General features: G+C 49.0%; 3 protein-coding genes across 7 annotated transcripts; 2 read left to right on the top strand and 1 right to left on the bottom strand.

The window, feature by feature from the left end:
* The first annotated feature begins 4217 nt into the window (after positions 1-4217).
* Positions 4218-28274, top strand: LOC118655114 (paternally-expressed gene 3 protein-like). 5 transcript variants are annotated; one of them, XM_036306555.1, is made up of 10 exons: positions 4218-4391; positions 7931-8017; positions 12023-12094; positions 13826-14302; positions 14908-14991; positions 16523-16732; positions 16813-16922; positions 19188-19290; positions 20087-20176; positions 20495-28274. In XM_036306555.1, the coding sequence occupies exons 4-10, from the start codon at positions 13909-13911 to the stop codon at positions 24892-24894; spliced, it is 5391 nt and encodes a 1796-aa protein (XP_036162448.1). In that variant the 5' UTR covers positions 4218-4391; positions 7931-8017; positions 12023-12094; positions 13826-13908; the 3' UTR covers positions 24895-28274. The 5 variants fall into 5 exon arrangements, with proteins under 5 accessions (XP_036162448.1, XP_036162451.1, XP_036162449.1 ...); XM_036306556.1 differs by lacking the exon at positions 4218-4391 and adding an exon at positions 5103-5323; XM_036306557.1 differs by lacking the exon at positions 4218-4391 and adding an exon at positions 5525-6573.
* Positions 28275-37217: 8943 nt separating this feature from the next.
* LOC118655089 (zinc finger imprinted 2-like) lies at positions 37218-48874 on the top strand (the record flags this gene model as incomplete). The annotated part of the gene is made up of 7 exons (XM_036306526.1): positions 37218-37653; positions 39663-39766; positions 42277-42403; positions 43959-44033; positions 45695-45714; positions 47697-47699; positions 48044-48874. Coding segments are annotated over 7 exons (1596 nt in total), but the record flags the coding sequence as incomplete, so codon positions are not given.
* Positions 48875-63521: 14647 nt separating this feature from the next.
* LOC118655090 (olfactory receptor 10AG1-like) lies at positions 63522-64451 on the bottom strand. Its single transcript, XM_036306527.1, has one exon. It carries the CDS (start codon positions 64449-64451, stop codon positions 63522-63524), a length of 930 nt encoding a protein of 309 aa, XP_036162420.1.
* Between the last annotated feature and the right edge of the window lie 6147 nt (positions 64452-70598).

The following is a 70598-nucleotide window of genomic DNA, read 5'->3' on the forward strand; positions in this document are numbered from 1 at the left end:
CAAGGAAAGAATAACAAAATAAGACCTTAGATGCAAAAAACAAAAGTAAAATGTAACCCAGGAGTGTCCAGCTGCATGTGTGTTTAAATCAGACCCTCATCATCTCAATTAAGTAGGGTTTAGGAATTCAAACATGTTTCAACATCAGAAAATCCACCTTAGTTCTTTACATTAACAGATTATGTAAAATAATAAAGTACAATTTTCCCAATAGATGTAGAGAAGATACTTATAAAGATAATTTATGAAAAATTTTTAGAAAACTGTAACGTTAAGGGATTTCCTTAACCTCCGATAAAGAGGCTCTCCAAGAAAGCTTGTTCTGAACCTTTTCACTTGATGGTAAAAAGTAAGAAAAAATCCCCTTTCAAGTCTAGAACAAGACTTATTCTCTATCACCCCAGGGGTCCTAGCCAGTGTGTTATGATAATGAAATGAGGTATGATGGCCAAATCAAGTAAAAAAAATTGTCAGTAAAAAGGTGGTAACATTTTTAAAAATCTAGGAAAATCTATAGACAAACTCTTAGAATTAACATGAGAGGGCAGCAAGTTCATTGTATACAAAATCAACGTACAAAAAGCGATAGCAGATAATTCTTCTCAAAAACTCCTAACCCAAGATATTACCACGAGAAAATATTAGACAAATTCAAATTGAGAGACATTCTACAAAATACCTGACTACTACTTCTCAAAACTGCCAAAGTTATGAAAAACAAGAAAATATGAGAACATGTTACGGCCAGGAGTTGTGGGACGGAAGAAAGGCATTTATGGGAAAATGGGTGAAATCCAAGGAAAGTCTGTAGTTTAATCGATAGTTTTATACTAATATTAACGTCTTCATTTTGACAATGTATCAAGGTTATGCAATGATGTTAAGGGATTTTTGTAAAATCTTCACAACTTTTCTGTAAATCTGTAGTTTTCCCTCTTCCAAAAAAGCTAGACCACTGTTGTAACCCGAAAATAACCAATTGGATGAGCAGTCAGTAAAAAGACCCCCTGAAGGCAAATAGGGTCTTTGTAGGGGGAAAAGCTGCAATCTGTTGATGACCATAGAAGACGTGTACATGGGGGGTGGCATAGACCACCGTCAGAGGTGGGAGGCTTTGGCATAACATTTTCAGGTTTCTCTAAATTGCTTTGTGGATTTATTCAGTTGAAATCCCAATAGGATAGTTGATCAAGCTTGACAAGCTAATTCTAAAAGTAGTTTCAAGATGGAGGACTAAGAATAGTCAGACACTTTTGGGAAAAGGTAGGGCAGTTGCCCTTTCAAATATCAAGATAACATAAACCTATAATAATGAATGTGCTCGGCTAATGCACAGAGATAGGCATGAGCCAGTGAGGCAGCCAGAGAGTTTAGGAGCAGGCCCCACTCACCTACAGAAACATGTCAGGAGGAAAAATAGAGCCGTCCCCGAGAACACCTACAAAAGTAAACACAGAAACTAAAACATGAAGCTCTTAGACTGTCTTTACAGCCTCAGTGTGGGGAGAGATTTCTTAAGGTATGAAGAGGTGAAATGTCTCAGCACCAATATTTAACACTCGGCCATGACAATATTGCTGGCTTTTCTTCTAACCTTGTTTGTGGTATGGATTCTGGACATTTATTAAGTGTGACTGGGGTAGGGGCAGGACGTGATTCAAGTTGGAACATGACCTTTTACTCACCGTTAAAGATCACCCTGGATGCTGTGCGGAGAGGACTGGGGGGAAGGGTTTGGTTTGGTCAAGTGAGTAGGTGGTTGGGACTGTCCCGCAGAGGGAAAACCTGGGACGGATCTCGGGTGCCGCTGCGGTGGAGAGTCGGCAGCACTTGCTGATGAATCGGATGTGGGTGGCAAGAAAAAGGGGAATTGGGAGCGATTGTGAGGTTTTGGGCTACCACAACTGGTGCTATTTATAGAAATGGGGGGAAAGGACATTCTAGTTTGTCTTAAATGCTTTGAGTTGCCTATCAGGCATCAGGTGGAACAGACTGGGCTTCTGTGGAGGGTCCAGTGGCAGAAGGTTTAAATTTGAGAGCTAGAGGTGTGTAGGCGGCATATGAGCCATGCGACCAGGTGCGGCTGCCCCTTGAGGTCGATGGAGGCGTCTAATGGCTGAGGGCTGAGCGTTCAGGCAAAGGTTGGACAGCCTAGAAGCCGGCGAAGATGACCGGGAAGAGGCCGTGAGCTTAGGGGGAACGAGGGCAGTGTTGTGTCATGGAAAATAAGATAGCAGGTTTTGCGCTATCGTTTGTTTTAACGAGGATGTTTGAAGATCAAGATGAGGGTAGGAACAGATTTCTCAGCCGCATAGAGAATTGCTGAAATTCCCGAGTGTGGAAGGGATAGCAGCTCATATGACACAGTAGGGAGAGAATGTGCTGCGGGCCTGTTGAGTCAGTGACATGAGACTTCCAAGAGGCTTTTCATTTTTTTTGGGGGGGGGGCATTTCTGAGAAAAGAGGGGAGTCGCTAGAGGAGCTCTGAGAACGTGTGGTATCTGATGGCAAGGAATGACCCAGGATCCAGAGAGAAGCTGGTATTGCAGATGGACGCCTTTGAAAAGGAGAGGGAGTGGGGTCTATAGAACATGATAAAATCACCTCTAAAACCACAACCAGACCTTAGTATCACTTGGGGAGCTCCAGACAAACACGTCTGAGGGACCCTGGGTCCCTATCAGCTCCCCCGATTATCCTGACATGTAGCCAGACTTGAAAACCTCTGACCCAAGGGGCAGTGCCACATGCACGTTTAGGGGTGCCTGGAAGATTTCTGTGGCACTGCTGGGTGAGAGGACACTGTGAAGACTTGAGTTTAGATCACCCCTCACCCAAGCCAGGAGCTTCTTCATGTAGCAAGCAACTGCATACTAAGTATAAATTTCAGTTTATATTTACCTAAAACTTACTAAATAGAAATTGTAGTTTGGGGGGTCTCATATTCTGTGTGCTCTTAGGTAACCTGCTTTTTGTAACTAACTGTATCTTATGAAAAAATTTCCCTTTAAAATTCGTACTGGCCACATAATATTGCAAAGTATGATTTAAGAGGATGCAATTTAATTCTGCCGAGCACATTTTTCTAATAAGAACGTTCCGTGAATAGGCTGGCGTGTAATCTGTTGTACATCTCCGCCTAGTCCCCCTGCTTTAGTTCCTTGAAAGCGAATAATTGGACTCCGAGGCGACATTAATGAGCTTTTTATAATTCATTGATTTTACTCCTAGAGAAGAAATACATGTTTCTGGCAGGAACATTCAAACGGTCTGGGTGGGAGAAGAGGACTCCCCCCCACGCCCCTTTCCCGAGAGGTAACCAGTGAGCAATTCCTTGTAGACTTTTCCAGGAGTTTTACCTGCATGGGTGTTCATGCTGAACAAACAAACGAAAACACTTACCAGGTGCTTCACTCGGCATCTCCCTAACTGCGCTAGTGGCGGTCCCTCCTAGCCGGCTCTGCGCACTCGCCCGCGTTAGCGCGGCTCCCTGTGCCCTGCCAGCCCCGCTCCGCCCGCCCGCCCGGCGCTGCCCGCCGCCCGCGTGGAGACGGCGCTGTGGGCGCAATCGCCGGCGTCGGGTTAGCGTTTCTCGGAGTCGAGTCGGAATGTTTGTCCCTGGGGTCTGTCTGCCATTTGCATTTTCCCGTGAATTGCCAGTTTCCTTCCCTTTCCCCCCCATTTTCCTGGTTTGCTTTGGTCTTTATGTGACTGGTCTCCCAAGATCTCTTCATAGAGGAACACGTGAGCCCCCCTGTGTGCCGTGGGTCTCGGGCGGAGAAGTCTTGTCTCCGGCTTCCTTGTCTCTCGACTCCAACATACATGTTTTCTCGGATTTACATTTTTAGACAGATATACGTGCCCCCCCCTCCCACACACACACACTCGCCTTTTTCTTCCTTCGCAGTTTTGCGTTCGGGAGCCATTAGCAGCGGTCCCGCTGCACCCCCGTTTCTTTGTGTTGGGGTCGCACAGCCCCCCGCCCCTTTCCAGACCCCTCTTCGGGGCCCCTCGCTTGGGCTCCGTTGACGTCAACCTCTGGCTCTGGCGCCAAGCGATAGCTCCAGGCAACTGTGCTCTGATTGGCAGGGTGCGGGTGCCCTGGGGGGGTGGCAGGGTGGCGCGCCGCCGCTGATTGGCGCCCGCCGGAGCCCTGCCCCTGCGGAGAGCCTCACAAATAGGCGCGGGCAGCGCTTCGCCGCCGCAGTCGCCCGGAGCCGGAGGACCAGGTTGGAGCAGAGGAGCGGAGGAGCGGACATGTCCACCCTGGGCTGGTGGCGCCGCCGGGCGCCAGGGACCGTGCGGGCGCACTAGCCAGGGCGCGGGCTGCGCCTCGCTGGCCTCTGGGCCAGCCGCTGTGCGTGCGGTGCGGTGCGGTGTGGTGTGGTGAGGTGAGTCCGGCCGCCCGCCCGCGCCTCCGTGCCAGGCGGGTGCGTCGGTATCACGCCGCAGGTGCGGTGCCCTCGGCGGACGGGGGTCCGCGGCGAGCTGGGGATGCGCGCTTGCCGCAGCGGCACCAGCTCGTGCGGCCGGCCGCCCGCCCGGTGGAAGCGGCCGCGGAGTCGGAATCGCGGGTTGCCGCGCTCTGTTGCCGCGCTCTAGGTGGGGGACAGGGGCGCGATGGCCGCGGTGGAGACGGGCTCTGTCACTGCCGGCCGGCCAGGGTGGGCGTCCGGGCGGCGGCCGGCCCCTGCGTGCGTGGGTGGCGCGGTCTCGGGGTCTGCCCGCTCTCCCGGGCTGGGGCTGCAGGGCTGGACCCTCCTCCCAGGCGGTCCCTGGTCGGCTCGGCTCCTGGGCCGCCTGGCATCCTTGCCGCGTGGGGGCGGTGCTTGTTTGCCGCAGTGGCCGTGGGAGGAGCTAAGGGCTGCGAGGGGCTATGTGACGCCTGTGGGTTAGGGGAGCCCCGCCTACCCTGGCAACCTGATCGCTAGGGGAGGTTTGCTGGGAAGGCGCTGTCCTGATTGGTTACTTGCGGATTGGGGCGGGGCTGGGGGCTGTCATCACAGGCGCTTTGGGCTATGACGGTCTGGGAGCCCCGCCTGCGTCGGCGCCATCTTTAGTGGGGGCAGCGGGGGTTTGCCGCGCAGGCGCAGTTTTGCTGGCTGGCCGCAGGGGGCGGGGCCCGGGGCTGTGCGGCTGCAGTGATTGAAGGCTGCGGGGGTCCTGCCTGTCTCGTACCTTTCTCGGCGTGTCGGTTCCAGCCCGATTAGTCTGGACTCTGACTGAGATTGAGCCACGGCTAGTGTCCGACATCTGGAGAGCAGGCGCGGTGCCTGCATTTGCCATGGCTGAGGCCGCTTTGGAACTCGGACGGATACAGGCTGTCAGTATGCCGGGTGGGGGGGCCTTCAGGGGCTCACCGCCCCCTTGTAGTCTTTTCAGGACTGTTTGTACCCTGGGGTGTGTCTGGCTGCAGTTTTTGGCGGGGGGGGGGGGTGCTAGGGGCGGGGGAGTAACCAAGGTGTATTGCACAGGTGGCTCTGTGGCCTTTGGGGACCGATGCCCTGCGGCTATGTAAGTTGGCTGGTAGGTGCAAGCCAGGGCTGTTGCTCAGGCGCCCACATGAATGACAGCTTGGCTGGCTGCAGGGGCGGGCCTGAGGGAGGGGCTCCTTAGCCCCACCTACTCTAGCGCTGTGTTGGCCCACAGGTAGTAGGAGATTTATTGCGGAGACGCCATCTTGAGTGACAGCACGGCTGGCTGCAGGGGCTGAGCCCAAGGCAGGGCTGCGTGTCTTGAGTGACTGATGGGGGCTGCGGTCCTGCGTACTCGCGCGCTATGGGGGCCCGACAGGTGGCCCATGAGGCTTACAGCGCAGGCGCCATCTTGAATGACTGCGAGGCTGCAGAGGGCGGGACTGAGAGGATGACGTATTTTGAGTGACTGGTGGTGGGAGGTGCCGACCCAACCCACCTTGCGGTGCCTGTTGGCCGGTAAGTGGCGTTTGAGGCTTACTGCGCACGCGCCATCTTGCAGGTGGCCCGCAGGGGGTGGATCCAGTGGCGGGCCCACCCCCGCCCGTCCGGGCCCTGTGCTGGCCAGCAGGTGGCGCTGAGGCTTACCGCGGGGCCGTGAAGATAAAGGACGGCGACGCCGCAGGGGCGGGGCCTGGGAGGCCTGGGGGCCCCGCCCACCCCAGCACCACGTTGGCCAGGCTGTCTGCGCAGGCGCCATCTTGAGTGATGGTGGGGCGGGGCCGCCTGGTCCTGAGTGACGGACGGATGGCGCCTTCGACCCCCGCCCGTCCCAGCGCTGTTCGTTGGCGGCCCCAGAGGCTTAAGTACAGGCACTTCTTGAGTGATGGCGGAGCTGCAGGGGGCAGCCCGGAGGTCGCAGCCAGGCTTACTGCAGAAGGCGCCTTTTTGGGGGGCGGCAGGGCCAGGGGCTGTGCTGGCCTGAGGGACGGCAGGCGCCGAGCCGCCCCCCACCCCCACCCCGGGTGTGCTGCGCAGGCGCAGAGCGGCCGGCAGTGCACGCGTGGCGGTGGCGCCATCTTACACGGGGCGCGAGGTGGTCGCACGAGCCTTGCTTCCTCTGAGGGGCGCCAAAGCCGCGTCAGGATTGGGGGACCAGGTTCAACTGCGCGGTCCTGGGGGTCACTGAGGAGAGAACTGCGGTTCAGAATTTAGGAGTTTTAAGAGATATGGGGAACGGCAGGGTCTTAAGCTGAGGAAACGGAGGGGGGGCTTGGGGGCCCGGAGGACATAGTAGGCATCGTGGGCCGGGCCTGGGTCCTGAGGGACAGAGGCTGTGGAGCCGAGGATGGCCGCCAGGGGGCACGGCAGGAGGGAGGGAGGGGGGCGGGGCTTGGGCGGGGCCGCTCAGTGTGGGCGGGTTTTCCTGCTGGGAGGCGTGCCCCCCCCCCCCCGCTCTGTGTGGGCGGGGTTTCCTGCTGGGGGGCGGGGGCAGCTCTGTGTGGGCGGGGTTTCCTGCTGGGGGGCGGGGGCTGCTCTGTGTGGGCGGGGTTTCCTGCTGGGGGGCGGGGGCTGCTCTGCAGGGGCGGGGTTTCCTGCTGGGAGGGGGGCGCCGCTCTGTGGGGGCGGGGTTTCCTGCGGGGGGGGGAGTGAGGGGGGGCAGGGGCCACGCATGCGCACAGCCGCTTGCGGCACTGTCCGCGGGTGGGCAGCAGGCCCCATTCCCGAGCTGAGCTTTTTGGAAATGCGCATCCGCCAGTGGCTGAGCGCCTTCGCACGGCCCACCGGAGCCTGCCAGAACCTGCACGCGGTTCTGTGAGAGCAGGTGGTGATGCGGGTACCGCACAGCGATGGCGAGCGTAGCACCAGGGCCCAGTGGAAGCTGCGCTCCGCCTGTGACTGAAATGGACGCGGTCTGGCCCCGCCTCGCCAGCTACTAAGTGGCAGCACTGAGCTTCGCCCCACTTCTCTAGGGGTGTCCGTACCTCTGCCATCATCCCTCGGGGTGTTCGTGGAAAACAAAAGTAGATGGGCTGTGCTTTGTTTTTGTTTTTTCCAAATGACGTCAGGTTCACCTGTGAAAGTGCTGTCCCGGGCCTGTCGTCAGCAGTGACTAATAGGCCTTCCTAGCCGTTCCCCCTCGCGCCACACGGGTCCCTGCCTTCAGCCAGTGGCCAGTGCCACAGAGCTAATAGGAGGGCTTCCTAAGGTGACACGACCCCACCTGTGTCTCCCTCAGTTCGCTCTGCTGGTTAGAGACGTTCTGAGACACCGCAGGTGACTTGCGCGCCCACTGACACAGCCTGGGTGAGGAAGGCGCTCACGACAGCCCGGGGGCAGCCTGGACCTCCGAGCACTGCCCTGCCACGTGGGAGGGCCGTTCTTCCATCTCAGCTGACTTGTGGGTGCCCGAGAGGAAGGCACTGCTGCTGCGGTGTCATCTCCAGCCGGAGGAACCCAGTCACTGCCAAGCAAACGTGATGTCTCATGTCTCATGTCTTCCTTTCCTTCCCCAGCTTTGCCTTCTCGAACTTCTACCCTTTTCCGAGACGGCTGGCAAGAGGAGATCGGACTAGATTCCAACGCCAGGGGGCTGGGTCCAGGTGAGCCGCGCTTGAGTTCTCTCCTCACAGTGCCACACCCTTCCTTGGAGTGAGCGCGTCCTTCCTCCTCCTGCCACGCGTGGTCCACCCACACGGCCACAGCACCCTTAGTGCTCGCGGAAAATGCACACACACTTCTGGTGGGTCCCGTTCTCCAGACATCCTCCGTGGCCTCATGCCATCCTTTCGGTATCCCCACTCTTCCCAGCACTCAACTACCACTTCAGGCCTCCTCTTTCTCCCTTATTGGGCAATTACGGGAGCATGAGGGAAGTCATCATTCACCAGTAAACACGGCCACCCCCGTGGGAAAGGAAGTGCGTCCCTGGAGCTCAGTGTGTTAAGTAATGAAAGACTTTGAACAGGTGATGGTGAGACACATGCACTCGCTGCAGGCAGTTACCTTAATCTGGAAGAGGCCACATAGGGCCTTTCCGGGGAAACCAGGGACGTGGAAGTTGAGCTCTGACGGGTAGTGGATGGTACCGTGGGAAGAGTAGTATTGGGAGAGGAGACGTGGATGTTCCTAAGGGAACGAGGGGGAGCCAAAAGGCCAGGACTCCGGTCAGCATTGGGTTGAGGTGGGGAACAGGTAAGCACATGGCTTGATCTGAAGCACATGGGAAGCCACGGAGACCTTTTAACCATGGAAGTAACACGATAATCAGGTTTTTGTTTTTAAAATGTCATCTGGTTCAGAAGGGGAAGGTTGAAACAGTGGGTGCCAGGAGACCACCCTCAGGTCTGAGTGAAAGATGGTGGCTTGGATTTAGGGTCACGGCAGAGGGTAAGTGATGAACTTGAGAGGTACTCAGACTCAGCAGGGCCGTCCCCTTTGTTCACGGCCTGCTGACTGACTCAGACCAGACTTAGGGAATCGTGTTGCCTGGGGATGTGAACAGCGCAGCTGCTCATTCTACCAGCAAGCCTTGGTACTGGGCCTGGTCTGGGCAGGGTCATGCTAGACTTTGGGTCTCCAGAAGTGAGTGACATAATCCTTGGCCTCAGTGTCCCCTGAATGAGAACTCCAGTTAAATGCAGAGGAAGACAGCAAGGTGGGTCTTACTTGCCAAGGTGGGTGGCCGTGCTGGTGTACCACCTGGGGACAGGCTAACGTGCTGCTTGAAGTGGGCCCTGGGGGGGGGGGGGGGTTTATGCCCGGCCTGGATGAAAGCGCCCCAGCTGGGAAAACAGTTTGCTCAGTGTTGGTTCACTGATGTATGGTGGGAGGTCACTATAGCAGAGACACAAATACTCAAAAGGGTGTGACCAGCAAATTCTCTCCCTGGAGGCAGACCTACATGGGAAGTGAAAGCATCATGAGAAGGGTGCTTGGTGCATACAGAATCAGAGCAAGAGCACGTGGACACGCTATAAGAGCCCTGGCCTGCACGGGGGCGGGGCCCACCTGGTGCCGTAAGCTCTTGCTGTGGTTACCGTGATACCAGGGGCCCCATCTCCAGCCCCCACCCTCCCCGATCCATTCACAGTAAGTCTGACCCAGGAAACACCTCGAGTGGACAACAATAAGGAAGCTTTGCTGCAACGTGGTAAGTGGTAGAGGTGTGAGCCGGGGGTGATGTGTCGACTATCAGAGGAGCCGCCTCACGGACCAGAGCGAGAGGCTGTGGCTGGTCTGGTAGGGTAGTGGTCATTCCCTGCTTGCTCACATCCCCACATAAGATCCTATCTCAACAGCCCCTCTTGTCCATATATACCTGTTGGCTGGACCAGATGGGACACAGCCTAGGGCAGTGGTTTTCACAGTACACAGCTCCTAAGGTGCTTGTTGGAACCACAGACCTACATTGTCACAGCTGGAAAGGAGGCGCGATTTTCCCAAGTGCCAAAGGCATCCCACATGTGAGGGCCACACCTGAAGCCTACCTTCTCTATGACCACCAGGAGGCAGACGCTCAGACCGGTAGCTATGATGCGCACTGACCACCAGGGGGCAGATGCTCAGACCGGTAGCTATGATGCGCACTGACCACCAGGGGGCAGATGCTCAGACCGGTAGCTATGATGCGCACTGACCACCAGGGGGCAGATGCTCAACGCAGGAGCATATGAGCTGCAGTGACTTGGCAGCTGCAGTTCTAGGGTGATACACCCGGAACCAGAGAGGAGGAAGCTCAATTCTGGGGCGCATCACCCAAGAAACGCCCTCTCACAATCTAGGACCCTTTGGGGGATGTCAGAGAGCCAGTTTCAGCCCGGTCCCTGCAGGCCAACCGAGGGACCCCACTGGTGCACAAATCCATGCAGCAGGCCTCTAGTATATTAATGTTGATTAATGTCACCCCAATCAATTTGCTAAGTAAGATGAAAATTTAAAAATAAATAAAATAGAAATTTTAAATGTTCATTCTAAATAAAAGCCTTTTCCTGCTCCTAGATGATAAAAATTAATATTTTATTTAATTTTTATTTTAGATTTAGCATTTTTATATATGGTATGGTCTTCCCCCTCAAGTTAATGATTGGCTAGTTTTCCTATTCCTACTTATTGAAATAATATACACATCCCTTACTATGTTCCAATGCCACTTTCATAGACTACTACATACTCAACTTTGTATAGTAAACTCATTATGATTCTTAAATGAATCAGTCTTTCTGTTATAAATTGCAAGTGGTTTTCTTTTGTTATTTTTTTTCCTTTGGCTTTGATAGTATAGACAAGACCATCACTTCTTATTTTTATGTCATCTTTCTGCCTTTAGGTATCATACTGTAAAAGAACTTTCTTACCCCAAGATTACATCAAACTATTTCTTGATGATGGAAAAAATAAAAGAATTCCATGGTTAGATGCATTTGTAAAACACTAAACTTTATACCCCTTTCTTGAAGAATCAAGATGTATTACTACTCAATGTGTTTACAGTGATTTATGACATATACCTGCTCTAGAAGACTGTCAAGAACAGAAAATATATATATTTCTTAAATTTTGTGTTTGGCTTGTTGGCCTTTTGACGTACAAATTCTCAAAATATTGATCTAAATGGAATTCTTCCCTGTTACCTTAGAGCCACTGCCCAGTTCCCATTAGTATTCTTTGAAATTCCATTAGATGATACACATTAATTTGGGGGAGGATTTAGAACTTGAGTGTCCTGGATCCATACATCTTCCAGGACTATCCTGTGTCTCTTACTGCAGTATAATTTGTAACTTTATGTAGGTGCTATTTTTTATATTGGAATTCTTCCCGCTTAAAAAAAGTATCGTTGATATATATTTAAGGAGTCTGTTATAAATTATTTCCTTATTAAATTATAACATCTTTCTATTGATTCATAAGAGAATGATAATTTTACACCTTTCTTTATGCCTCAGATTTGTTTTTCTTGTGTTGTAATTAGCTAGAACTCTAGAGCAGCGGTTCTCAACCTGTGGGTCGCGACCCTTTTGGTAGTCAAACAACCCTTTGACAGGGGTCGCCTAAGACCATTGGAAAACACATATATAATTACATATTGTTTTTGTGATTAATCACTATGATTTAATTATGTTTAATTTGTAACTGAAAATACATCCTGTATATCAGATATTTACATTACGATTCCTAACAGTAGCAACATTACAGTTATGAAATAGCAACGAAAATAATTTTATGGTTGGGTCACAACATGAGGAACTGTATTTAAAGAGCCAGAAGGTTGAGAACCACTGCTCTTAGAGTGATGTTCAGTAATGACAGTGTTTAGACTTTTACGTCTGCTTTCATTAAGTGAGTGGTCTTCTGTTTGTTAGTGCTAATCTTCGCCTTGGGTTTTTGAATTCTGGTTTCATAGAGAAAATCTGAAGGTTTTCTGTTTATTTTTCCTGGTTGGCTTATATGACACTGCATTCAGTCTTTCCTTGAAGGTGATCTAAGAGGCCTCACCCCTAATGATCGTGGAGTCAACAGCCATTTGGAGAATGGATCACGGACACTATTTTTACATTTCTTCTGTGTTCATTTGTCATGTGTTTCTTTCTGTGAAATGACTGCAGGTCCCTGGCATTTTGACTGTTCCTGTGCGTAGTGGCTTGTTCAGAAGTTGCAGAAAGGATCTGTTCCAACAGGTGATTTGCGTACCTGAGCGTGTCCTGCTGTCTCTGAGATTGGACTGGATCCTGTCGGGGACCCAGGTTTTCCCTCCGGCAGGCGCGGGCTCTGTTCTCCCTCCCTCCTTCCCTCCGGGGCAGGTGTCAGCTCTGTGCTCTCCCCTCCCTTCCGTGGAGGCCTATTGGCTTCTGAGGCCCCTGCCCTTGCCCGGGGCCGTCCCCCTGAGCCAGGTCCTGGGTAAAATTGTGCTTTTGTCCGAAAGATCACTGCAGTGCTCAGAGCCAGGCCATTTGCCTGCCCCCTGCTTGGAAGTGCCAGCTCAGCAGTGGTATCTAGTGCCCTTCTCCACTGTCACTCCTGCTGCTGAGGAGGCCAGGGCAGCCGGGTGGTGCCACAGCTCCAGGGGGCCATGGAGGGCAGTGCCAGTGGGAGCAGAGCGCCGCCCATCACAGCGGGAGCGCATGGGCCGGTTTACCGCTTTTATTCCCAAACGATAAAGTCTATTTTGAAACTCTAAATAATTGAAACTTTTTTTTTTTTAAATATATTTTATTGATTTTTTTACAGAGAGGAAGGGAGAGAGATAGAGAGTTAGAAACATCGATGAGAGAGAAACATCGATCAGCTGCCTCCTGCACACCTCCTACTGGGGATGTGCCCGCAACCCAGGTACATGCCCTTGACCGGAATCGAACCTGGGACCCTTCAGTCCGCAGGCTGATGCTCTATCCACTGAGCCAAACCGGTTTCGGCTAATTGAAACATATTAATATGTCTTTAGACATATTAAAACAAAATAATTGTTTTAAAATACATTTTTTAATTGATTTCAGAGGGAGAGAGAGAAGCATCAATGATGAGAGGGAATCATCAATCGGCTCCCTCCTGCACGACCCCTACTGGGGATCAAGCCCACAACCTCTGCATGTGCTCTTAACCCGGAATCGAACCCAGGGGCCTTTTAGTCCGCAGGCCAATGCTCTGAATAAAACTAAAAAAAAAAAAAAGACCGTACCCTTTTATGTAATGATGTTTACTTTGAATTTATATTAGTTCACACAAACACTCCATCCGTGCTTTTGTTCTGGCCCTCCGGTCCAGTTTAAGAACCCATTGTGGCCCTCGAGTCAAAAAGTTTGCCCACCCCTGCTCTATCCACTGAGCAACACCGGCCAGGGTGGGTAGTGAGCCTTTTGGGCATATTGGCTTATGGAAGCTTTCTAGTCCTCAAAGAGAGGTTGGTCTGTTCCTTATTTGCAGATACAGGGACAGACTCCAGGACGTAGAGTAAGTTGCCCAGGATTATAAAACCAGTCAGTAGTGCCTGACCGGTGTGGCTCAGTTGTTGGACATCTATGAACCAGGAGGTCATGGTTCGATTCCTGGTCAGGGCACATGCCTGGGTTGCAGGCTTGATCCCCAGTAGGGGGCATGCAGGAGGCAGCCAATCGATGATTCTCATCATTGATGTTTCTATCCCTCTCCCTTCCTCTTTGAAATCAATAGAAATGCATATATTTAAAACAAAACAAAAAAGCCAATCAGTAGCGACCTAACTCCTTCAGTGCATGTGGTGCCCGAGGTCATGCCTGTGACTTGCTGTCCTGTGTGTGTGTGTGGGGGGGGGGGGGTGGCGGGGGCGTTTGCGCACCGCTTGCCCTCTGGGCCTGTTCGCAGAAGCGTTGCTGACGCCCTCGCAGGCTGCCGGGCCTCACCTCCCGGGACGTGTGTCTCCTTGCGCCCTGCAGGTCCCTGAGCACTGGCTGGCACAGCTGCTGCGTCCTTCCCGTGACCCATTTCGGTTGCTGCACTGACAGCTTTCCCTAGAGAGATGATGCCGCTCAAGCGCTTTTACTCTGGCAGAGCCAAGAAGTCCTGGGTCCCAGACCTGTATGACCTAGACAGTGACTTGGCTCAGTACCCGGATGCCATCGTAGGAGGAAGTCCGACTGACTCTGAGTTTTCTCATCAGAGGTTTCGGAATTTCCTCTACGTGGAATTTGTCGGGCCTCAGAAGACCCTGCTCAGACTCCGAAACCTCTGCCTGGACTGGTTGCAGCCGGAAATTAACAGCAAGGAGGAGATCATCGACCTCTTGGTCCTTGAGCAGTACCTGAACATCCTCCCCGAGAGGGTCAGGCTCTGGGTGCAGGCCCGGCGGCCGCAGACCTGCGAGAAGCTCGTGGACCTGCTGGAGATGTACCACGAGGTGTACGGGCCCGAAGGTGAGGCGGGGCGGGCGGCCGCGGGCAGCACACCTCCCTCCCTGGCTGCCACAGCCAGCCGTGTGATGGGCTGTGCCCCCTGGGGAGCAGTCACCGGGTTACACACCAGCCACCCCCCATGAGGAGCCTCCCGCGCCTCGTGCTGTGGCACCGGCTCTGTTTTTTTCATCTTCACCCGAGGATATTTTTCCATAGATTTCTAGAGTGGGAGGGGGGAGAGAGAGAGAGACATCTATTGGTTGCCTCACTCACAAGCCCCTATGGGGCTGGGGAACCTGCAACGGAGGAGCACGTGCCCTTGACCGGGAATCCAACCCACGGCTTTTCATTCCTTGGGCCGATGCTCTAACCACTGAACCACCGACCAGGGCCCGGTTCCCTTTTGGAGACCCACGGGTGTGGTGTGCTGGGAAGTCGTATGTGGCTGCAGTTGTTGGGGGTGCCGTCACAGCCCAGTTTCCACCAGGAGTGGTAGCAGCTGAGGGGTGAGGGGCTCAGAACGCTCCAGCGTCCCGTGGAGGTGGATATGCGGGAGGGGGGCATGGGGAGACCCGAGAGTGGGCAGGTGATGGTCAGCGCTGAGTGGGTGTCTGCTGTCCTCTTAGACAACGGTGTCCACATGCACATTGAAGGCAGATTGAACCGCAATGGAGTAAACAACCCCCTCGCACGCGCCCTCTATTTCTACAGTGAGTACCAGTCGGGTCATGCCGCCCATGGGCCCTGTCCTCCCATTTCCCGAAGGTTCACAGTGGGCATCGGGGCCTCTGAGGGCGGCTGCTGCTGCTCCGAGATCTGGGGGGGCGTAGGTTAATTGATAGTAGATTAGACATTTTATACCCAAGCCAACTCTAACAGAGTGAAATGCAAGACATGTATTGTTAGGGGGGGAGTATTTAGTATGGAAGTTTGCAGTGGGCTGTTTCAAGCTGCACCCATAGCCTTCCCAGGAGGGTTGAGGCTCTAAAGCTACTTCACTTGTTAAACAGTTCTTCAGTGAACTTTAAAAAAATTTTTTAATCAATTCTTTTTAAATATATTTTTATTGGATTCAGAGAGAAAGGGAGAGGGAGATAGAAACAACAATGATGAGAGAGAATCATTGATGGACTGCCTCCTGCACGGCCCCACACCGGGGAGGCGGGGGCATATGGCCCGATCAGGAACCGGATTGTGACCTCCTAGTTCAGTGGTTCTCAACCTGTGGGTCGCGACCCCCTGTGGAGATTGAACGACCCTTTCACAGGGGTCGCCTAAGACCATCGGAAAACACATATATAATTACATATTGTTTTTGTGATTAATCACTATGCTTTAAATATATTCAATTTGTAACAATGAAAAGATATCCGGCATATCAGATATTTACATTATGATTCATAACAGTAGCAAAATGACAGTTATGAAGTAGCAACGAAAATAATTTTATGGTTGGGGGTCAGCACAACATGAACTGTATTAAAGGGTCGCGGCATTAGGAAGGTTGAGAACCACTGACGTAGTTCATAGGTCAACCCTCAGCCACTGAGTCACACTGGCCGGGCTGTTGAGTGAACTTTTAGAAGGAGTGTTGCTGCCCTGACCGGCTTGGCTCAGAGCATCGGCCTGCGGACTGAAAGGTCCCAGGTTCGATTCCGGTCAAGGGCATGTACCTTCGTTGTAGGCACATCCCCAGTAGGGGGTGGGCAGGAGGCAGATGATCGATGTTTCTCTCTCATCGATGTTTCTAACTCTCTATTCCTCTCTGTAAAAAATCAATAAAATATATTTTAAAAAATAAAAATCATCATTCTCCCTTTTAAAAAAAAATAAAAGGAGCGTTGCTTTGGGGGAGGGCGTATGTTTTGTAAGTAGAGTAATGTGCACATTGAGAGAGGCTTGGGTAACTGGACGGCAGAGGGGCTGATGTTCATCTTGGAGGTGGACTTGACCGTGTACAACCTGGGGAATCGCAGAAGTGTCTGCAGCGGGGCGAGCTTCTGAAGTAAGCATCAGAACTTGCTTAAGAGCAACCCCCACGTAGTCAAAGCCTCCAGAAACTGCCCCAGGCCTAGGGGTATGGGAAGTCCATGTTGCCCTTGGGCGTGTGGAGACCTCTATGTGAGATTGGATTCCTGAAGGCAGGAGCAAGGATCGTGTTCTTGTTGAGGGGGCTATGCACATGGGGGAGGGGGGGCACATGTCAGTGCTGTGCTCACCCCAAATGTCTGGCTTTCGCAGGAGACCGGGACCGGGATTGGGACCAGGACTGGGATCGAGACCGAGCCTGGGACCGGGCCTGGGACCGGGCCTGGGACAGGGCCTGGGACCGAGCCTGGGACCGGGGCCGGGCTTGGGAGCGAGCCCGGATGCGGGAGCGGGAGCGGCGGGCCAGAAGCCGGGACTTGTCCTTGCGAGAGCGCTGGCCGTATGGCAGGATTCCCAGAAGCAGTAAGTCCTGCGTTCTCACCTTCCTAATGCGCCTGCAAGGCTGGCTGGGCCTTTTCCTTCACGGGCCTTTCTCTCCCCAGGGTTTCCTCCCCGGGATCTTTCTCTTCCTGCTTCGATGGAGAGAGCGTTTGCGACGGAAAGAGGGCGCCGCCGTCGGAGCTTGATGATGCAGTATGAGTTGCAGTCCCAGGTATGTTTCGGTTCCCTCTCTCCATTACATGGCAGAGCTCCCTTTTTTCCCAAGAGGGCGTGTGTGTTCATCTGCCCCCTAAAATCCCACCTGGGCAGGGAGCCCCAGTTACTCTTGAACGGATCCCAGGTCTGTCCCCAGCGGTGGCAAGTGGCCAGAGTGACCTCTCCCTGTTTCCTGCCTCCTCCACGTGGTCAGAGGAGCTCTCTGCTACTCAGGAAGCTCTCGTCTCTGAGCACAATGAGTGAATCGCTTGGTGCCCTGCATGTCGGTCATGTGGACGTGCAGGGGTGCAGCACCCATTCCTGGGGGCTCGAGTGTAGCTTGTGCAGCTGTGGGCACCATTGGTGATTACAAATGCAAAGGGAACAGCTGCTGTAGAGCTACCCACGTGCGATAGATGAACAATTTTGCACCAAGGCGTCATTTCTCTTTCATAGGGAATTACCATTCAGAATTTAATGTACATATATTATCCTCCGATGAGGCCAATGGAATACAAAGATACGAAAACTGCCTTTTCCCTTTGGCCATTGCCCTTGGGGTCTGTTAACAACAGAGATGGTGACCCTGCTGACTCCCTCAGCCCACCAAGTTCTTGACCTCGTCTGTGGTCTGCCAGCCCCCAGGGGAGGAGCTCGGGTCTCCTTGCTGCCTCACAGGTGCTCTTCACACCTGAGCCCAGCACAGCTCTTGCTCTCGAACTTCCTGTCGCTTCAAGTGATGGGACTCAGCCATGCAGGTGGTAACTGTGCCAGCTTTGCGCTGCCTCTGATCTTTCGTGGCTCATTTGGGCCCTAAAGGTCCTCAGCCGTAACCTAGTTTCATTTTTGAAGCTCTGCATAGCTTTGGTGGTTTTTGGTGTTTAATCACTGGGCACGGACACTTGCTCTCCCCTTAAATCCCAGTGCCTGTGCTCATGTATCTTTCCCAATAGAGATGCACCTAATTTGTGCAACTCCTTTTTTTGCTGCATTTTCTTCTCTCTCTGGAGGCCCATGGGGACAGACTCTGGTGAGGCCTGTGTTTGCTGTTTTAGGGTACAGTGTCAAACCAGGGCACATGGAAGCTCACTAAGGGCAGGAAGGTTCAGAACTCAATTAATGCCCATGCTACTTGCCAGCAGTGGAGCTCTATAATACATTATCAGAGTATCTTTATATAGAGTTTAATGTATGTTTCCTTTACATACTTTTTCCTATTTAAACCACACATCACATTGCAGAACAGCTTCCCCCACAGCACTGCCAGGCGGGCTAATGCCCTTCTCCCCATTTTATAGAACCTGAGGCTCAGAGTTTTCTGTTCCCAAGGCTGCACAGCTCAAAGGCTGCAGTCCTTCTTTGACCCTACTTTCCTGTGGCTCTGGAACCTGTGGGCTCCCCACGGTCCCGTCTCCCTCCTCCCGTGTGTCTCAGGCCTTGGTGCTGTACTCCCCGGGACCACCGCCCTCTGCAAGCAGTCATGTTTTAGTGCAGCAGTAAGAAAAGGTTCTGCATAGAAGGCCCTCTGAGTAATACAGGGAACTTAACAATTCTTTTTAGGAAAGTATCCATTAGAACACAAAAGACAGCTGTGAAATGAAGGCACTCAGTGCCTAAAATCACCCCTGGGTTATTTGGAACTTCTACATGCCCAGAGGAGCCCACAGTGTAGCCGTGTTGTGCAAAGCATGTGTGTGCAAGACATGGATGTGTGTGTGTGTGCAGGGGTGGGAGGCTTAAGTCACACTTCCTGATCAAATGTCTGCTAAAACACATTTCTTTCTGTTCCCTGCATATGCCATGCATAGTTGATATTTAGCCTGTTGAAGCTTTCCCACCAGCCCTCTCTGTCTGTGTCAAAATATTGCCCACCACTGAATGCCCCACAAAAGACTCTCTACAAAACCTTTGCTCACTACTAGTCCAGCCCACCCTGAACTGTCCCTCTACTAAGCCCTTTTAGCACTGATTATCTGTACCCCACTTTATTGTTTATTGTTCTCTAATTGTTTCATGAGTCTTTTCTCTCCAACCAAATTATAAGCTGCATGAGGGCAAGGAATGTGTGTCATACGTCTTTTGGATCTTCCTCAGACTATAGCGCCAAGGTAGGTACAAAGTAGGTCCCTAGTAAACTTGACTTGGACCACTCAGAACCCCAAACGCTGTGAGCACTTTCTACATACCTTTGTATGTTGTAGCTCCCATGTCGCAAGCATTCTTCTCTCTCTGGATGCCCCTCGGACAGGCCCCACTGAGAGGTCCGTGTTTGCTGTTTCAGGACACGATGTCATACCAGGACATGGTGAAGCTCACTGAGGACAGGAAGGCGCAGAACTCGATCAAGGACAACATGGAGAACTACAGGAAGCTGCTGTTCCTGGGTAAGCCGCTGCTCCCGCAGGCACTGGAGCATTTTGCCACCTTCCTCTTTGCAGCTGCAGGATGGTAGAGTCCACGTTGATCTCTCTGGACTTCAAGGGTAATCAGGAACCTTTGAAAGATCTCAAAGCAGAAGCATAAACAAAGAGATTTCTGTTTCTAAGAAATCCTTCTGGCTCTGGGTGAAGACCCTATTGCACAGGGTTGGGGGAACACGGAGATGGCACTTGCCACAAGAGCTAATGCTTTCATAGGTGGTGACAGCACACTTTTAAATACACACTCAGGACGGGACCCTAACATCCCGTGTGCACCTCCAAGAAGAACCTAGCTTTGACCTAGCAGGCAGTTGGCCGTGCGGGTCTGGCGCAGTGGAGAGAGCTGTACCAAGAGTTCTGTGTGAGGCAGTGGAGCCTTGAGGAGCTCCAGTGTTGGCAGAAGAGGCAGGGAAAGAAGAGTCAAGAGGTAGGAGGACACCCCTGGAGGCCAGTGAAACGGGACATCAAGATGGAGGAGGTGGTTAGGAAAAGGTGAAGCCTGAAAAAGATGCAGTGAATTTAGGGAGGCATGAAGGTCTCTCTGTACAAAAGAGTAGGTGGAGTCAGGAAGATTAATTACATTCATGTTAGAACGAGCTAAGGAATGGTAGTAAGGAAGTGAAACTGCAAATACAAGACACCCCAAGGATTGGATTTGGGCTACTTCATATTTAGTGGCTCAGCGAAAGGCAGACATCAATTTATAGTGCTGAGTCTTGGTCCCCAACTTGAGTATGAGCTGTCGTATTATTGTGAACAGGGCTTCAGCTTGCCGAAGATGATGGCCACTCCCACATGACACAAGGCCATTCACGGTCAAAGAGAAGTGCCTACCCAAGCACCAGTCGAGGTAAGCACTAGGTAGATGACGCTTAGTGGCCACTTTAATCGGTGAGATGGGCACTGATCTGTACATACACACAGTGAGTCCTCACTTAACGTCCATAGGCTCTGGAACTATACGTGAAATGAGCAGGCTAATTGATGTCAACAGGGTTAAATTCCTACGGCATCTCAGCAATGTTAAAATGAAACAATGTCACTCGAGGACCTGCTGTACTGATAAGCCTTGAGCAATTTATATTCACACCACCGTCACGGAAGACCTACTGTGATTTTGCACAAGTACAGGAACTAGGGAGTATTTACATTTCGTGCTTCTTTTCAGGTCTGAGAACCATGCCTGAAGCCAAAAAGTCAACCCATCGCCGGGGGATCTGTGAAGAGGAGGCTTCGCATGGAGCGATCATGGAAAAATTCAAGGACGTTTTGCAAAACCCCACATCCGCAAGACCGAGAGTACCTAGTGACCGGTTTCCAAGGGTCCCCAGAAGGGCAGACCACGATTGGAAAGAAGTGTCCTTAGACAGAGAGTCAGTGATTCAGGAGGGGGGCTGTGCAGGGGATGCCTGTCGGGGAGCTTGTAATTGTAACTCGAACCTTGTTTCCAAAAAGAAAGTTCTCGAGAGAAAAAGGCGCTATGAGTTTGACACCGATGGGAAGGGTTCTGCTCACGATCAGAGAGACTCTCCCCGGAAGAAACCCTTTGAAGGCAGTGAGATGAGAAGAGCCATGAGCATGAGCAGCCTTAGCCCCCCTTCTGCCGAGTCGCAGCCGCTTGATTTTGCCGCCATGCCCTATGTGTGTGATGAGTGCGGGAGGGCTTTCAGTGTGATTTCTGAGTTTGTCGAACATCAGATCATGCACACTAGAGAGAATCTCTATGAGTATGGTGAAGCGTTTATCCGTAGTGTGGCTGTCACTCGGAAAAGTGCGGCTCGAGGGAAATGCTTTGAGTGTAAGGAGTGTGGGGAAACCTTCGATAAGACCGTCGATCTTGCTGAGCATTGTCAGATTCACTCTAGAGGGCATCTCGCAGCATGTAATGATGAGGAATATGAGGAGCCCTTCATGCCTAGCCCCACCTTCAGTGAGCTTCAGAAAATGTATGGGAAAGAGAAATTCTATGAGTGTAAGGTGTGTAAGGAAACCTTCCTTCATAGCTCTGCTCTGGTTGAGCACCAGAAGAAAGTCCATGGGAGAGATGACAAGGATGATGAAGTCTTCAAGCCCAACCCAGCCTTTAAGGGGCCGCAGAGAATGCATGCTAAAGAGAAAGTGTACGAATGTAGTGTGTGTGGGGAGACCTTCCGCCACAGCTCATCTCTGAAAGAACATCAGAAGGTTCACACCAGAGCAAACCTGTTTGAAAACAAGAGCAAAGCGTGTGAGGAAACCTTCCTTCCTGGTCAGCCCCTTAGCAGGCATCAGAAATATTACTTACAGGAGAAGCTCTTTGGCTTTAAAGATAATGGGGACGCCTTTGGGCAAAAGATCCTATTCCCCAGGGAGCATCCCTCAGTTCATTTTCAGAAGAATTCCTATGAAGGCAGGGCGTATGGGAAGTCTGTCATTCATAGCAGGCCCTTTACTGAGTCTCGGAAGAGTCATACTATAACAAGACCACCTGAGAACGAGGACGAGAAGGCATTCACCATTAGCTCTAATCCTGATGACAACCAGAAGATTACCACTAAAGAAAATGTCCTTGAGAAGAAACCAAATGAGAGGTCTGTTATTCATAGCTTATCTTTGGCTGAAGTTCAGAAATGTCACAGTGCCGTGGGGCCCAATAAACCAAAAGTGATTGCAGAGTCTACCATTACAAGCCCAAATATTCCTGAACAGAAAGTCCATGCTGGAGAGAAGACCTCTGAAGAAAAGAAGAATGAGAGGTCCGTTATCCATAGCTTACCCGTTTTCAAACTTCCCAAAAGTCCCAGTGGAAATGAATGGAATGAGAAGGGAGGATTCTCAAATCTTCATGCTAAGCAACAGAAACCTCCTGCCAGACCCACCCCTAATGAAGGGGACAAGAGTAGCAACTACAAGGACTCTGTTATACGCCTTGTATCTGGTACTGAACCTCCAAAAAGTCTTGCTGCAGAGGGAGCCAGTGAGTTTAAGAAGGATGGCCAATCGACTGTTTCCAAATCAAATGTCCCTGAACATCAGAAGGCTCGTGCTAAGAAGAAGAACATTGAGCGCGGGAACTGCGAGACTTCAGTAATTCACTCCCTGCACTTCGGTGAACCTGAAACCTTTCGCCCCAGAGAGAAACTCTATGAATGTCCAGAGTGTGGAGAGTCCTTTGTTCGTAGCTCCGACCTCACTGAACATCAGAAGATTCACCATAGAAAGAAGCCTTTTGGAAGCAAAAACTACGAACGATCTGTTATTCGCAGTGTAGCCTCTGCTGATCCACAGACAAGTTATGCTGAACAGCCAGTGCAGGTGAGATATGGCCAAGAGCCAGAAGGGATGACTTGCATTCAGCAGCCAGAGCAGACTAGTTTTCTTGATGAGCTAGTGGAGATGAGTTATGTGAAAGAGCCAGTGAAAGGTTACGGTCAGGAGCCAGTGGGGTTGGCCTGCCTTCAACAGCCAGAAGGGATGGCCTGCCTTCAAGAGCCAGAAGGGATGGCCTGCCTTCAAGAGCCAGAAGGGATGACCTGCCTTCAAGAGCCAGAAGGGATGACCTGCCTTCAAGAGCCAGAAGAGATGACCTGCCTTCAAGAGCCAATGCAGGCTAGTTTCTTCGAAGACCTAGTGGAGATGAATTATGTTGAGGAACCAGTGCAGGGTTACGGTCAGGAGCCAGTGGGGATGATTTGCATTCAACAGCCAGCACAGGCAAGTCATCCTCGCCAGCCAGTAGGAATGAGTTCTGCTGGACAGCCAGCACAGGCAAGTTATCCTCGCCAGCCAGTAGGAATGAGTTCTGCTGGACAGCCAGCACAGGCAAGTTATCCTCGCCAGCCAGTAGGAATGAGTTCTGCTGGACAGCCAGCACAGGCAAGTCGTCCTCGCCAGCCAGTGGGAGTGAGTTATGCTGGACAGCCGGCACAGGCAAGTTGTGCTCAGCATCCAGTGCCGCAAGAATGTAAGGACTGTGGGCAATCCTTCGCGACCATTGAAGACCTTGGTGCCCATCAGAAAATCTACACTCAAGAGGAGTTCCATGGAGGTTCTGTTATTCGGGGTGCAGTCGGTGGCCGGCCTGAGCAGGAAGAGCCTGAGCTGGAGGAGGAGGAAGAGGAGGAAGATTCTGAGGATTCAATCTATGGATGTAAGGACTGTGGGCTGGGCTTTGCAGATCGGGCCGACCTTAAGGACCATCAGAAAGTTCATGGCAGAGAGTACCTCGTCGACACTCGTGAGTACACTCAGTCTGTAATTCACACCCATTCCATCAGCGAGTATCAGAGAGACAACACTGGAGAGCAGCTCTTCGAATGCCCAGCATGTGGCGAGTCTTTTGTTCACAGCTCATTCCTTTTTGAGCATCAGAAAGTTCATGAGCAAGACCCATATTATGGCCACAGGAGGTATGATGAGCCTTTTATGAATCCTTTCATCCTCAACCCACAGAGGTTCCGTGCCCCACAGGCCAATCCTACAGCGATGTATCTTCAGTGCCACGTGTGTGGGCAAGATTTCATTCATGGCTCTGTCTTCAATGAGCATCTGGCACTTCACATGGGAGAGGGCTCACCGGAGCAGGCCCAGAGGGGCAGTGACGCTGTCAGTGCAGGCTTGGCCCTCGCTGAGTTACAGAGAAGCCAGGCCGAAGAGAAGCACTACGAGTGTGGAATATGCGGAGAGGCCTTCCTCAGCCAGGCAGACCTGAGGGAGCACAAGAAAATTCACGAGAAGGATGATGAGCCCTACGATTACGGGGCTTCCTTCGTTCATACCTCGTTTCTTACCGAACCCCCTAAGGGAGATTCTCCATTCTTTGAGTGCAAGGACTGTGGGAAGTCCTTCATTCATAACACAGTTCTCATTAAGCACCAGAAGTTCCATGTTGAAGAGGAAGAAGCAGCAGCCCAGGAAGTCGAAGCCAATGTTCTTGTTCCACGAGAAGTTCTGCGGATCCAGGGGTCGAACATGGAAGCTGCCGAGCCAGAAGTGGAGGCCGCTGAACCGGAAGTAGAGGCTGCTGAGCCCAATGTGGAGGCCGCTGAGCCCAATGGGGAGGCTGAAGGACCAGATGGGGAGGCTGCAGAGCCAAATGGAGAGGCCGAACAGCCCAACGGAGAGGCCGAACAGCCCAACGGGGATGCTGATGAACCAGATGGTGCAGGAATCGAAGACCCTGAAGAGAGAGAGGAAGAGCTAGAGGGGAAGGCTGAAGAGCCAGAGGGGAAGGCTGAAGAGCCAGAGGGAGATGCCGATGAGCCAGATGGTGCAGGGATCGAAGACCCAGAAGAAGAAGATGAAGATGAAGAGATTCAGGTTGAAGAACCATACTATGACTGCCGGGAATGTGGAGAGACCTTCACTACCACCTCGGCCTACGGGGAGCACCGGCAGACCCATGCCAGAGTGATCATATTTGAGTCTGGAAATGGCTATGGGGAAGGCTCCCACTACACTGGGCAGGCCAGCACCAGCACTCAGGGCAGCGATAGGGCTGACGACAAGTACTTCAAATGTGATGTCTGCGGTCAGTTCTTCTGCGACCGCCTCTCCCTTGCTAGACACCAGAACACCCACACTGGCTGAGAACACAAGTGGAAGGTCGGACAGCCTTTCCTGACTTAGGACCTGACCCTCACAGCAAATCCACAGCAACCCATAGTAACGTCAGAAGGACACTTAGCTTGGCTTGTACACACTGACTTTTAACCTCAGATAACTCGGACTGTAAAGGAGCCAGAGGCGGTTCCATTGGTCTTACCTCTTTCCCCATCATACACCAGTGCGTGCGTGTGGGGAAGCCACAGCACATCCCTTCCCTTTCATCCTAGGGACCAGGTTGAGGGACAGTCCTAGGAAAGCTGAGACTACAGAAATAGCCCCAACCAAATGATACTTCTGTAACCTATATGTAACTTTCCTGAGCTGTATATAAAATAGCAAATCATAGCAAACAGTAGTCACAGGTACTTGGATTTAATGATACAGAGTTACAGTTTACTGTGCAGAGATACCTCCGTGGTATGCTTTGATTTTTTTTTTTTTTTTTTGGAAGAGGAAATGAGCAACTCACTTGTAAATATCTTAGTTCCTGTGAAAGATTTGTTGTGCATTATTTTAACCCCTTCAGTATCTTTCTGAGTAACTGTGTTGTCCCTTACTCTTAAATATTCCTGTCAAGGTGTAGGCATGCAAGATAATGTCCTTTCCTCTGTGTGGTTCGAAAGGAGTTCTTTGAGCTTCCTTTTCAGCCATCTCGTCTACACCAACACCTTGTAACCTAATGCTGTATACGCCTTTGCAATTTGTGGATTGACCTTTTGTGACCCAAGTTGATCCCTTGCCATATTGTACCTTGCAGTGATTCTCATGCAAAAATACTGCAAGTTTGTGTTTGTTTAACCAACTTAATGTGTGCTCGAGAGTGAATCCACAAACGCCAAGCTTTTCCCTGTAAATCTTGCTTCTTTGCCTTTAAGAGAGTGGGTTGCAACCATCACTAGATCGCGACAGTGCCTAATGAAGGTTGAAACCGTCAGGAGAGCCTCTCCTGTTGTAAATATGGATGCAGGTGACAACTGTCATCACTTTTTGTGCGCTTTCTGCCTTAAGTGACACGTAGCAGCGTGGCTTTGTTAGTGTGTGCCGCCACGAGTCAGCTTGCACCTGGGCGCCCAGGAGCTTGTATCCTTAGAGCTTTCTATTACCGAACCTAATTCTTGTCTTCACCTGTCTGACCCTCAGCCCCGTGTCTCACTCGCATTTTTTTTAAAAAGAAAAGCTTTCTTTACAGTCAACCTAAGCTTAACATGGACTCAGGTTCCCAGCGCCTTAATTTGTTTTGTTACCATTGTTCTCTCCTCGTTCAGCCCTCCTGAGTAGTTTTGATCTGATTCCATTAAGTACAGATCGACCTCACAGCTTGCGGTTTCCTGTGTCTTTTTCTGTGGGCCACTTGTGCTCCTTTTGCTTCCCCTCACCCCTGCGTCGTGACTATTGAGATTTTTTTTTTTTTTTTGGGTTTGTGTTGACTGGAAAAATAATTTTAAAATTTAAAAAAAATGTAAAGTGGATCTGATGAAGAAGTGAACAAAAGACAAGAGCAGATCATTTGAGAAAGAAAATGCCAATGCTTTCTTTGGGAATGTGCCCAAATCTCACTCTCCTAGATCTGCATGGTTAGGGCTTGAGAGTGTCAGAGCTGCTGGGAGTGCCAAAGTCTGGAGGAGTTGTGGGGCTGAGGGCATGGAGCAGAACGGAGAAAGCCAAAGAAAGGAGTCCTAACACAGCAGCAGACAGGGAGGGTGAGGAAGCAGGCAGAGGGAAACACCGGAAATGGACTGGAAGGCCAGGTCGGTGAGAATATGGCCTGGGCACTTTAGAGGGGGCCATCTGGATGGCACAGTGGTGGCGAGGGCCAGCTGCATCGAAAGACCAGAGGTTGGAACGGACATCCGGAAAAATGGGAGCAGGGCCCTTGAGAAGGGAGCCATTGCTGATGTTGGGGCCAACTCGGGTTCATCCCTGTTGGCAGCACCAATTGGTAGCTCCTTCTCTGAAAGCAACTTGCCAAATGTCAGGGTGTCCGTTCCAACCTTGTGTTCGTGAAAAATTAGGAACAACTTTGATGCCAAACAATAGAATGATTAAGTGAACCTATGTTGATTCTTACTCAGCTGTTTTAAAAATGATAATCATGCAGAGTTATGTAGTAGCGTGGAAATATATTTACAGAATATTAAGTGGAAAAAAGCAGGACACAGAATTATATTTATACTACAATTATAACTGTTTAAAAAGGTATGCTTTTAGTCAACAGCTGTTGTGTTGTAGGTTTCTAGTTGAGCATTATTTTTCTTAAATTCCTTGATGTTATTAATGGTGGTGGTGTTGTTACTAAAAAGTTTATAGTCATGTCTCCATTGTGAACAAAATTTGAACTCATTATCAGATACTTGGAAAATACAGAAAAGTGGAGGAAAACAAACAAACCATATTCCCACCATCCAAAGACAGATACACTCTTCAGTATATTGTTTCTTGTTTCTGTGCACAGGCTTATGATTATCACTGTGTCAAAATGTGTCTTCAAAGTTGATGTTATGTTACCTTGGTTTTCAAATGTCCCTTATTAATAGTATTCTGATTTTTAAAAGTTTATTATGCTTCTGTTACAAGCATAATACATACCCAGAGGAAAAAAATTGGAAGATACAGTAAATTAGAAAAGAAAAAAACTTCACTCATATTCCCAACACCCAACAACTGAATATCTTGATCTGTTTCCTCCATCTTGTGCACAAACTTATGGTGAGTGTTGAATATGTATGCATCAAGTCTACAGTGATAAAAAGTGTGGAGAATCATTAACATAGTGTTGTTGTTATGGAATTATGGTTAAATATTTTGTCTCAAATTCCTTGGGTGATCTTTGGTGTTTTGCTATTAAATCTTATGTATGTATTTTCCCATTGCAAATATAATACTCAGAATTTGGGGGAATTCAATCAAATAGAAAAGAAATCCACCCATATTCCCAGCACCTAACAGCTCCTATTAACATCTGTCTGTACACCAGTCTGTGATTGTTAGGGTGTTAATGATAAGTATGCATAGAGTCAAAGATGGGAAGAAATATGGAAAGTAATTAAGAAATAGGTGTGTGGTTGTGGGATTAAGGTTAAGTATTTTGTCTTGATTTCTTTGAATGATCTTTATCGTAGTGTTTTGGTAATTCACCTTTATTATATCTATTTCCATAGTAATCACAGCGTGTGTTCATTATAGAAACTTGCAGAAAGTAGAAGAGATACACCCATATTTTCATCATCCAAAGACTGTGGTTAACATCTTGATATATTTTTGCATCTTGTTTCTGTGCACAGGTTTTTGGTTTGTTAATATGGTTGTGGTCGTTCTATCTCTCTGTAATAGTGTCACCAATAAAAATAAAGTTAACAATAAGATCTTTCTCAGTCTCTTCTTTTATCCATTTTAAGTGTCTGGGATTGATAAATACAGTTTTTAAAATTCTAAATCCAAAAACTTAGTGCCTTCTTAGGCCTTAACTTTTGCATTAAAACTCTTATTTCAGTTTTAAGTATTGCATATTTTGATTCGAAGGGATTTTTAAGTGCATGATTCCACATTTTTAGCTATGTTTATACAATTAAAACATTCTTAATAGTGTTTAATCAGTAGATGAGTGGATAAAAAAGCTGTGGTACATTTATACCATGGAATACTATGCAGCAGTAAAAAAGAAGAATATCTTGCCCTTTTATGACAGCATGGAGGGACCTGGAGAGTATAATGCTAAGTGAAATCAGTCAGTCAGAGAAAGACAAGTATCACGTGACCGCACTCGTGTGGAATCTTAGTAACAAAATAAACTGATGATCAGAGTGGATTCAGAGACATGGAGCATGGAACAGAGTGTGGAATCTCAGGGAAGGCGGGGGAGGGTGGGTGGATGGGAGGTAGTCAACCAAAGACCATGTATGTATATATGCATGGCCCATGGACACAGACAATAAGGTGCTGAAGGACTGGTGTGGGGGGTTAGAGGGGGGGTCACTGGGGGGAAAAAGGGAACATATGTAATACTTTGAACAATAGAAAAAAACCACGATAACCACATGTGAATTTCAGTTATTTGAGTCAGTATTCCTAAATCTTCCCTGAGGTTAAAAGGTGTTTATCTTGAGTTATGTCCCTTGTAAACCTGACCTCACCACCAGAAACATCCCGGGCAACTTGGCGGGTTGTCCCCCAGATATGTTGGGAGGTGATTTTTAAATATGCCTGTGCGTCCATCATGGCCAAAGACGTCCAGCCAGGTTGCCCCATCCCCAATTGGGGATTGTGCCCCTGATTCTATGACACAAAGATTTCCCATATTTGACATCCTTCTAAGCCCCTTAGCGACTCTGGAATTTGTCAGAGCCCTGCGTTCTTTCGTACTCTCAGGACTTGTGTGTATTAAAATGGAAGTCCATCCTGTTTCGGTCATGTCCTGTGGTGTCTGACTGGTCACAACGCTAATGTCCTGTGAGAGGGAGCATCAGTGTAGGTCATGGTGAGAGGGTCAGTTCTTGCGTAAGATTGATTTCCCGAAGAGTATATCATGGAAGGAAGTAGACGAAGGGAATGCAGTGAGGGTCCCCTGGAGTTGCCTGACCAGCACTTAACACTGGGGAATTCTTCCCCTCCCACCTCAGTTGTAGGGATAACCACTCCCAGGCCACCACGTTTATTCTGCGAGATTTGACCCCTCCCTGGCCTCCGCTGATGGGTGCTCATGGGTTCCCAGTGTCCAGACTCAGACTGAGGGCCACCTGAATGGTCATATAGGTTGGGGCTGGGTGTGATGAGGAACCAACAGACCTGGGATAAAGCCACATGGCCAGAGGGAAGCTTGGTTCCTGGTGCCTCAACCACCCCCGTGCCCTGTGAATCCTCACAGAACTGCCTAACTTTGGGGTCCCTAACTCTTACGTCTTTAAGGCTCCTCCCCTCTCAAGTGAGATGGCTTTATTATTGGTGTCATTCATGCTGTTTTCACCAAACCCAAATCCCTCCCCCTTCCTGGGACCACTCGGTCTTGTAAGAACGCTATAGCACCCTGCCCTGCCCCTTCCAAAGGCTCTCTTTCTCATCAATACAAACATATCCTCAGGTGAGGATTAAAAAAATACATTAACCATATGTTATCATCATCATTATGCGTAACAATTATTATACTGTTCTCATACATTTCGAGCCCTTGTTAAATATGTGTTAGTTAAACATACTGGTCCCTAAACATAGGAAAATTTGTTCTATCTTGCTCACGAAAAGAGAAATGTAAACTAGAACTACCCTGAGATACTGTTTCTCCCAGCCCTCGCTATAGGAAACGTAAAAAAAAAGCATAATATGACACTGGGGACGCAGATAATCTCTCTCGCACAGGCTGCAACAGTGTCTATGGACGATGATGTAGAAATTTCTATCAAAATGACACACGAATCGATCAGACCGATCAGACCGTCAAACCTCAGAGGGAAGGCAGGGGAGGGCGGGGGGAAGGGGGAGAGATCAACCACAGGACTTGTATGCAAGCATATAGGCCTAACCAATGGACACAGACACCAGGGGGGGTGAGGGCATGAGGGGGGAGCGGGAATGGGGGGATAAGGACACATATGTAATAACTTAATCAACAAAGGAAAAAATAAACCAAAAAAAAAAAAAAGAAGAAAGAATAAGAAACAACAAAAAGAAAATGACACACACACACGTCCTTTACATCAGCAATTCCACTTCAGGGGAACGAGCTCACCAACTTCCACGCCAGCAGAATTGCTGACGGTCAAGGTGTTGTATCAGCCCTGGTTGTAGTAGCAAAGGACTGAAAACACCTCGACAGTCCCACAGCCAGGAACGGGTTCAATGACTCCGACCCCAACCGCACACAGAATCCAAAGAGCTGTCAGAAATGGTGAGCAAATTCTCTTTGCACTGAAATGAGAGGCTCTCTGAGATATACTGGTAAGTATAAAGAAATGCAGGCACGGAACTGTGTGTAAAGTATGCCACCTTTTGTATAGAAAAAGGTAAAATACATGTATTACATTTCTACAAATATATAATTGTATATCGTAGTGAATACGTAGTATAACGATGTGTTACATATTGGATAATTACATTTATTTACATATATCATATTGTACACATAAAGCTGTATTATAGCTTACATCTTTAAAAGCTCAAATATAAAATATATCTTATATTTTAAAATATATTCATTCATATTACTGATGTACATATGTACAGAATATATATTATAGTGTAGATATATGTGCATAATACATACCAATGATAATCACACATGTATGGATATGTGCATGTGTATAATATTCATGCATTATCTATATACTAGAGGCCCAGTGAGCGAAATTCATGCCTAGGTAGGATTCCTAGTGGCTGTTGGCTGCTGGCCGGGGCCTCCCTTCTCCCAGCTGCCTGCTGCCACTGCTGCTGGCCAGGACAGGGCCTGCCCGGGAGAGGGGCCACTGGAGGTTGGCCCACCAGCCCTACCCCCTGGTCAAACTCCCGGTGGAGGGGAAAATTTGCATATTAGACTTTTTATTATATAGTGTTCTTTAAAAAAAAAATACCTTTATTGACTTCAGAGGGGAAAAGAGGGAGAGAGAGATAGAAACACCAATGATGAGAGAGAATCATTGATTAGCTGCCTCCTGCACGCTCCACACTGGCGGGCCGAGTCCACAACCCTGGCCTGTGTCCTGACCGGGAGTCAAGCCATGACCTCCTGGTTCATAGGTCTACGCTCAACCTGAGCCACGCCGGCCTGATTCTATATACAGTGGGGCCTTGACTTACGAGTGTCCCGACTAATGATTTTTTTGAGATACCAGCTGTCTCTCAGCCGATTTTTTGCATTGAGTTGATAGAGTAATTTGAGTTAACGAGCTCCTTAATGAGCTCCTTAACGAGCTCGGTCTCGGAACGAATTAAACTCGTAAGTCAAGGCCCCAATGTATTATTATCTGTGCATAAAGAAACTGTGAAAGGACACAAAATAATTACAGTGGTTACCTGTGTGCATATGCAATTAAAACTTATAAATATGGAAAAGCCAAAAGGAATTGGGCGGCATAAAAATTTGGTGGGTGGCACAACACACACACACACACACACACACACACACACACACTGAGAGCAACCCTGCTCACTGAATCCTGTTTATTTCCCTAACACTTTATAACTAGAAATATTGGGAGATCGTTTTGTAAGCTGTATAAATAAAGTATAGCCCTAGTCGGTCTGGCTCAGTGAATAGAGTGTCGGCCTGTGGACTGAAGGGTCCCAGGTTCAATTCTGGTCAAGGGCACAGGCCCGGGTTGCAGGCTCCATCCCCATGGGGGGCGTGCAGGAGGCAGCCGATCAATGATTCTCTCTCATCATTGATGTTTCTATCTCTCTCTCCCTCTCCCTTCCTCTCTGAAATCAATAAAGAAATATATTTTTATTTTTTTTAAATTTTTTTTATTTTTATTTTTTTTAAGAAATATATTTTTAAATAAGGTTTATACTAGTAAATGCCTAATCACTATGCTGTACGCCTGAAAGTAATATGCTGCATGCCCACTGTAATTGAAAAACAAATTAAAATAACTTTAATCCATTGTATTCACCAGCCAAAACTTGAAGCATTTCAAGGAGAGAAGCCCTGGGGTGCCGATCCGCCACCTCCTCCCCGCCACACCCCACTTTGGTCCGCTCCCCGTCCAGCCGCGTCCTCGCGCGCCCCCTAGTGGATCCCGCCCGCAGCGGCTTTCCCCGCGGAGCGCACGCGCAGACCCGGTGCAGCGCGGCGCGGCGCGGCACGGCGCATGCGCGGCACGTTTGGGCGCGAAGTCTAAAACCCTGCGGCTCAGTCCGGCCGGGCGTGCTGCGGCGGCGGCGGACGAGGTGAGCGCGCGGCGCTGGGCGGCGAGTGGGCAGCGCGGGGACGGAGGGTCGCCCTGAGGGGGACGCACGGGGGGCAGGGGTGACCCCGGTCTCCCTGAGGGGACGCACGGGGGGGGGTGACCCCGGTCTCCCTGAGGGGACGCACAGGGGGGCAGGGGTGACCCCGGTCTCCCTGAGGGGGACGCACGGGGGGCAGGGGTGACCCCGGTCTCCCTGAGGGGGACGCACGGGGGGCAGGGGTGACCCCGGTCTCCCTGAGGGGGACGCACGGGGGGCAGGGGTGACCCCGGTCTCCCTGAGGGGGACGCACGGGGGGCAGGGGTGACCCCGGTCTCCCTGAGGGGGACGCACGGGGGGCAGGGGTGACCCGGTCTCCCTGAGGGGGACGCACGGGGGGCAGGGGTGACCCCGGTCTCCCTGAGGGGGACGCACGGGGGGCAGGGGTGACCCCGGTCTCCCTGAGGGGGACGCACGGGGGGCAGGGGTGACCCCGGTCTCCCTGAGGGGGACGCACGGGGGGCAGGGGTGACCCCGGTCTCCCTGAGGGGACGCACGGGGGGCAGGGGTGACCCCGGTCTCCCTGAGGGGGACGCACGGGGGCAGGGGTGACCCCGGTCTCCCTGAGGGGGACGCACGGGGGGCAGGGGTGACCCCGGTCTCCCTGAGGGGACGCACGGGGGGCAGGGGTGACCGCGGTCTCCCTGAGGGGACGCACGGGGGCAGGGGTGACCCCGGTCTCCCTGAGGGGGACGCACGGGGGGTAGGGGCGGAGGGTCCCTGTGGGACCGTGGAGACCGGAACCAGGGGGACGGGGCGCGCAGGGCGACCTCTCCTCCTGCGGCCGCCTCCAGCCCCTCAGGCCCCGCTCCATGCGCAGGACTGGACGCTGCGGGTCCATCTGCTCCACCCCGACCCCTCACCCCTGACCCGACCCCCTCACCCCTGACCCGACCCCCTCACCCCAGACCAGACCCTCTCACCCCTGACCCGACCCCCTCACCCCTGACCCGACCCCTCACCCCAGACCAGACCCCCTCACCCCTGACCCGACCCTCACCCCTGACCCGACCCCCTCACCCCGGACCAGACCCCCTCACCCCTGACCCGACCCCCTCACCCCTGACCCGACCCCCTCACCCCGGACAGACCCCCTCACCCCTGACCAGACCCCTCACCCCTGACCCGACCCCTCACCCCTGACCCGACCCCCTCACCCAGACCAGACCCCCTCACCCCTGACCCGACCCCCTCACCCCGGACCAGACCCCCTCACCCCTGACCCGACCCCTCACCCCTGACCCGACCCCCTCACCCCGGACCAGACCCCCTCACCCCTGACCCGACCCCTCACCCCAGACCAGACCCCCTCACCCCGGACCCACCCCTCACCCCTGACCCGACCCCTCACCCCAGACCAGACCCCCTCACCCCTGACCCGACCCCCTCACCCCTGACCCGACCCCCTCACCCCGGACCCACCCCTCACCCCTGACCCAACCCCCTCACCCCTGACCCGACCCCTCACCCCTGACCAGACCCCCTCACCCCTGACCCGACCCCTCACCCCTGACCCAACCCCTCACCCCTGACCCGACCCCCTCACCCCGGACCCACCCCTCACCCCTGACCAGACCCCTCACCCCTGACCCGACCCCCTCACCCCTGACCAACCCCTCACCCCAGACCGGACCCTCTCACCCCTGACCTGACCAGGACCCTCTGGTTCCAGCTCCAACAACTCTCTGCCCCATTTCCTCCTTGCTCCTGGCCACGACCTCAATCCCCACCCCGTCCCCCTCCACCTCAGACCCTCTGTTCCTTCAACCTCACACCCCTGTCCCCTCCGCCTCAGACCCATTCCCCCCACCTCAAACCCTCTGTCCCCTCCACCTCAGACCTGTCTGCTCCACCTCAGACCCTCTGTCCCCTCCACCTCAGACCCCCTGTCCCCTCCTCCTCGGACCCTCTGCCCCCCTCCACCTCAGACCCTCTGTCCCCTCCACCTCAGACCCTCTGTCCTCTCCACCTCAGACCCTCTGTCCTCTCCACCTCAGACCCTTTGTCCCCTCCATCTCAGACCCCTGTCCCCTCCACCTCAGACTTCTGTCCCTTCCACCTCAGCCCCCTGTCCCATCCACCTCAGACCCCCTGTCCCCTCCACCTCAGCTCCCCTGTCCCATCCACCTCAGACCCCCGTTCCCCTCCACCTCAGCCCCTCCGTTCCCCTCCACCTCAGCCCCCCTGTTCCCCTCCACCTCAGACACCCCCCCATTCCCAATCAATGAGTCTCACATCAATGTTTCTCTCTCTTTTTCTCTCTCCCCTACTCCTTCCTTCCCTTCCACTCTCTCTAAAAATCAATGGGGAAAAATATATCCTTGGGTGAAGATTAACAACAAAAAATGTTTCCCCCAAATGCCAATTTCACGCATGGTTTCATAGAGTGAATGTAACTCTAATAGAATAAAGTATTTTTTATTTTTCTGATTGTAGAAGAAATGAAGGTTCATTGTAGAACTTTTGAAATCTGGAGATAGGTTTTAGGGAGGGTACAAATTCGCTTGTAAAAATCTCTGATAAACTCACTATTCATACCTAAGCCCCTGGTGCAGTATTGTAGTTAACTTTTCAATGTCTTTTCCTGTGCTTTATATGGTTAAGCATATAGTCTATGTACAAGTTTTTTTCCTGTCTTTTTTTCCCCACTTAATACTAAACCTAGATGATTCCCCACAACTATAACAGCTAAAACTTTCTTAGTGAAGTATACATACAGAAAAGGTCACAAATCCTAAGTGTAGAACTCAGTATTCACAAATTGAACATGTAGTGTCTATGTCATGAGCTCGTAGATTAAGAAATAGAATATACTGCAGCGGGAAGGCCGGAAAGGGTTGGGGGGCAGGAGGGAGTGGGGTAAGAGATCAACCGAAGGACTTGTATGCATGCATATACGCATAACCAATGGACATAAGACACTGGGGGATAGGGGAGGACGGGGGATTGTCAAGGGCGGGGGGAAAAAAAAGGACACATATGTAATACCCTTTGTAATACTTTAAGCAATAAAACTTAAAAAAAATAAAAAAAAAAATAAAAGTGAGGTTATCACTCTATCCCTGTTAAATGAATCAAATGTACTTTTTTCACTTTTTTTTAAATTTTAAAAATGATCATCTCACCACAGGATTCTTTGTATGTATGAAATACAATGATAGTGTGAAAAGCATTTTGTAAACTCTAAAATAAAATGACAATACTAAAAAAAAAAAAAGAAATAGAATATTACCAGCTTTCCAGTAGCTCCTTAGGTTGTCTCCTCCCAGGCATTACCACTGCTGCCCCCAGTCCCAACAGTAACCACTATTCTGACTTTTTAAAAAAAAAAAAAATAAGTTTTTATTGATTTCAGGAAGGGAGAGAGAGAGAGAGAGAGAGAGAGAGAGAGAGATAGAAACATTAATGATGAGAGAGAATCATCAATCGCTGCCTCCTGCATTCCCCCTACTGGGGATCGAGCCTGCAACCCAGGCATGTGTCCTTGACTGGAATCGAACCGTGACCTCCTGGTTCATAGGTCGATGCTCAACCACTGAGCCACACCTGACAGGCCTCTATTTGGACTTTTAACACCCTAGACTCATGTTGCCTGTTTTTGACCCTTATAAAAATATAATCATTGAATGTGGGCTTTTTTAAATAAAAAAAATGCCTGGTTTCTTTTGCTCAATAGCAGGATACATCCATGTTCTCAATTGTTTCTAGTCCCAGTGCATACATATGCCGTTCTATTGTGGCTCTGTCTCCTCTCGAACACTAACTATTGTCTGATTTTATTTTTCATTTTGAGCTTTCTGGAGAATGTGTAGTGGTATCTCATTTGGTTTTAATTCCTATTTCTCTGCTAACTAATGAAGTTGAGCCCTGTTTCATATGTTTTTCGGCCATTTTTCTCAAATCTCTTAACCTTTTGCTTTTATATTGTCTGCTTTTTTCTTACCAGTTTGTATGAGTACTTTATATATTTTGCATATGAATTCAGGCTGTACTTGTATGTGTGATAAAGCTCTTTCTTCATCCTGTATAATATATAGTTGTTTAAAATCATTTACATTTTGAAATGAAATTCTTCCCTGGCTCCTCAGTTCAGTTCATTGTGGTTTGGGAATCCAAGTCTCTTTTCCTTTCAATGCCATTTCTGAAATATTTCTAGCCTGTGCCTGTGGATTTTCTAGACCTGGGGATGAGGCTAAGGCAGCATGATGTCTGTAGACGTGCAAATCTCTGTGAATATATATTTGTGTGAAATGAGCTAGTTTCCTTTGCCTCAGATCAGCTTTACCCCACTGTCGAGTCCTAACTATGCAGGCCATTTGTAAGTCTGTCTCTGTAATTTCTGCAGGTCCTGACGTTCCTGTATCCTTTCTTCCACAACAGTGTGTTCTGGAGCATCCCGCCTTTTCAGATATCTTTATCCTGCAAAGGACCGAGCTGTAAAGATGGCGCACATGACAAACGTCTCAGATCTCTTGAGGAACCCTCAGCCCTTTTGTAGGCGTGGTCCGGAAACCATTCCCATGCGAAACCCAGGGGTCCTGAAAATTTCTCATGAAAAGCTGAGGCATTTTCAGTCCCTCTCAGCGACGGGGCTTCAGCAAGCTCTGAGCCAAATCTGGGAGCGCTGTTGTCAGTGGCTGCAGCCGGAGACCCACACCAAGGAGCAGATGATGGAGCTCCTGGTGCTGGAGGAGTTTCTGAGCACCCTGCCCCAGGAGGTTCAGACGTGGGTGAGATCCAGGCAACCCAGGAACAGCAAGGAGGCAGGAACCCTGGTGGCCAACTTGCTCCAAGCATGTGGGGAGGAAGGTGAGATGGGAAGGAGGCGACTTGCCATTTCCACTTACTGAACACCTGCTGTATGCCTGGCATGTTATCGGAGGTGAATAAAATTGTGTCAAATGAATGAGAGGATGAATTTCATATCCTGTCTAAGCTGCCTCATACGACATGGAAGACATTTTTGTGTTTGGATTTTGCTTTTAATATTATTTCTCTGAGAGTATCCCTCTCTCCAGCTTTGTCCTCCTCTCCCCCCATTTCTTTTTTTTTTTAAATATATTTTTATTGATTTCAGAGAGAAAGGAAGAGGGAGAGAGAGATAGAAGCGTCCATGAAGAGAGAATCATGGATCGGCTGCCTCCTGCAAGTCCCCCACTGGGGATCGAGCCCACAACCCGGGCATGTGCCCTTGAGAGGAATCGAACCTGGGACCTTTCAGTTTGCAGGCCAGCACTCTATCCACTGAGCCAAACCGGCTAGGGCCTCTCCTCCCATTTCTTATCCCAAACAACACACCCAGCCAAAAATACGGGGTATAAAATGTGGGAAACACAAGGCCTAGAAGTTTAATCTCTGCTAAAATGTGGCTGGTCTGGAAACTCAAGTTACTAGATTGGAACGAAGGGCATTTCAATGATGAGAAAAGAATGCCATTTACTCCTCATCGTCCTTTGAATAAAAGAGAGAGGCAAGAGAACAACAAATAAGAATTCATGACTGTTGCTGTCTCTGGATAGAAGGCTGGGGGGTGGACAGGGAAAAGTACATGGGTAGATGTAAATTAATTGAGAATGTTCTCCTTTGGGGGTTGGGTAGTGAATTTATAGGCCTTATAGTTAAAAATATAATTGAATCAATTTAAAATAAACATGAGACTCATTCATGGCTCCATGCTGATGCCATAGCAAGAAATAAAAGATTGTGATTAGCAGTTATTTGCATTCCTTAAAAGAATTTTGAAGATACAGTGAACAAGTTGGGCACTTCACATTCTAAGTGTTTTCTGCATAGCAATTAATTTTGTTTCTCTTAATAGCTCTTGTTCTATAGACAAGGAGACAGAAGAACGAAGAGGCTGAGTAACTTTTCCATGGCCCCAAGATTAGTCATTGACAGTCAGGATCCCTGCAGGCGCCCGTGTCTGTATTTAATCACAGTGTTACACTGCCTCTGGTGGACATAGGGAATATCGTCCCAGAGAGAATAAAAATTTGGCCCAAGGCACAGCGCTTCTGGTGGAGCTGGAATTCCAGGGAAAGGAAAGAGCTCCCTAGGAGAAAGAGGCAGGTGCACTTGGAAAGAGAGTACAGGCAAGGAAGGCCTTCAGGGTTCAGGCTATTGTCCGGAAGGTGGTGGCTGTTTAAAATATATATGGAGCCCTAGCTGGTTTGGCTCAGTGGATAGAGTGTCCGGCTTCAGACTATAGGGTCCTGGGTTCGATTCCAGTCAAGGGCACATGCCAGGGTTGCGGGCTTCATCCCTAGTGTGGGGCATGCAGGAGGCAGCCAATCCATGATTCTCTCCCATCATGATGTTTCTCTCTCTCCCTCTCTCCCTTCCTCTCTGAAATCAATAAAAATATATTGGAAAAAATATATATATAGAAAGCTTAATAATAAGAGCTGCCATTGTTTTTCAGGCCCACAGTGTGCTTTACATATGTAATGTTAATCTTTACAAGAGTCTTTAGAAGTATAAGTATTTACATTTTACAGTTTAGAAACAGATTCCCTGATGATTCTGAGTGTATCGTGAGACTGGGAACCACTACCATAGAGGGAACTTCTACTCTATTTGGAAGGCAATGGGGAGCCATCAAAGGATTTAGAATTGGGAAGTGACTAGAGAGGTTTTGAAGAACTTGCTGTATGGAACTGAGAAAGTATTCCTACGGTCTTTCTCTTATGGGACATCCAGAATTGCCATTAACCTCCCATGGCAGGACGGGGTGCTGGGGGAGGGGCAGGCCCCTCGCTCTGTCTGTGATCGCCACCAGACTAGACTCAATTCCATGGTCATTTCCTCCTCCCTTCTAGATTTCCCTGCTCAGGACCCCATCCTCGCAGAAGAGAGGAAGGCTGAAAAACACCTAAAGGAGGAACCAAACACATGTGACGATTTGCCCTCTGCTGGATGCCAGGCGAGTCAGGCTTTCTTCTGATTCGGTTCTCCAATATGGGCACCTCCCCTTCCCGGTTTCCCGGCCTTTCCTATCCAATTGAACCACTTCCTCATTTTCTTCACGTTTTCATATCAATATCCCGTAAGCATGCCTTTCCCTGACTTCCCCATGTAACTTCTTCTGACTCTTGTATCCCCTTTGCAGCTTTATTTTTCTCTGTTGTAATGATCACTGTCCCACACTCTAATATCTTTAACATTTATTCTCTTTCTACCTCTTTTTGTTGCTGTTAATCCTCCCTGGAGGATATTTTTTCCATTGATTTTTAGGGAGTGGAAAAGAGGGAAGGAGGGAGAGAGAAATATCAGTGTGAGAGAGATTCATTGATTGGTTGCCTCCTGCACGCACCCTGACCAGGGTCCGGATCGAACCTGCAACCCAGATACATGCCTTTGACCGGCAATGAAACTTGCAACGCTTTGGTTCAAGGGACAACCACTCTAACCACTGAACCATGCCGACCAGGGCAGAGACGGCTTATTCAAATCAACCCTGTGGTTAGCACTATTCTCCTTTTTATTTATGAAACAAATGGCAGCTACTTCAGGGATATGATACTGATGTGGGATTTTCTTTCTTTCTTTCCCCCTCCCCCCAAACCACTCCTTAATGTTCTTGTTCCATCACATTTTGAAACCTCAAAGACAATCCAATGAATACACTGCTTTTCCTTTAGAACCAGAAATAATTCATGGGGGTGGAGTGGTGTTTAGGAAAAAATTATCTAAGATGGCGAAGAGGAAAAAAGGTAGAGAAACACTGTTCTGGGAGAACATGCTCCTGAAAGCAGCCTTCTGTCCCTACAGCGTCCGTCTCAAGAGTCCCCAGTGGAGGTGCCCACAGGAGCTGCCCAGGTAATGTGAACAAAGGGTTTATAAATGGGCAGATTGTGACAAACGGGGTAGTGCCTGCGCCACCCAAGGGCAGCTATGACAGCTGCAGCTGATGGTGCCATGTGAAAATGTGGGTCCAGTCTTCTGATTTTTTAAAAAGAAGCCAAAATTTTAATTAGTAATATGAAATATATAATTTTTGTGTGTGTTGGTGGCTAATACGAATTTTTTCAAAAGATTAAAAGACTTATGTGAGCCAAATAAACACTGTAGGAACTGGGCAGCCCTCGTCTGGCCTCTCGATAATTTATTTTTGTTTTGTTTTGTGACCTCTAGTTTAAATCACATGTTTATTGACTTGCATAATGTTTCCCTGAAAACACAAATGGGGAAAATCAATTAAATGGGTCTTCTAATATCTGCTTTTTAAATTCAACCTTAAGTTATACAGAGTCGTGTGGAACTGTAGATAATTAGTTCGTATTGCTGGAATATTATCCTACTGTGTTACTATACCAACATATATTTATCTCTTTTATTATGAGTGGACGTTTGGGTTGTTTCCCCGTTTTAGATGCTACGAATAGCGCTGTTATAAACATCTCTGTCTCTAAGCACACGTGAGCAGATATGGACCTAGGACTAGAATTTCTGGGTCCAAAGTGGTTTCCCAGTTTACATTTCCCTTAGCCTCTTATAAGGTCCCAGGGTCCACATTTGGTCTTGTCAAACTTCTTGATTTTTGTCAGTTGAATGGGTATGAAGTGGTACTTTGTCATTTTGACTTGCATTTCCTTGTTTATTAATAAGATTAGATCTCTTCATATTTATGAGCTTAATGTGTTTTTTCTTTTAAATTTTTAAAATGTATTTATAATATTAGAGAGGGGGGGTGGGGAAAGGAACATCAATTTTTATTGTTCCACTTATTTATGCATTCATTGGTTGGTTCTTATGTGTGCCCTGCCAGGGGATCAAACCTGCAACCTTGGCGTATCAGGCTGATGCTCTAACCACCTGAGCTATCTGGCCAGGTTCTGAGCTCTTTGTGTTTTACGGGTGGGTCACTAAGGCTCACCCTAACCCACACTCACAAAGCTTATGAGAAAGAGCCAGAGCCAGGATTTCAACCCAGCTCTGATTCCCGAGGGTGTGGTATTCCTCCAACCCAAATTTGTAGTAACCAGCGGCAGGATCTGGCTCAGAAACGTTCTCCATTCCTTCAGACTACAAGACAGAGGCATGCCCTGGCCGGTGTGGCTCATTGGACAGAGCATCAGCCTGTGAACTGAAGAGTCCCGGGTTCGATTCCAGTCAAGAGCACATGCCCAGGTTGTGGGCTTGAACCCCACCCAGTAGGGAGCGTGCAGGAGGCAGCCGATCAATGATTCTCTCTCATCATTGATGTTTCTATCTCTCTCTCCCTCTCCTTTCCTCTCTGAAATCAATTCAACAATATATATTTAAAAAAAAAAAAAAGACATTGCCAGGTCCCTACCTCAGGATTGGGACACTTGGATTAGCAGCTTGCGCTGGTCTGCACGTCCACTTCACGTTCAGTTCTCTCTCGTCGGGCTCCTTCCCCTGCCCCTCGGATAATTTCTGGTTTTCCAGCATCTGTGATTGTCGTTTTAGGCGTTGGTGACTTTCCAGGATGTGTTTGTGGACTTCAGCCAGGAGGAATTGACCTCCCTGAGTGCTGCTCAGCGGCGCCTCCACCGGGAGGTGACGCTGGAGAATTACAGGAGCCTGGTTTCCCTCGGTGAGTCTGCCTTCTCGGGGCCACCTGGCCTGGTTCTCCACTCTTGGTTCTGTCCTCCCGTGAGTCACAGTGATTCGCCCACCATGTCAGTGAGTCTCAACCCAGATCAGAGACAATATTTCAATGTCAAATTCACTGTTACAACTTGGCTAACACTTTTCGAGCAGTTAATATGTGTCAAGCATTAATCTAAGAATTTTCCATGTCTTTTTTTTTTTAATCTTTATTGTTGAAAGTGGCCCTGGGGCCACTGGAGTTGACACTCCAGGTATTTCTGCCTGCTCTTTCCCTCCCCTCCATCAGTCTTGGCAAACTTACTGGCGTTTTCGGCTCTTGTGTTTCTGAAAGAGAAAAAAGTCAGACACAAACATGACACAGAGAAAACACATAAGTTTCTGACCTCAAAAGAAGTCATATATCCAATGTTCATGGATCAGAAGACTTAGTGTTAAGATGGCTGTACCCCCCCAAACTGATCTAAAGAGTCAGTGCAATTTCTATCAACATTCCAGCTGGATTTTTTTTTTGCAGAAACGGATAAGCTGATCCTAAAATTTGTATGAAAATTCACGGGACCCAAAATAGCCAAATGATCTTGGAAAAGAATAAATTTTAATTCTTATACTAGTCCTGAGAGGGGGGAAGGGGAGTCTATTGTTATTGTTATTGTCATCATTATTGCCATTTTACAGATGAAGAAAATGAATCACGGAAAAGTTAAATTACATGTCTAAAGCCACCCAGCTACAAAGAGGGAGAGCTGGGATTTGACTCCAGAATCTGCTCCCTTAAACTCTCTTGTGTGGTCTCAGCACAATAGGAGGCTCACAGATGTTTTTGTTTTGTTTGTTTTTTTAATGTATTGATTTTAGAGAAGAGAGGAAGGGAGAGAGAAACATTTGTTGTTCCACTTGTCTCTGCATTCATTGGTTGCTTCTTGTATGTGCCCTGACCAGGGATGGAACCCACAACCTTGGTGTCTCAGGATGATGCTCCCACAATCCCTCACAGTGATTTTTTGAATGGGAGAAGGAATTGCTGAAAATTGCAGGGGCTCCACAGGCTTCTACTGGCCTCAAAGTGTAAGAGTCAGAGGTTGCCAGTCTCTTTGCACATCCAGAGACAAAGTTGTTTACCGCTCCCCACAAGCTAAATATTTTTGTAGCCAGTACCAGGATCCCTCTTTTCATTAGCTTTTTATTGGGGGGACGGGGGGCTGAAAAAAGCAATCAAAGCAGATTGGTTACAGGCTTGATCTGGCCCTGGTTGGGGCTTATACGGGAGGCAACCAATCGATGTGTCTCTCCCCCTCCCTTCCACTCTCTAAAAATCAATGGAAAAATGTCCTCCAGTGAGGATTAACCGAAAAAAGAAACAAAATGTCTCCAGACATTGCCACAAGTGTCCTGGGGGCACACTTGTTAGAAACAGCCTTCGTTTTCCTTCTGTGTGAATTTGCATCTTCCTTATTCTCACAGAGCCTTAAAACCCCTGGCTGGGAGGCGCGGTGGGTTCGGAACAGAGCCCCTAAGTCACGAGTCTTCTTCTTCCACAGGGTACCAGTTCCCTAAACCCGACATCATCACACAGCTGGAAGAGGAGGAGTCCGGTGCGATGGAGGAAGACGGCAATACAAAGACAGGCCCAGGTGAGGCGGGAGGTTTAAGCCCGTGGAGACTGAAATCCTAGGACAACACCACCCTCAGTCAGTCTGGTGTGTGTGTGTGTGTGTGTGTGTTGGGGGGAGCGGGGGTGGGGGGCACTGTTAGTCAGGGAGCCTTCTTCAAAGCCTGCTCAGGTCTGGGAGGAGGCTGGTACGTGCTGTTGCCTCGGGCTCCAGAGGCGTCCCCATCTCCTGCATGCTCGGTCCTTCCTTCCATCTCCTCTCTGAAGCTCGTCTCTTCCTGTTGCTCAGCTCCAGGGAGGTCTTGTTCCCTCTTCTCTAGTGCCCCACACCCTCCGTTCATCGGTGCCTTTGCTCTCGCCGCTGGAAATCACAGGTCTTTCCTCGTTAACCGAGAGGAGCAGGAAACATGCTGGGAAACAGCGTCCCTTTCCAGCTGCCTCCACTTTCTCTCAGGCCAGCGCCTCGGAGAGAAATAGTGACCCACTCGGGCTTGTGGAAACCCACAATCTGGTTTCCATCCTCTACCCCTGCCTTCACTCTCTCTCTCCCTCTCACTCACTGTACAACTTCCCCAAAAGGCCGCTATGGACATCCTTCTATGACTCAAGAGAAAGAACCTTCTAGACCAATCATGTCAAACTCAAAGGCTAACACGGGCCAAATAAACAAGGTCTAAGTGTATGTGGCTGCAAAAACACAAAAGCTTCCATTTTCATAGAAACGTAGGTTTATGTCGATAGAGACGTACTGAATACAAAGGGCTGAAATAAATGAGTCATCGTTAACATAAAATAATAAAACATTTTAATAAAAATTAATATTTTTTCTTGAACATGAACTTACCAGACACTGAATAACTGCACAAATTAATAAGCATAATGCAAATAACCTATTTTTCTTGTTCTCCGAAAGCAAAATATTTCCTGTTGCGCACACCCAACAAGTCAGTCCCAGACGAATGACGTGGCCATCGGCTGCTAGAATATTCGCTGCTGGTATTAGTGGAGAGAAATGGTGTGCTTGCGCGTAAAGCGTGTTAGGGAGATGAATGCAACACGATGATAGTCATCAGTCATTAGCGAACGTTGTAGTTCGTTATTAACAATTATGTATAACAGGATATTGTAAAAATTAAGTTACGAAATTTTTATTAAAATGTTTCTTACATACCGCTATATTGGCTGGGCCGCAAAAGTATTCATTGTGGGCCGCATGCAGCCTGCGGGCCGCAAGTTTGACATGCTTGCTGTGCAACTTCCCCAAAAGGTCCCTACGGACATGCTTTTATGACTCAAGGAGAAGAACCTTCTAGACTTTGCCTTCTCCAAAGTCTATGGCTCCAGGGTGATAACGCTTTCCATCTTTATGAAGTCCTCCCCTGTGAACCGGCCCGTCAGCCAGTTGCTGTTAACAGAAAACCACGCCCAAACAAACAGGCGTAAACCATCGAGGGATCATTAGCTTTGTCTTGGTCAGGGGAAGGTTGGATCTAGGGGCTCCGTGATGTTTTCAGACATAGTTTCATTTTCTCTTTTCACTCAGCCAACAGATCCCAGCTGTGCTTTTTTTGTTCCTGTCCAAAGAGAGCGTGAGAGAGCCCAGGTGTGTCCAAAAAGCCTTCTTAATGGCACATTGTGGACGGATCGCGAGAATTCTCACTTCACAGTACACAGTGTTTTGCAAAGTATCATACTTTAAAACAGCGGTTCTCAACCTTCCTGATGCCGCGACCCTTTCATACAGTTCCTCATGTTGTGGTGACCCCCAACCATAAAATTATTTTCGTTGTTACTTCATAACTGTAATTTTGCTACTGTTATGAATTGTAATGTAAATACCTGATGTGCAGGATATATTTTCATTGTTACAAATTGAACATAATTAAAGCATCGTGATTAAACAACAAAAACAATATGTAATTATATATGTGTTTTCCGATGGTCTTAGGCGACCCCTGTGAAAGGGTCGTTTGACCCCCAAAGGGGTCGCGACCCACAGGTTGATGACCCACAGGCTGAGAACCGCTGCTTTAAAAAGATATTAGCTTGTAAGACCATGTAATAAATAACTTCAAAATGCAATGGGCATTTCATTTTAAAGCGTGCCTTTTACATTTATGTAAAATGTTTTTTGTACTCGTTTAATAGAAACTGATCTGGCCACTGGGTAAAGCCAGCAATAAAACTCCTGGTCCGCAATGTGTTAAGAGCAGGGCAGCTTTTTCCATAGAAGCTCTTGACACAGCCGCCTCCTTTTCCAAGTGATCCGTTTTGGGTCACATCCCATTCCCGAACCTGTAGCTGTGCCTGGCGCAGTGCTCCTCGACACAGGCCTCCTGCCTTTTCCTGGGTGGGCGGAGAAGTGGGTTCCCCCAGAAAAAAAAAAAAAAAGAAATCTCAGGAGCCAGCAACGGGACTCCTCTGCCTGCTTCTCTGTGTCCTCCATTGTCTTCTCATCTTTAACTGGTTCATTCCTTCTTTGATTCTTTCGATCATTCCACGGATACCTATTGAGCCTCTGTGGTGGGCCAGGCACTGTCCCAGGCTCTATGAATACAGTAGCAGACAAAACAGACCGAATCCCATCCTATGGTGCTGGTGATCTAATGGGGGTGGGAGGTGACAGATAGACAAGTCATAGAAGATGAGTGGAAAGCAGCCAGAGTGACATGGTGAGGCTGCTTACGATGGGACGGTCAGGAAAGAACTCAGTGAGGAAGAATTGAATGAGAAAGGGGAGCCAGTCAGTCATTTGAGGAAGAGTGTTGCAGGCAGAGGGAACAGCATATGCGGAGGACCTGAGGTTGGAAAGAGCTTGGGTGTTCCAGAAACAGGGGGAAGAGTGAGATGGTCTGAGTGATGCAGAGGGGATAGGAGTAAGGTCGTAGAGACAGATACGGGCCAGCCCACGTAGGGATAGGTTAAGGGATGTGGATTTTGTTCCAAGTTTAGACGTGGAAAAGGCATTCAAAGGTTTCAAGCCAGGGAATGAGATCATGTTATTGACAACTTAAAAACTGTGCTGTCCAGTGTGGCAGCCACTAGCCGCATGGAGTTACTTACATGGACATGAATCAAAATTACATAAAACTTAGTTCTTCACTCACAGCGACCACATTTCGGGTGCGTGTTTGCTGCGTGTGGCCGGTAGCTATTGTATCGGACAGCAGAAATACAGACATTTATGTGATCACAGGGCATTCTGTTGGGCGGTTCTGTTCTAGAAAGACCCCTCCGGCTGTTCTATGGAAAACGGGCTTTAGAAAGACCAGCAGAGCAACCGGTAGGGAGGCTGCAGAAGTGCGGCAGGCTGGAACGGATGGAAGCTGGAGCCGTGGCCGTAGAGGGCTCGGGATCGCAGTAATCTCTGAACCGGCACCTGGCAGAACACGCGGAGACATCGGCCGGTCGTGCAGCAGCGCGAGGAAACAGCGGACTCGCTCAGGACTTCTCCAGAGACCATTTCCCAAAATCCAGTCCACGGTGGTGGGTCCGGTTACCCTCTCCCAATGACTTCCCAGTCTGTTTCCTTGCTCTGCTGCCTCCTCCGCGCTCCGCTCCCGGAGTCTGAGTGTCCGCGGGGACGCGGCCACGGTGTTCACGGTCATCTCTTCCGAACTACAGCCTTACATGTCATTTCCTTGGCTTCAGTTTCTTTCCCATCCAGGGAGTTGCCTTTATCAAGCCCGAACTTTTGACCAGCTTCTTCCTTCCTTCAAAAGAAAACCCGCACGGTTATTAGCAAGACTTGCATTTAAATCCCTCCCAACCTCCATGTGACGGGTCCTGTTGGTTTTGTGTCCCCTTCCTTCTGTTTCTGCTTATAATGATGATGTGTCTCTGTGAGTAAAAAGGTGCAGAGGAACTTCTACATTTCTTTTAGATTGGGAGACAGGACCTGAAACCAATCAGCTACCTCCAGAGCAAAGCCTGCCAGTCGAAAAACCACCCTTGGGGGCAGGAGTGGAGGATCTGGAAGTAGCTAGCTCCTGGCCTGTAGGACCCACGGGAGAGTCTTCTCCTGACGATCCACTAGATTCGAATCAGGTCAACGAGGAGAAACCTCGGTGCCTTGTCATGGCGAGTGAGCCCAAGACCCTCGCTCCGGAAAGGAGCCTCGACAGTGACGAATTTGAGAGACCTTCAGATCTTCCGGAACCACCAGGGGGTCCGCTGGGAATGGACCCCCGGGAATGTTCTGTTCCCGGGGTGTGCACCAGTCCCCCGCCGGTGGTCAGCAAGCCTTCTCCCCAAGAGACCAGCATCCACAAATGTGAATTTTGCCCAAGAACCTTCAGTACCCGAATGGCCCTTAAGAGACACGAGCAGGTGCACACTGGGAAGAAACCCCGACAAGGTAAGCAATGGGAAGGCTTCCTCCTCGTGCCGTGCCTCAGCGGACGTCAGGGCACGCCTTCCGGGGACCAGCCGCCCGGGGTGTCTCTCACCCAGTTCCCAAGTGTCCGTGTGAGAGTCTCTGATCCGAAGGACTACTATGAGTGTGTCCACTGCGGCAGGGCTTTCGTCCAGGACGTGCACCTTCGTCAGCACCTCCAAGCCCACGAGGCAGCGAAAGCCCTTCCGCCGGCGTTGCCCCGCCGCCGGACACACCTCATTCGCTATCGGCCAAAGCACGACTATGTCGGGGAGAGAGCCCTCCAGTGCTGCGACTGCAGCAAAGCCTTCAGCCAGAGCTCCCACCTCGTCTCGCACTACCGGATCCACGCCCACGAGAGGCCCTTCCAGTGCCGGCTGTGTTGGAAGTGTTTCAGCCGACCCTCGCAGCTCACCCAGCACTACCAGCTCCATTCTGGGGAGGAATCCGGAGGCTGCAAATGCTATTGAAAAATCTTCGGAGAACATTCCCAGCGTTTCTGGAGAGAGACCCTCTGAGTGTGAGAACGCCTCCCACCAGCCCTCACACTTTCTGAACAACTTGGAAATTCGCCGTCGTGAGCTCAAAAGATAGGGAATGGTTGCAAGAACGTACCAGTACAGCAAGCATGTCAAACTCAGGGCTGGTATGCCTCGTTTATGTGTGCGGCCCGCGGGCCATGAGTTTGACATGCTTGGTGTATAGCAGTTTTTTTGCAAAAGGAAGTTCAATACATGCATCGATAGTCACACAGGCCGAAAAGTTCACAAAGAATATTTGTGTTGCATAGGAAAGAAGCTAATAGGTTTCACCCTTCTTTGGTGGTATTCATAGAATTAGGAACCTTGATTTTGACAACCTGACAAAAAAAAACAACAAAAAACTTGTGACCAGCAGCTGGGCTCCAGACAGGCAATCTGTGGCCTGGGCTTTTATAGAAGTGTTTACATACAACATTTTCACCACACAGATGTCTCAGCACAGGGCATGGTGGGAAGATTTTCCAGGTGTACCTATATTGATTCATCCCACAAAGCCGATGCAATTGGTCATATACAGGGTGTCTCCCCCCCCCCCCCCAAATCCATACACACACTTTGAATAATGATGAAGGCAGTGCTTATTAAAATACATTTCATTTTCAAAATTGAGCTATCCACTGTTAAAGCGGGTATACAGTTTTTTGGGACACCCTGTATTTGCACAGTACCTCATAATATACAAAACATTGCCATATGTCTTAGTTTATTTGATCTTTTCAGACTGTTGCTGTGTCCCTAGTGAAGGTATTTATTCCATTTTACAGATAAAGCAAATTTGAAACCCCCGTTGTCACTGGATTTCATCAGGGTCGTAAATGCTGGAGCAGGAACCTGAATCCAGGTTTCTTTGTCTTTGTTTTTTGAGGTTTTTACTTTGGTTCTTGATGCTCAACCCAGGTTTTTTCTTTAAATTCCTGCCATGTCCTCCCTGAAGAAAAGGTATAATATTATACTGACTGCAGCATGCTCCTCGTTAGTAGTCCCGCCCAGCATTGTTTCACATCCAATCAGGCGAGGGCATTTATACTACTCAGGTCCTGGTCGGAAAGCTTTCTTAGGGTGAAGTGCTGAGAGCCATTTCTCTCACAATTTAGGTTTAGATGATGACTTTTGGAGACACTAATTCAGGGAAGTATATTTTTGCTAAACACTTCCTTGTTACTGATCACTTTTTTTTGGGGGGGGGGTAGTTGTTTGAAGGATTGGGGTTTCTTTTTTTTCTTCTTCTTTTTTTAAAATTCCCATTTGAAAGCAATATTTTTGCTTTCTTGGGCTCTGGCATCATCTGCATAACCAGCCTCATCTCAAATCCTAATCCCATGCTGGGCAAACTTCATTCTTTGAAGGTAAGAGCCCCCAATTGCACTAAAAATTTCTTTCGTAGCATGTTGTTCTAATGTCCAATGCTTTCCATCACTGCCTTGCATCGTGGTCAGATACAAAGACATATGGACCTTGAGTCCCTAACTTGATTCTTTGCCAGGGAGGGTGGGTCACTGTTATTGCTATTCACTGCCCTGCTTTTCCAGCCATTTTTGAAGTTGATCTATGACGGCGGCTCCCAAGTCATGAAATTAGGAACAAACATGACTTGTCAGAACCTCCCAGCCAGTTGAATGCTCGCTACACAACCCCTGTTCTTGCCTTTAGGATGATTCCTACCTCGTCTTTGTCTTGTGAAATCTACTTCTTTCCACAGGGTCCTAGGTCTACTCAGGCCCTCATTCATCTCAGTCATGTCATTTCTCCCTTCGCCATTTTTGCTAAATCGACATTCTTCCCTGATACGTTTTATTTCGAAGGCCTTACCTCTATTTCCTTAAACTTCAAGGGATCTACTTAAAAAGAAAAATTTTAAATCACCTCAAAGAAAGGCAATTAATCAGATTTCCTTGATCATCTTTGAGATGTGGTGTTTTGTTGTTGTTGTTTGGTTTTTGCAATTGGCTCATTTGAATCCCAGATCCAAACGTGGTAACGTGGTACACAGATTGCATTTGGTTTTCTGATCTCTTGAGTCTCTGTTCATCTAAAGAAGTCTCTCGATTTTTTTAATGCCTTGTGGGATCCCCAAAGATAATGTGGAGATATACATCCCTCCTCTCCCCACCCACTTCCGGATATGTCTAACTGTTTTAGTACTTTCCTAAATATCCAGGTTTAATATCCAGGTTTTATATCCAGGTTTAATATTTTACCTTCGGGTAAAAGGACAGGTTATATATCCAGGTTTAATATCCAGGTTTAATATTTTTAAGCTTTAGAAGCACTTATTTTAAATTAGATTTTATTCTAAATTGGTGTTTAAGAAAAAAGTAATATAACATTTGTCATCTTTAAGTGTACAGTTCAGTAGTGTTAAGTGTAGTCACATTGTGCAATAGATCCCCAGGACGTTTTTTTATTTTGCAAAACTAAAACTCTACCCATTAAACAATAACTCCCCATTTCCCTCTTCCCCGAGCCCTGGCAACCATGTTTTTTCCTTTAAAGCAGTGGTTCTCCACCTTCCTAATACCACGATCCTTTAATACAGTTCCTCATGTTGTGGTGACCCCCAATTTCATTGTTACAAATTGAACATAATTAAAGCATAGTGAATAATCACAAAAACAATATGTAATTATATATGTGTTTTCCGATGGTCTTAGGCGACCCCTGTGAAAGGATCATTCGACCCCCAAAGGGGTTGCGACCCACAGGTTGAGAACTGCTGCTTTAAAGCTTTGTGCGATTGTGTGAGCAGTCCTGGAAGAAACTGGGTCAGGTGTCCTGTAGAATGCCCCCCATTCTAAATCTGTCTGCTTTCTGTGGTGTCCTTAAGCTTGCTCCTCTCTCCTTGATATTTTCTGTCAAATATAGAAGTTAGTTCTAAACTCTGCAGAGTTAGATTCACCTTTAACTTCTTTGGCAAAAGCACTTCATAGCCCTAGCCAGTTTGGCTCAGTGGATAGAGTGTCAGCCTGCGGACTGAAGGGTCCTGGGTTTGATCCTGGTCAAGGGCGCCTGCCTGGGTTGCAGGCTCAATCTCTAGTAGGGGGCCTGCATGAGGCAGCCGATCCATGATTCTCTCTCATCACTGATGTTTCTATCTCTCTTTCCCTCTCCCTTCCTCTCTGAAATCAATAAAATACACACACACACTCTAGTGGCCCAGTGCACAGATTCATGCACTGCTGGGGTCCCTCAGCCTGTCCTTGCCCTCTCATAATCCGGGACCCCTCGCGGGATGTCAGAGAGCCTGTGCATGAATCCGTGCACCTGGCCAGTTTCAGCCCAATCCCTGCAGGCCAGGCCAAGGGACCCCACCAGTGCACGAATCCATGCACTGGGCCTCTAGTAGGCATATAAGATATTTGGTTAATCTCTTCCCACCCTCCCCCCTCCCTTCCCTCTGAGATTCATCAATCTGTTCCATGTTTCCATGCCTGTAGTTTCTGCTCCTGCGTTGAGCATCTGCCCCCTAGTGGTCAGTGCTCGTCATAGCTGTTGGCCGGTTGGCCAGTTGCTTAGGCTTTTATATATATAGGTATTTTTTAAAGAGCACTTCATAGGTGTGTTTTCTATCATATCCGTCAGGAGGCACATGGTGTTGGCTGCCCCCAGAGGCCCCGCCTTCTCAGGTCATTGTCCAGGTCACTTCACCTGTTCCAGGCAGTGAGGTTCAGTGATGCCTCCCCCATCACTGGATTCTACCTGTGTCGGCTGCTTTAGTTCCTTCTTCATGACCTCGTCTAGACTTTTCTCTACCTTCCCCATCTGTCACTCCAGCCCGGTCTTCAGACACTTGAATTAAGAGTTGGTAGAGACTCCCCGAGGGGTATGGGACCCTAGGCCAGGGCCTCTGGTGTCTTGAGGAGCCGGAACTAGAAAAAGTCAGCTAACGGCAGCCTTGACTAGCTTTGTTCTGTTGCTTTGTTCGTGTTCATGTCCCAAGGGGCAGTGGTGACAACAGGGATACTTAGTTAACTCTGCCTGTCACCCCTGGACAGTTTGGGACACGTGGAACATGCTGCCTCCACATTTCGCACTTGAGCTGACCGCGAGGTGGACACTCGCCTGTCACTCTGACTTTTGGTTTGCTGCTGCCCCAGTGGGCTCCCGAATATGCTGCTCTTCCACTTGCCTCCTTTCCCACCCAGTTCCTGACATATCTGACCACTGGGGCACTGCTCTTCTAGTCAGATGTTTTCTCTTTAGAAGCACTCACGTTTTAAGCACTTTTGGTGATGGTGCAAGTAAGACACACTCCTTGAAGATTATACAAAATAAAGGGTTTTTTTTCTTTGAATGTTTGTATTTCCCTCTCCCAGATATACTTGCTGCTAAAAGGGATATAAAAATTGTCCATATTTTTTTCCTCTGCACGGATCTGTATAGTTTTGTGAACAAGATAAAGATGGTTTTATCAAATAGTATCCTACTGTTAACTCTGTTTTGAAAGTAGTTTTTATTCTAATGTTTCATGAATATCTTCTCGTGTCAATAAATATACCCCTCAGTTTCATATTTCAGGTGTGGATGTGTCTTCATTTATTTCACTAGCCTTCTAGGGCTGGAAATTGGGAGGTTGCTGATAACTTATCTCTTATGGATACATTGCTGCTATCGTTACACTTCCTGCTCTCTCTTGGGCCTTAGCGCTTCCCTTATCAATTTGCTCTAATGTCTTTGCGTAGGGTCATGTTTCCTAAGGGGGAATTCCCAGTAGTGGAATCTCTGGGCCAAATAACTTCCATCCTGCATGAAACTGCTGTTTGAAACTCTCCGCTAATGTTAGCTAGTCCCTAGTCCTGTAAACTCTGTCATTACAAACTCTGCCACTTTAAGACAGTCTGTTATTCTATAAAATGACTTTGTTTTCAGTTCAAATGATAGACAAAGATAAACTTAACTGTCTGACCTTGCAAGCTAGCCATTCAATGTAATAATAATTCCAAGTCCAAACTCATTACGTATTCAGGGTTACAACTGTCTGTAGCAATAACTCACACAGAGCCCTTTGTGATATCTGCAAACAAAGAAGCTCGAAAAGTATACATACTGGAAACTTCCTGTATGTGGGGTTCAGAATTTAACAGAGGTAATCCGCTCTGAACCTGTGCGCAATGACTCCTGACTAATTGGCTCATTAGGCGTCTTGTCCAGCTCGCTGATTTGCGATACGACATCTTCAGGCCTTGGAAACACTCTAGACCTCATCCCAGCAAGGTCTAAAAATTGTGCTGATTATTTTTCCCCTAGGGAACAATGAAACGACTTAGTTCTTCTCCACATGTTATATTGGAAATCAGCGAGCTGAACAGAGGACGCCTTAGTAAGCCAAATTTGGAGTCTTTATTACACCGGCGGTCTCAGAGGAGTTGCCTCTCAAAGTCTGAGCAAAGCAACATGGAGGAAGCTTTCCCTTTACACTCTCCCAGTCTCTTTGTCTCCTAAATATGGGGCTTCCTGGCCGTTTGCAGGCTTTACAAAGAGCCCTATGTGCTGGGAGATATTTTGCAGGAGGCTTGCAGCCTTGAGCACAGTCCAATTCAGATAACCAAAAGACAGTCAGCACGGGAGTAACCAGGGACGTACCAGACCCTTATGTCAGCAGAGCGGCTTGCAAGGCCAGATCATTGAGCCGATTTTCCCCATTATTCGAGCAAGCGTGTTTACAGAAGCCAAGAATAGCAGAGTTAATTCACAGAACAAAGGACCGTCTATGTTTCGTGGAAAATTTCAAGCAGCAGTTTTTACAACGTAGAGCAGTGGTTCTCAACCTGTGGGTCGCGACCCCGTTGGGGGTCGAACAACCCTTTCACCGGGGTCGCCTAAGACCATCGGAAAACACATATATAATTACATATTGTTTTTGTGATGAATCACTATGCTTTAATGATGTTCAATTTGTAACAATGAAATTGGGGGTCACCACAACATGAGGAACTGTATTAAAGGGTCGCGGCATTAGGAGGGTTGAGAGCCACTGACGTAGAGGTTCCGGAACAAGATGGAACGCCTGTGCTTCACACGCCTCTTCTTAAAGAACTTGCACAGTGACTCCAGGACTGGAAAGAGCCACAGACGAAGCAGTTTGTTGGAACCCTGGTTTTAACACAGTTTTAGCAGGTTTCTTTTCCTCACCAAACGAATAGTATTGAGCAGATTAAAATTTCAGGAAGCAAAGAAGGCTAGTAAACTTCCCAATGGTATCAGACACTCGAGTCCTAGCCCAGGAATGTGGTTACGTTCACAGGCAGACGGGCCCTTGGCAGAGAAGGGAGAGTGTGGGGCCAGGCCGACTTGAGACCAAATCTCAGCCCCTTTTTTAGAAGTTGATTAAACCTTTGTTTCTAGGACATGGGGGAGCAGTGTCCCCCTGGAACTGCGGGAAGCCCTGGAGCTCATCTGTGTAGAAAAGCCTAACCGTGCCTAGTACATAGTGAGCACTCTTACTATGTTTCATATACTTTCCAATGTTTTGGTTTGGTTAATCCTCACCCGAGGATATTTTTCCATTGACTTATTTTTATTTTTTTAGGGGGAGTGGAAGGGAGGAGGGGGGAGAGAGAGAAAGAGAAACATCAATGTGAGAGAGACATATCAATTGGTTGCCTCCTGCACACGCCCCAACGGGGGTGCGGGGAAGCGGGGAACAAACCGGCAGCCGAGGTACAAGCCCTTGACTGGGAATTGAACCCGCAACCCTTCGGTGCCTGGGCCGATGCTCTCACCACTTAGTTGCACCGTCCAGGGCTAGAATATTTGTTTACTCTTACAGAAAACTTGTTTATCAATGGAAAAGAAATAGCCTTTCATGATTATTGAAAACTTAGGAGTCATGGAAAATTGGCATCGTTACAGTTCATCTCAGCATCCAGGAATATACTATTGTGCCTTCATGCATTTAAGCTTTTATATCAATCGGTCAAGTTTTATAGTTTCCTTCTCATTAGGCCACAAGTTTTCCTTCATTATTCCTGCGTATTTTTGCAGCTGTGGGTTTTCTCATGTAAGGCATGTATGTATGCATTTATTTCTCATAGAAAGCCAGCATCCCAGGAGTGGGGGTCACTTCAACTGCATACATTCAAGCCCACCAAACCCCAGGCTTCTAGAATCAGTTGGGGGGCCATAGATGCTCTTGCGATGTAGATGAAAGCTGGGGACCCCTCTCCAGGAAAATGCAGAGAAGCCTAGAGTGGGGTGGGTATGTGCATGTGCACACACTTGCATACGTTTATGAAAACCACCTCAAGGGTTCAGCCATGTCCAGGCTGGTGCCCAGGCCATCGGATAATTAGGTCTCCTCCGGGTGGGACCTTTACATGAGGAAGTACTGGACCCATTGCCATGGTACCTGGCCCACGTAAGCCCTGCAGGCAAAAAGACAGGTTTGAGCCCTGGCCAGTGTGGCTCAGTTGGTTAGAGCAGTGGTCGGCAAACTCATTAGTCAACAGAGCCAAATATCAACAGTACAACGATTGAAATTTCTTTTGAGAGCCAAATCTTTTAAACTTAAACTATATAGGTAGGTACATTGTTATTAACTTAATTAGAGTACTCCTAAGGCTTAGGAAGAGCCACACTCATGGGGCCAAAGAGCCGCATGTGGCTCGCGAGCCGCAGTTTGCTGACCACTGGGTTAGAGCATCATTCTGTGCACTGAAAGATTTTGCGTTTGATCCCCAGTAGGGGCATGTGTGGGAGGCAACTGATCAGTTTCTCTCTCACATCGATGTTTCTCTCTCTCTTTTCCTCTCTCTTAAAATTGACAAAAGCTTATTCTCAGGTAAGGATTAAAAGAAAAAAAAAAGATCAGTTTGGAATAAAGAAAAAGGATGCAAACTCACGTTCCTCAGGGAGTCAGGTGTGTAGGATGGAGATGTGAAGAGGAGGAGATGAGCCCTTAACCAAAGGATCTCTGGTTACCAGGTCTTTTGATTTATCGAGAGGATCTGGAATGCTTCGTTTTTATTGGGAGTCTCTCAATATTTTTATGGGGACAAGTACCGTATTCTTCCGTGTATAAGACTATTTTTTTTCTTTTCTAAAATCATTAGACTGAAAATCGAGGGTTTTTTTAAAAATATATATATTTTATTGATTTTTTACAGAGAGGAAGGGAGAGGGATAGAGAGTTAGAAACATCGATGACAGAGAAACATCCATCAGCTGCCTCCTGCACACCCCCCACTGGGGATGTGCCCGCAACAAAGGTACATGCCCTTGACTGGAATCGAACCTAGGACCCTTGAGTCCTCAGGCTGGCGCTCTATCCACTGATCCAAACTGGTCAGGGCTGAGGGGGGTTTTATACATGAAAGTCAGTTGAGGAGGAAGCCGCGCCAGTGGGTAGCTGCCCACACCTTCTCAAACAGGCTTCCTCCAATCACAAGCCTTATTGTTACTGACGGTCAGCTGATGCCATAATTGGAGGTGGAGGTGGAGAGTGCGCAGATGCAACAGGGACCAGAGCATTCTGAGCCCATAAAGGTGCCAAAAAAATAAAAAGATAAATTCTGGTAAGCAATTGTCTTACTCAAAATTCAAACTGAATGAATGTAATCAGCTGTGCAAACGAGCATGGAAACAGAGCTGCAGAGAGACAGTTTGGACCCCCTCCCCCTGAGTGTAGGATCAGACAGGGGAGAAAACAGGAAGAACAACTCCTTAAGATGGCAAAAAAGAAGACGGCCTTAAGAGGAAAACGAGCAAAATGTTTAAAATATTGATTTCTTAATTTTGGGTTGGAAAAGTGGGGGGTGTCTTATACATGAGGGCGTCTTGTACCTGGAAAAATACGGTAATTTTTTAAAGGCCAACCATGAAGCCCTGGCTGGTGTGGCTCAGTTGGTTGGGCATTGTCCTGCTCACCGAAGGTTATGGTTTTGATTCTGGGTCAAGGGCACATACTTGGGTTGCAGGTTCGATACCTGGCCCCAGTAGGGTGTGTGCAGGAGACAACCAATCGATGTGTCTCTCTCACATTGATGTCTCTCTCTCTCTCTCTCTCTCTCTCTCTCTCTCTCTCTCTCTCTCTCTCTCTCTCTCTCTCTCTCCCTCTCCCTCTCCCTCTCTCTCTCTCTCCTTCTCTCTCCCCCACTCTCATTCCTTCCCACTCTCTCTCTAAAAATCAATGGGAAAAAAATCCTCAGATGAGTATTAACAACAAAACAGAGATTTCCCTCTCACATGCACATGCACATGCACACACACATATGAGGAGATTTGAAGACTGGAAATAATCCTGTTGATACCCAGGGATACTGATTTCAGACTTCTGGCCTCCAGAACGATGAGGGGGGGAAATTCTGTTGTTTTAAGCCACCCCATTTGTGGTATTTTGTTAAAGCAGCAACAGGAAACCAATACACCTGGCAACTGTTCAAGAAATGCAGAATCCAAGTCTACTCCAGACCTCCTACTTAATCAAATTTTGGAAGTGGGGTCCACCGTGTTGTTTTAACAAATATTCCAGGGGATTATGTTGAAAGATAAAAGTTTCAAATATGCTGGTTTCAGGGCAAGGTTGGGGATCGAGCCTGCAACCCAGGCATGTGCCCTGACCAGGAATCGAACTGTGACCTCCTGGTTCATAGGTCGACGCTCAACCACTGAGCCATGCTGGCCGGGCTGGAGAGTGAGTTTCGAGGGTAATAGTGAAGACAGGGAGAGACCAAGGAGTAAGCTGTGGCAATGGTCCAGAGATGATAGTGGCCATGGAGATGGTGGGAAGTGGATGGATTTGAAATACACACAGCGTAGAACTTACATGACTCATGGATACACTGGATGTGGCCGGTAATGGCGAGAGGTGAGGGAGAGAGGTAAATCCACATGCCTGCTAGATTTCTGCCCTGAGCGATGGATGTATGGCAATGCCACTAAGAGGGTGACAACTCGTGAAGAAGGTACAGGTGTCGAGGAGAAACCAGTTTTGGGTAGATGTGTTAACTTTGAAATGCTTGCTACATATTCATTCACAAGATTCAACAACAATTTATTCCTTCACTAACCAATTATTTAATGAGCTTCTATTATGTGCACAGTGGTTTTGGTTTAGGTCCTGGGTCGACTGTGTTCCAGAGCATGCTAATCCCAGCTCACAGAGCCAATTGTTAAATATTCAAGAAGGTAGCAAACCAGTTGTTAAACTATCAATCCATAGCTTGACATCAGCTATGGTGAGATTATTTACACCACGGCAATTGGCAAATGCTACAATTTTTTTTTTTTTGGAGAATCCTGGTTTACCAGCACATCATTGGATAATAGTAAACAAGTTGTCAACAAAAGTTTGCTGCCACCAATCCAATGCAGATAGGAGTCCCCAGCCTGAAGGGCAGAAAAGGAGAAACTTCAGGTAAACAATTTTCAAACCCGGGAAATGAAGCCTCAGGGGGGAAATTGTGTGCTCCAAGGAGACAAAGGGGAAGCTGCCTTTTATAAAAGTCTCTGCCCAGGTTCCTGATTGGCCCACTTTTATGCAAATGAGGAATCTGAAACACTTCTGATTGGTCCAAATAGCACTGTTCTCTTTGGCTGTTATGGAGTCCCTCTGATTGGTCAGTAGAGCTGCAAATGATGCTGTAGCTGTGCAGTTCTGATTGGATAGAGCATGTCTCAGTCCAACAAGGAGTCCTTTTGGTATGTGTGTTCCTTCTTGGGGTCAACAAAGCATATGTCATCTCTACCTTCATTCGACTTTTATTCTAGTGGGGAGGACAGATTCTAAACAAATAATCACACAATTAATAAAAACCACAATACGCTGAAACCGGTTTGGCTCAGTGGATAGAGCGTCGGCCTGCAGACTGAAAGGTCCCAGGTTCGATTCCTGTCAAGGGCATGTACCTGGGTTGCGGGCACATCCCCAGTGGGAGATGTGCAGGAGGCAGCTGATCGATGTTTCTCTCTCATCGATGTTTCTAACTTTCTTTCTCTCTCCCTTCCTCTCTGTGAAAAATCAATAAAATATATTAAAAAAAAACACAAAACCCACAATACATGTTTTGGAGAAAGGAGAGCGCTGAGAGAGTACAGAAGGAAAAATGATGTAGGTTGGCCAGCAGGGGTCATCAGGAATGGGTAGTTGAGCTGTGATCTGAGGGCTGAGCACCCCATTTTAACATGGGAAATTAGGATGCGTTTTATTGATGAGCTGTCATAGTTTGATTGACAGTGTGTTTTTTTGTTTTCTTTCTTGGTGGAATCTATATATATAAAAGCCTATGTGACCATTACGATTGAATGACCGGTCTACAAGTCGCTATGACCCGCACTGACTACCAGGGGGAGGATGCTCAACACAGGAGCTGCCCTCTGGTGGTCAGTGCCTTCCCACAGCCAACCTCCCACAGTGCCTCCCCCTGGCCGGCCTGCCCCCATCAGCTCCAATTGCCGAGGGACCCCACCCATGTATGAATTTGTGTACCAGGCCTCTAGTATAAAATAAGGGACTATCTGGCAATCAGTGGTGATTTCGATTTCATAGCATTTATTAATCTGATTAGGGGAAGGGTGTCTAAACTAAGTTTGTGGGGCCCCAAATACCATTCAAGGGTTGCACAAATGACTATGGAAAGGGGGATATGAAACCACCAGGAGCTCTGGGATCCCCTCATTCCAGCTCACACCACAGCAGCTCTGGTTTCTGCTTTTTAAAAATATTTATTGTTGAGAATATTACAGATGTCCTTCCACCTCATTTCCCCCCGTTGCCCTCCTCCATTCAGATCCCACCCCACCCCAGACCTTCACCACCCTATTGTCTGTGTCCAGGGGTAATGCATATATGCACATAAGTTCTTTGATTAATCTCTTCCCACCCCCTCAACCCTTCTGAGATTCATCAGTCTGTTCCAAGTTTCCATGCCCCTTGTTCTGTTCGTCAGTATATTTTGTTCATTAGATTCCTTGTTTGTTTATTTTTATTTTTAGATTCAATTGTTGATAGATATGTATTTATTGCCATTTTATTGTTCGTATTTCTCCTTCTTCTTCTTCTTCTTCTTCTTCTTCTTCTTCTTCTTCTTCTTCTTCTTCTTCTTCTTCTTCTTCTTCTCTTCTCTCTTCTTCTTCTCCTTCTCCTCCTTCTCCTTCTCTTTCTCCTTTCTCCTTTCTCCTTCTCCTTCTCCTTCTCCTTTCTCCTTCTCCTTCTCCTTCTCCTTTCTCCTTTCTCCTTCTCCTCCTTCTCCTTCTCCTTTCTCCCTTCAACATTTCATGTAATACTGGTTTGGTGGTGATGAGCTCCTTTAGCTTTTTCTGGTCTGTGAAGCTCTTTATCTGACCTTCAATTCTAAATGAGAGCTTTTCTGGGTAATCTTGGTTGTAGGTCTTTGCTTTTCGGCGCTTTGAATATTTCTTGTCACTCCCTCCTGGCCTGCAACGTTTCTGTTGAGAAATCAGCTGACAGTCGTCTGGGTGCTCCTTGTAGGTAACTAACTGCTTTTCTCTTGCTGCTTTTAAGATTCTCTCTTTGTCTTTAACCCTTGGAATTTTAATGATGATGTATCTTGGTGTGGTCCTCTTTGGGTTCCTCTTATTTGAGACGTTAGAGTGTCAGCCTGCACACCAAAGGGTCTCGGGGTCAATTGACCATCAGGGCAAGAACAACAGGCAACCAACCGATGTTTCTCTCTCACACTGATGTTTCTCTCTCCCTCCCTTCCTTTCTCTCTAAATTCAATAAACATATCCTTGGATGAGGATTTTTTCAAAAAGCCAATCACAGGTTCTTTCCACACTCAAGGGACAACAAGGATCATCTAGGCATGTGATCATCTTAGGGCATGTCTGACTCACTCACCCCTGTAATCACCAAATACTAGCACAGGTGACCTGAGAAGAAAGGAAGAAATGGAAGCTTGATGGTAGGATGGAATAAAAAGATAGATGGAGGCTCACTGAGAGATCAGATGTGGAGGAGTGATCACAAATTGCTAAAGAATGTTCTCTTCTTTCTGGACTTTTATCTGGGCCTATGGCAACCCAGCTTCCTTTGCAGGTCCATGTGACCATGTGACTAAGCTCTAGCCAATGAGATATCAGTACAGCTTCCCAGTCACATGTCAGAAGTACACTGCTGGCCCTCTGCTTGCTCTGTCCCCCTCCCTGTAGCTGGACTGTGAAGGAAATACCAATGATCCATCTCCCACCAGGTGCATAAGGCCACTGGAGAGGATGGCAGGGCAAGGAGAAGGAAGAACCTGGTCTCAGGATTGCCTTTGACCATCGTGTGTATATGAAAGAGAAATACACCTTCTGTTATTTGGTGTCTGTTAAAGTAGGTGAACTCCAAACCCAACTCATACGGTGCTACTATGCAAATGCTACAGAAAGACAAGCTTAGTCTTCTTTTTAAAAAATATTTTTATTGATTTCAGAGAGGAAGGGAGAGGGAGAGAGAGATAGAAACATCAATGATGAGAGAGAATCATTGAACGGCTGCCTCCTGCACGCCCCCTACTGAGGACCCAGCCTGCAACCCGGGCATGTGCCCTTGAGCAGAATCTAACCCAGGACCCTTCAGTCCACAGGCTGATGCTCTATTCACTGTGCCAAACCAGCCAGGGCCGAGATTAGTCTTTTTTTATTTTAGGTTTCAGACCTACAATTTAATAACTCAACACCTGTGTACAACACAGTGTGCTCACCACCAAAAGTCTGGTTTCCATCTGTCATCATGTATTTGACCCCCTTTACCCACTTCACCCTCCCTCTACCCTTTCCTTCTGGTAGCCACCAATCCATTTTGATTAGTTTGTGTTTGTTAGGCTTGTTTCTTTGTTTTATATTCCACAATATGAATGAAATCATAAAAGGACATATAGTCTTGACATCCCCCCCAAAGGAAGGAGCCACATGAGGACTGCAAACCATATCTCCCTGAGTCCAACGTGGCCTATTTTTCTCCTGGAATAGTTGCCTCTCCTTCTGGTGGAGTCCTTGGCTGGCGTTTAATCAGATCTCAGATGGAAAATAGGCACCCCCCCCAAACATCAGAACCACGTTGAGTAGGCCAGCGTGCTCCTCTTGTGGCCCATGGAAACAGGTGAACTGAGAAGAGACTGTCCTATTGGGCTCACACTGCAGGATGTGGGGTCATTGAGGGGGGCTCTTGCATGCAATGACCTCCCACGATTTAAGTTATTCGCTCTCTCTCCTTCTGTATTCCTCTGTGTCCACCTAGTATCATTTGCCTCGATGAAATGCGCACTGTACATGTCTCTTTTTTATCTGGACGCCCACTAGGGCTCCCCGCATGGCTCATTGTCATTCAGCGTTTTAAAAATATTTTTTTATTGATTTCAGAGAGGAAGGGAGAGGCAGAGAGAGAGAGAAACATCAATGGTGAGAGAGAATCATTGATTGGCTGCCTCCTGCATACCCCCTATGGGGGATGGAGCCTGCAACCAGGGCATGTGCCCTGACCGGGAATCCAACCATGACCTCCTGGTTCATAGGTTGATGCTCAACCACAGAGCCACACCAGCCAGGCTGTCATTCAACTTTGTTGCCAACCTTTCGGGGTACAGTTGTGCTCCTGGCCTATGAGGATGGATCTCTGGGGGTCCTTCCCCCCGTCCTAGGACGGCACCTGCAGATAGAGCTTCCGCAGGGCCCCCATCATGTCCTTGTTCCTCAGGCTGTAGATGAGCGGGTTCAGGGTGGGTGTGAGGATGGAGTAGAAGACAGCGGCCAGGCGCCCCTGCAGCGGGGAGGAGCGGGCGCTGGGCTGCATGTAGGCAGAGCTGCCGGCGCCGTAGAACAGCAGCACGGTGGCCAGGTGGGAGGAGCACGTGGAGAAGGCCTTCCGGCGACCGCCCACGGAGCGGATCCGCACCACGGTGGCCAAGATGCGCACGTAGGACAGCACGGTGAGCGCAAAGCAGCTCATGATGACGCAGCCGCTGACCGCGAACCCGGTGGCCTCGTGGGCATCCGCGTGGGCACAGGCAAGGCGCATGACCGGGGGGATGTCGCAGAAGAAGTGGTCAATGATGCGGGGGCCGCAGAAGGGCAGGGAGAAGGTATTGGCCGTGTGGAAGGTGGAGAAGAGCAGCCCGCTGCCCCAGGCCACCGCCACCAGGGAGACGCAGATTCGGGGGCGCATGGCCACGCCGTACAGCAGGGGCCTGTAAATGGCCAGACACCGGTCGTAAGCCATGGAGGTGATGAGGAAACACTCTGTGGATCCAAGGCTGACAAACGCAAAGAGCTGGGATGCACAGGCAAGGAGGGAAATCTCCCCCGAGCCCAGCAGGGTGGCCACCAGGGCCCGGGGCAGGGTGGTGGACATAGAACAGATGTCCACCAGGGAGAGGTGCTTGAGGAAAAAGTACATGGGCGTGTGCAGGCGGGGGTCGAGCGTCACGGCAGCCACGATGGAGATGTTCCCCAGAAGGGCAGCCAGGTAGACGAGAAGGAAGAAGGCCGTGCTGAGCAGCTGTAACTCAGGGGAAGCCGAGAAGCCCTGGAGGAGGAAGATGGATACCACCCCCGTGAGGTTGGCCATGTTCTGTCTTTGGAAACGCTGGGGAATTGCAGAGCAGCGATCCAGGAGCGGAATTGCAGAGGGCGAACTTGGAGCAGAATTGCGGAGGGCGATCCAGGAGTGGAATTGCAGAGGGCGAACTTGGAGCAGAATTGCAGAGGGTGATCCAGGAGGAGAATCGCAGAGGGTGATCCAGGAGCGGAATTGCAGAGGGCGAACTTGGAGCAGAATTGCAGAGGGCGATCCAGGAGTGGAATTGCAGAGGGCGAACTTGGAGCAGAATTGCAGAGGGTGATTCAGGAGAAGAATCGCAGAGGGCGATCCAGGAGCGGAATTGCAGCGGGCGAACTTGGAGCGGAATTGCAGAGGGCGATCCAGGAGTGGAATTGCAGAGGGCGAACTTGGAGCAGAATTGCAGAGGGTGATCCAGGAGGAGAATCGCAGAGGGCGATCCAGGAGCGGAATTGCAGAGGGCGAACTTGGAGCGGAATTGCAGAGGGCGATCCAGGAGTGGAATTGCAGAGGGCGAACTTGGAGCAGAATTGCAGAGGGCGCGCCAGGAGGAGAATCACAGAGGGCATGCCAGGAGCAGTGCAGTAGCTAAGACCTAGGAGGAAGTGGGTAAGAAGCTGGGTGAGCGCAGGCTGGAAAGGAGGCTCAAGCATTTGCTCATTAAACCCACGTGCACTACGTGTCTTCCCTAGAAGTCTCAAAGTCAGATCCCTAGAGAGGCCGGGCAGGGACACAAATTGGTGGATCCAGGCCCTGGCTGGGTGGCTCACTTGGTTAGAGCATCCTCCAGTGTACTGAAGGGTCGCAGGTTTGATTCCTGGTCAGGGCACATACCCATGTTTCGGGTTCCATCCCTAGTAGGAGCACATTCAGGGGCAACTGATGGATGCTTCTCTCTCACACACAAATGTTTCTCTCCCTCTCTTTCCCCCTTCCTCTCTCTCTCTGGAATCAGTGAAAAATATATCCTGTGGTGAGGATTAAAAAAAAAAAAAAAAAGGCCCTAACCAGTTTGGCTCAGTGGATAGAGCATTGGCCTGTGGACTTAAGGGTCCCAGGTTCCATTCCAGTCAAGGGCATGTACTTGGTTGCGGGCACAACCCCAGTAGGGAGTGTGCAGGAGGCAGCTGATCGATGTTTCTCTCTCATTGGTGTTTCTAACTCTCTATCCCTGTCCCTTCCTCTCTGTAAAAAATCAATAAAATATATTGAAAAAAATTAGTGGGTCCGGCTGAGTGTAAGATAATAGGGAATGGTGGGGACTGTGGAGTAAGGGATGGTTTTGTCCAAAGGAGGCTGCTGCTCTAAGCTCTTGCCAGCTGTTGCTGCTGGACCAAGAACTGCCAGACTCAGAATTCCAGGTTGCTGTTGTTTTTTTAGACGTGAAAATTCCTGATATTTATATATTGGCAGTTAATTCAAATTTAAAGCACTGTGTTCACAGCAGCATAATTTATAATAGCCAAGATCTGGAAAGAGCCCAAGTGCCCATCAGCAGATGAGCGGATGGAAAGCTGTGGTACATTTACACAGTGACATGGCTATGAAAAGAAGGGACTCGCCCTGACCGGTGTGGCTCAGTGGATAGAGCACTGGCCTGCGGACTGAAGGGTCCCAGGTTTGATTCCAGTCAAGGGCATGTACCTTGGTTGCAGGCACATCCCTAGTGGGGGGCTTGCAGGAGGCAAGCGATCCATGATTCTCTCTCATCATTGATGTCTCTCTCTCTCTCTCTCCCTCTTCCTTCCTCTCTGAAATCAATTAAAAAAATATATATTTTTTAAAAAAAGCTTTTGGTCTTACCATGCATATCGCTACATAACTCCATAGCATCTTTTTTTGTTGTTGTTCTTAATCCTCATCCGAGGATATTTTTCCATAGATATTTAGAGAGAGTGGAAGGGAGAGGGAGAGACGAGAGGGGGGGGGGGAGATTGGTTGCTTCCTGCACACGCCCCCAACCAGGGCCAGGGGACCAGGGCCGAGGATGGGGCTTGCAAATGAGGTGCGTGCCCTTGACCGGAATCAAACCCAGGACCCTTCAGTCTGAAGGCCGAGGCTCTGTCCACTAAACCGAACCAGTGAGGGCTAGCTCCATAGCATTTTAATTGTGTATGCAACCTGAAGTCTGCCGGTAATTTATTCCCCCCACTAGACACGGAGCCCTACGTCCCCATCCCAGGGCAGAACCATTTCCTGCTCATCTCCACATTTCCCCGCATCTAGCATAGGAGGGGGTCCACAGAAGGAACACGGGATCTAAAAACGTTTCCTTCGCCCTAGCTGGTGTGGCTCAGTTGGTTGGAGCACCATCCCATACACCAAAAAGGTTTGGGGTTCGATTCCTGCTCAGGGCACTTGCCTAGGTTTGGGTGCGTGCAGGAGGCAACCAATCAATGTTTCTCTCTCTCTCTCTCTCTCTCTCTCTCTCTTTCTCCCTCTCTTCCCGCCTTCCTGTCTCTCCGAAATTATTTTAGAAAAAAAGTATTTAAAAATAGATTACAATCAGGTTCTTTGTAACGTGTGCCCCTTGTCTTTCTTTTCATTAGGGCCCCTGGGCTACTGGGATTGTGTCATAAGATGGGCATGAAAACATATTTTTAAACTCCCAGCCAGCGTGGCTCAGTGGATAGAGCGTCGGCCTGCAGATTGAAAGGTCCTGGGTTTGATTCCGGCCAAGGGCACATGCCCAGATTGTGGGCTCGATCCCCACTAGGGGGCGTGCAGGAGGCAGCTGGTCCATGATTCTCTCTCATCATTGATGTGTCTCTCTCTCCCTCCCTCTTCCTTGCTCTCTGAAATCAATAAAAATATATATATATTTTTAAAAAACTTCTTAATGGAAAACTACCTATTCCTTTCTTTTCCTTTTTCACCCTCCCTCAGTCACCTGCTGTTTTTACCTACCTTGCGGGCAGCTGGGCGCTGGCGGGGCTCCCCCCCACCCCCAGAGTCTGGGTAGTCTCCCTGAGATATAACCTCACTGGGGGGCGCAGAGCCATGTCACCCCTCACAGATGCCCACGTGCCAGGCTCTGAAACCCCTCGCATGGCAAAAGGAACTTTGCCAATGTGATGAACGCTTTGGACATGGGGAGTCAATTTTGCGTTCTGGGTTGAATTGCATCCTTCCCCCTCCCCCTTCCCCCAAAACTAAGGTTGCACATCTAACCCCCGAGACCTCAGAAGGGGACCTCCTTTGGGAACAGGGTCACTGGAGACGTTGTTAGGAACTTGGGGGGCCTCTGGAACCTGGAAAAGGCAAGGGAATGGATGTCCCCCGACCCCACCCCCACGGAAATCCTCCAGGAAGGGACACAGCCTGGCCGGCCCTCGCTCTCAGCCCCGTGAGACGCCGTTAGGGCCTGGGTTTCTGAACCTGTAGGACACCACGTGGGTGTTGCTTTTTTGGAGACTAGGGTGTGGGACTTGTCACCGGGGCCCTAACAGATGCCACAGCCTCCCTCTCCCTCCCCCTTTCCCACCCCGCAGTCCCCCAGCCCTCCTGCTGGTCTCACCGGACTCCGCTCCTGTGGCGCCTTCCAGCATCCAAGTAGCTGGTGCCCTTGGTCCCCTTCTCGGCCCCACCGGGTCCCGGGGGACAGACACTGTGACCGCGTTTCCCTCAGCATCACACCGGCCTGGGTGAGAGGGTTTCGGTGGGTACACGGGACCCCCCTCCCCAACTTTGCGGATATTACGCTCAGGGAGGAGGTGCAATGTGCACTGATGTCCCAGAAAGAGCCCATGAGCCAGCCCCCCGAGGCATGGGGCTCCGTGGTTGAGCATCGACCTATGAACCAGGAGGTCAGGGTTCCATTCCCGGTCAAGGGCACAGGCCAGGGTTGTGGGCTCGATCCCCAGTGGGGGGCATGCAGGAGGCAGCCGATCAGTGATTCTCTCTCATCATTGATGTTTCTCTCTCTCTCTCTCTCTCCCTCTCCCTTCCTCTCTGAAATCAACAAAAATATTTTTTTAAAAAAAACAAGAAGAGCCAATGAAAAGAAACATCTGCTAGCACCGGAGAGAATTCGTTGTTCCCACAGAACACAGCTCTCAGGAAATGCAATTCCTCACGCTTGCTTGGCCATCTCATCCTGCCTTCTCTAGACCTATTTTTTCATCTCCTGTGTTTTCCATAAGTTTACTTAAAAAGAGAAATATGGGCCCTGGCTGGTGTGGCTCAGTGGATAGAGCGTCAGCTTGCGGACTGAAGGGTCCCGGGTTCGATTCCGGTCAGGGGCACAGGCCCGGGTTGCAGGCTCGATCCCCAATGTGGGGCCTGCAGGAGGCAGCCGACCCGTGATTCTCCCTCTTCATTGATGTTTCTATCTCTCTCCCTCTCCCTTCCTCTCTGAAAGCAATAAAAACATATTAACAAAACAAAAAAACATTTTTTTTAACAAAAAGAGAACCACGCGTGTATGCATGGGTGGCTTGGAAAGGGGTGCTGTCCTGCGTGGGTGCGGTCGTCCATGGCCGTTGTTATTATTATTATTATTTTGTTGCTGCTTTCTCCCCTGCAAACCCTGGGGCTTGCAAAGGCGTTTCCACGTGAAGGTTCCACGGAGCCCTCAGGGGCCGCTGAGACATGGGGCGGCCTTGCCTGGCAGGGATCTGGCCCCTTTCCCTCTACGGGAGGCAGTCCCGAGTTTATTATTAAATTGTTATTGGATTATCAGCTTGGCTTTCCTGGGACGACAGGATCCTGCCATGAAAAAAATAAGTTTCAACTCTCCCCCCCGCCCCCTCCCCCTCGCCGGTACTCACAGCCAATAGGCAGGCAGTTTGTGTCATAGTTTACAGCACTGACTAGGAGAGAGCCTGCCTGGGTTCAAGCCCCAGCCCTGCCACTCGCCCGCCTGCTGTGTGACCTTAGGCGAGTTAGTTAACCTCTCTGTGCTTCGATTTCTTTTTTTTTAAGTTTTTAGAATTGAGTTTATCAGGGTGACATTGATTAATACAACTATATCGGTCTCAGGTGTATAAATCGATAATACGCCATCAGTATCTCATGTTGTGCGTTTACTACCCCAGGTCAAATCTCCTGCCATCACCATTTATGGCCCCTTTTCCCCTCTTCTGCCTCCTCCTACCACCCCCTTCCCCGCTGGTAATCACCAAGCTGTTGTCTGTGTCTGTGAGGTTTTGTGTGTTTTTTCCTTAATCCCTTCACCTTTTTCATCCAGCCCCCAAATTCAAACCCCACCCCCCCAACAGCTGTCAGTCTGTTCTCTGTCGATGAGTCTGTTTCTATTTTGTTTGTGCTTTAATTTCTTTTCTTTTTTAAATAATCACCTGAGGGTGATATTTTTCCATTGATTTTTAGAAGGAGTGGAAGAGAGAGGGAAAGACAGAGAGAAACATCGATGGGTTGCCTCCTGCACAAGCCCCAACCAGGGCCCACACCGGGGACCGGCCTGCAACCCGGGCATGTGCCCTTGACCGGAATCAAACCCGGGACCCTTAGGTCCGCAGGTCGACGCTCTCTCCACTGAGCCACACCGGCCAGGGCTAATTCCTTTATCGGTAACACACAAAAATAACAGTGACATCTCCCGCCGTGAAATGGGCACGGCGATTCAACGAAGCCCTCGGAACTGCGCCTAGTCCCTCAAACGCAGTGTGACTTTATTGTTTTCTCCCAGTGGCCGATTCTGTGCTTCTCAGAGCCTCCTGGGTGTAAAGGAAAACCCCAAATGAGGTGACGGAGAGAAACAGAGACCCTGGGTCTGAGCCATCAGCCTGGCTGCCATGAGGCACAGCAGTGTCGCTTGTGGGGCAGAACGAGAGTTTAGGCACTGGCTCCTCAGCCTGGCTGCCGTGAGGCACAGCAGTGTCGCTTGTGGGGCAGAACGAGAGTTTAGGCACTGGCTCCTCAGCCGAGCCCCAGTGTCCTCCACAGCATTCCCACCCTGCGGTCGCATAGCCTTGCTTACATACCTCTCCTCACGGGGAGCTCACTCACAGCAGCCCTTCTCCATCGAGGATGACGGTTTTCCCAGCGGGGACCGTGTGGCAAAGTCTGGAGACATTTTTTCCCCCCAAATTTTATGGCTGTGTTCTTTTCTTTTTGATTTATGTCATTGTTGACAGTGTTACAAATGTCCCCCATTTCCCCCTTTTTGTCCCCCTCCACCCAACCCCCGCCCCACCC

This window comes from Myotis myotis, unplaced genomic scaffold (assembly GCF_014108235.1).
Source record: "Myotis myotis isolate mMyoMyo1 unplaced genomic scaffold, mMyoMyo1.p scaffold_m19_p_42, whole genome shotgun sequence".
Taxonomy (NCBI): domain Eukaryota; kingdom Metazoa; phylum Chordata; class Mammalia; order Chiroptera; family Vespertilionidae; genus Myotis; species Myotis myotis.

Bases quoted from the DNA above. Each gene is read 5' to 3' on its own strand.
- LOC118655090 (XM_036306527.1), bottom strand. From the start codon at position 64,451: ATGGCCAACCTCACGGGGGTGGTATCCATCTTCCTCCTCCAGGGCTTC.
- LOC118655114 (XM_036306555.1), top strand. From the start codon at position 13,909: ATGATGCCGCTCAAGCGCTTTTACTCTGGCAGAGCCAAGAAGTCCTGG. The intron at 14,303-14,907 runs GTGAGGCGGGGC...CTGTCCTCTTAG, and splicing joins CGAGGTGTACGGGCCCGAAG to ACAACGGTGTCCACATGCAC. The intron at 19,291-20,086 runs GTAAGCCGCTGC...TATTGTGAACAG, and splicing joins CAGGAAGCTGCTGTTCCTGG to GGCTTCAGCTTGCCGAAGAT.